We start from the raw sequence: 72,089 nt of genomic DNA on the forward strand, positions 1-72,089 counted from the left end.
CTGATGCCTGCACGCAACCACTCACACACTGACGCTTGCACGCAACCGTTCACACACTGACGCCTGCACGCAACCGCTCACACACTGACGCCTGCACGCAACCGCTCACACATTGACGCCTGCACGCAACCGCTCACACACTGACGCCTGCACGTAACCGCTCACACACTGACACCTGCACACAACCGCTCACACACTGACGCCTGTACGCAACCGCTCACACACTGACGCCTGCACGCAACCGCTCACACACTGACGCTTGCACGCAACCGCTCACACACTGACGCCTGCACGCAACCGCTCATACACTGACGCCTGCACGCAACTGCTCACACACTGACGCCTGCACGCAACCGCTCACACACTGACGCCTGCACGCAACCGCTCACACACTGATGCCTGCACGCAACCGCTCACACACTGACGCCTGCACGCAACCGCTCACACACTGATGCTTGCATGCAACCGCTCACACACTGACGCTTACCCTCAGCTCAACCGCTCACACACTGATGCCTGCACGCAACCGCTCACACACTGATGCCTGCATGCAACCGCTCACACACTGATGTATACCCTCAGCTCAACCGCTCACACACTGACGCTTGCACGTAACCGTTCACACACTGATGCCTGCACGCAACCGCTCACACACTGACGCCTGCACGCAACCGCTCACACATTGACGCCTGCACGCAACCGCTCACACACTGACGCCTGCACGCAACCGCTCACACATTGACGCCTGCACGCAACCGCTCACACACTGATGCCTGCACGCAACCGCTCACACACTGATGCCTGCACGCAACCGCTCACACACTGATGCCTGCACGCAACCGCTCACACACTGATGCCTGCACGCAACCGCTCACACACTGACGCCTGCACGCAACCGCTCACACACTGACGCCTGCACGCAACCACTCACACACTGACGCTTGCACGCAACCGTTCACACACTGACGCCTGCACGCAACCGCTCACACACTGACGCCTGCACGCAACCGCTCACACATTGACGCCTGCACGCAACCGCTCACACACTGACGCCTGCACGCAACCACTCACACACTGACGCCTGCACGCAACCGCTCACACACTGACGCCTGCACGCAACCGCTCACACACTGATGCCTGCACGCAACCGCTCACACACTGACGCCTGCACGCAACCGCTCACACACTGACGCCTGCACGCAACCGCTCACACACTGACGCCTGCACGCAACCACTCACACACTGACGCTTGCACGCAACCGTTCACACACTGACGCCTGCACGCAACCGCTCACACACTGACGCCTGCACGCAACCGCTCACACATTGACGCCTGCACGCAACGGCTCACACACTGACGCCTGCACGCAACCGCTCACACACTGACGCCTGCACGCAACCGCTCACACACTGACGCCTGCACGCAACCGCTCACACACTGATGCCTGCACGCAACCGCTCACACACTGACGCCTGCACGCAACCGCTCACACACTGATGCCTGCACGCAACCGCTCACACACTGTTGCTTGCATGCAACCGCTCACACACTGACGCTTACCCTCAGCTCAACCGCTCACACACTGATGCCTGCACGCAACCGCTCACACACTGACGCCTGCATGCAACCGCTCACACACTGATGTATACCCTCAGCTCAACCGCTCACACACTGACGCTTGCACGTAACCGTTCACACACTGATGCCTGCACGCAACCGCTCACACACTGACGCCTGCACGCAACCGCTCACACATTGACGCCTGCACGCAACCGCTCACACACTGACGCCTGCACGCAACCGCTCACACATTGACGCCTGCACGCAACCGCTCACACACTGATGCCTGCACGCAACCGCTCACACACTGATGCCTGCACGCAACCGCTCACACACTGATGCCTGCACGCAACCGCTCACACACTGACGCCTGCACGCAACCGCTCACACACTGATGCCTGCACGCAACCGCTCACACACTGACGCCTGCACGCAACCGCTCACACACTGTTGCTTGCATGCAACCGCTCACACACTGACGCTTACCCTCAGCTCAACCGCTCACACACTGATGCCTGCACGCAACCGCTCACACACTGACGCCTGCACGCAACCGCTCACACATTGACGCCTGCACGCAACCGCTCACACACTGACGCCTGCACGCAACCGCTCACACATTGACGCCTGCACGCAACCGCTCACACACTGATGCCTGCACGCAACCGCTCACACACTGATGCCTGCACGCAACCGCTCACACACTGATGCCTGCACGCAACCGCTCACACACTGACGCCTGCACGCAACCGCTCACACACTGACGCCTGCACGCAACCGCTCACACACTGACACCTGCACGCAACCGCTCACACACTGACGCCTGCACGCAACCGCTCACACACTGACGCCTGCACGCAACCACTCACACACTGACGCTTGCACGCAACCGTTCACACACTGACGCCTGCGCGCAACCGCTCACACACTGACGCCTGCACGCAACCGCTCACACATTGACGCCTGCACGCAACCGCTCACACACTGACGCCTGCACGCAACCGCTCACACACTGACGCCTGCACGCAACCGCTCACACACTGACGCCTGCACGCAACCGCTCACACACTGATGCCTGCACGCAACCGCTCACACACTGACGCCTGCACGCAACCGCTCACACACTGATGCCTGCACGCAACCGCTCACACACTGACGCCTGCACGCAACCGCTCACACACTGATGCTTGCATGCAACCGCTCACACACTGACGCTTACCCTCAGCTCAACCGCTCACACACTGACGCCTGCACGCAACCGCTCACACACTGATGCCTGCATGCAACCGCTCACACACTGATGTATACCCTCAGCTCAACCGCTCACACACTGACGCTTGCACGTAACCGTTCACACACTGATGCCTGCACGCAACCGCTCACACACTGACGCCTGCCCGCAACCGCTCACACATTGACGCCTGCACGCAACCGCTCACACACTGACGCCTGCACGCAACCGCTCACACACTGACGCCTGCACGCAACCGCTCACACACTGACGCCTGCACGCAACCGCTCACACACTGACGCCTGCACGCAACCGCTCACACACTCATGCCTGCACGCAACCGCTCACACACTGATGTATAACCTCAGCTCAACCGTTCACACACTGACGCCTGCACGCAACCGCTCACACACTGACGCCTGCATCAACCGCTCACACATTGACGCCTGCACGCAACCGCTCACACACTGACGCCTGCACGCAACCGCTCACACACTGACGCCTGCACGCAACCGCTCACACACTGACGCCTGTACACAACCGCTCACACACTGACGCCTGCACGCAACCGCTCACACACTGACGCCTGCACGCAACCGCTCACACACTGACGCCTGCACGCAACCGCTCACACACTGATGCCTACACGCAACCGCTCACACACTGACGCCTGCACGCAACCGCTCACACACTGACGCCTGCACGCAACCGCTCACACATTGACGCCTGCACGCAACCGCTCACACACTGACGCCTGTACGCAACCGCTCACACACTGACGCCTGCACGCAACCGCTCACACACTGACGCCTGTACGCAACCGCTCACACACTGACGCCTGCACGCAACCGCTCACACACTGACGCCTGTACGCAACCGCTCACACACTGACGCCTGCACGCAACCGCTCACACACTGACGCTTGCACGCAACCGCTCACACACTGACGCCTGCACGCAACCGCTCACACACTGACGCCTGCACGCAACCGCTCACACACTGATGCCTGCATGCAACCGCTCACACACTGATGCCTGCATGCAACCGCTCACACACTGACGTATACCCTCAGCTCAACCGCTCACACACTGACGCTTGCACGCAACCGCTCACACACTGATGCCTGCACGCAACCACTCACACACTGACGCTTGCACGCAACCGTTCACACACTGACGCCTGCACGCAACCGCTCACACACTGACGCCTGCACGCAACCGCTCACACATTGACGCCTGCACGCAACCGCTCACACACTGACGCCTGTACGCAACCGCTCACACACTGACGCCTGCACGCAACCGCTCACACACTGACGCCTGCACGCAACCGCTCACACACTGATGCCTACACGCAACCGCTCACACACTGACGCCTGCACGCAACCGCTCACACACTGACGCCTGCACGCAACCGCTCACACATTGACGCCTGCACGCAACCGCTCACACACTGACGCCTGTACGCAACCGCTCACACACTGACGCCTGCACGCAACCGCTCACACACTGACGCCTGTACGCAACCGCTCACACACTGACGCCTGCACGCAACCGCTCACACACTGACGCCTGTACGCAACCGCTCACACACTGACGCCTGCACGCAACCGCTCACACACTGACGCTTGCACGCAACCGCTCACACACTGACGCCTGCACGCAACCGCTCACACACTGACGCCTGCACGCAACCGCTCACACACTGATGCCTGCATGCAACCGCTCACACACTGATGCCTGCATGCAACCGCTCACACACTGACGTATACCCTCAGCTCAACCGCTCACACACTGACGCTTGCACGCAACCGCTCACACACTGATGCCTGCACGCAACCACTCACACACTGACGCTTGCACGCAACCGTTCACACACTGACGCCTGCACGCAACCGCTCACACACTGACGCCTGCACGCAACCGCTCACACATTGACGCCTGCACGCAACCGCTCACACACTGACGCCTGCACGCAACCGCTCACACATTGACGCCTGCACGCAACCGCTCACACACTGATGCCTGCACGCAACCGCTCACACACTGATGCCTGCACGCAACCGCTCACACACTGATGCCTGCACGCAACCACTCACACACTGACGCCTGCACGCAACCGCTCACACACTGATGCCTGCACGCAACCGCTCACACACTGACGCCTGCACGTAACCGCTCACACACTGACACCTGCACACAACCGCTCACACACTGACGCCTGTACGCAACCGCTCACACACTGACGCCTGCACGCAACCGCTCACACACTGACGCTTGCACGCAACCGCTCACACACTGACGCCTGCACGCAACCGCTCATACACTGACGCCTGCACGCAACTGCTCACACACTGACGCCTGCACGCAACCGCTCACACACTGACGCCTGCACGCAACCGCTCACACACTGATGCCTGCACGCAACCGCTCACACACTGACGCCTGCACGCAACCGCTCACACACTGATGCTTGCATGCAACCGCTCACACACTGACGCTTACCCTCAGCTCAACCGCTCACACACTGATGCCTGCACGCAACCGCTCACACACTGATGCCTGCATGCAACCGCTCACACACTGATGTATACCCTCAGCTCAACCGCTCACACACTGACGCTTGCACGTAACCGTTCACACACTGATGCCTGCACGCAACCGCTCACACACTGACGCCTGCACGCAACCGCTCACACATTGACGCCTGCACGCAACCGCTCACACACTGACGCCTGCACGCAACCGCTCACACATTGACGCCTGCACGCAACCGCTCACACACTGATGCCTGCACGCAACCGCTCACACACTGATGCCTGCACGCAACCGCTCACACACTGATGCCTGCACGCAACCGCTCACACACTGATGCCTGCACGCAACCGCTCACACACTGACGCCTGCACGCAACCGCTCACACACTGACGCCTGCACGCAACCACTCACACACTGACGCTTGCACGCAACCGTTCACACACTGACGCCTGCACGCAACCGCTCACACACTGACGCCTGCACGCAACCGCTCACACATTGACGCCTGCACGCAACCGCTCACACACTGACGCCTGCACGCAACCGCTCACACACTGACGCCTGCACGCAACCGCTCACACACTGACGCCTGCACGCAACCGCTCACACACTGATGCCTGCACGCAACCGCTCACACACTGACGCCTGCACGCAACCGCTCACACACTGACGCCTGCACGCAACCGCTCACACACTGACACCTGCACGCAACCACTCACACACTGACGCTTGCACGCAACCGTTCACACACTGACGCCTGCACGCAACCGCTCACACACTGACGCCTGCACGCAACCGCTCACACATTGACGCCTGCACGCAACCGCTCACACACTGACGCCTGCACGCAACCGCTCACACACTGACGCCTGCACGCAACCGCTCACACACTGACGCCTGCACGCAACCGCTCACACACTGATGCCTGCACGCAACCGCTCACACACTGACGCCTGCACGCAACCGCACACACACTGATGCCTGCACGCAACCGCTCACACACTGACGCCTGCACGCAACCGCTCACACACTGATGCTTGCATGCAACCGCTCACACACTGACGCTTACCCTCAGCTCAACCGCTCACACACTGACGCCTGCACGCAACCGCTCACACACTGATGCCTGCATGCAACCGCTCACACACTGATGTATACCCTCAGCTCAACCGCTCACACACTGACGCTTGCACGTAACCGTTCACACACTGATGCCTGCACGCAACCGCTCACACACTGACGCCTGCCCGCAACCGCTCACACATTGACGCCTGCACGCAACCGCTCACACACTGACGCCTGCACGCAACCGCTCACACACTGACGCCTGCACGCAACCGCTCACACACTGACGCCTGCACGCAACCGCTCACACACTGACGCCTGCACGCAACCGCTCACACACTCATGCCTGCACGCAACCGCTCACACACTGATGTATACCCTCAGCTCAACCGTTCACACACTGACGCCTGCACGCAACCGCTCACACACTGACGCCTGCACGCAACCGCTCACACATTGACGCCTGCACGCAACCGCTCACACACTGACGCCTGCACGCAACCGCTCACACACTGACGCCTGCACGCAACCGCTCACACACTGACGCCTGTACGCAACCGCTCACACACTGACGCCTGCACGCAACCGCTCACACACTGACGCCTGCACGCAACCGCTCACACACTGACGCCTACACGCAACCGCTCACACACTGACGCCTGCACGCAACCGCTCACACACTGACGCCTGCACGCAACCGCTCACACATTGACGCCTGCACGCAACCGCTCACACACTGACGCCTGTACGCAACCGCTCACACACTGACGCCTGCACGCAACCGCTCACACACTGACGCCTGTACGCAACCGCTCACACACTGACGCCTGCACGCAACCGCTCACACACTGACGCCTGTACGCAACCGCTCACACACTGACGCCTGCACGCAACCGCTCACACACTGACGCTTGCACGCAACCGCTCACACACTGACGCCTGCACGCAACCGCTCACACACTGACGCCTGCACGCAACCGCTCACACACTGATGCCTGCATGCAACCGCTCACACACTGATGCCTGCATGCAACCGCTCACACACTGACGTATACCCTCAGCTCAACCGCTCACACACTGACGCTTGCACGCAACCGCTCACACACTGATGCCTGCACGCAACCACTCACACACTGACGCTTGCACGCAACCGTTCACACACTGACGCCTGCACGCAACCGCTCACACACTGACGCCTGCACGCAACCGCTCACACATTGACGCCTGCACGCAACCGCTCACACACTGACGCCTGCACGCAACCGCTCACACATTGACGCCTGCACGCAACCGCTCACACACTGATGCCTGCACGCAACCGCTCACACACTGATGCCTGCACGCAACCGCTCACACACTGATGCCTGCACGCAACCACTCACACACTGACGCCTGCACGCAACCGCTCACACACTGATGCCTGCACGCAACCGCTCACACACTGACGCCTGCACGTAACCGCTCACACACTGACACCTGCACACAACCGCTCACACACTGACGCCTGTACGCAACCGCTCACACACTGACGCCTGCACGCAACCGCTCACACACTGACGCTTGCACGCAACCGCTCACACACTGACGCCTGCACGCAACCGCTCATACACTGACGCCTGCACGCAACTGCTCACACACTGACGCCTGCACGCAACCGCTCACACACTGACGCCTGCACGCAACCGCTCACACACTGATGCCTGCACGCAACCGCTCACACACTGACGCCTGCACGCAACCGCTCACACACTGATGCTTGCATGCAACCGCTCACACACTGACGCTTACCCTCAGCTCAACCGCTCACACACTGATGCCTGCACGCAACCGCTCACACACTGATGCCTGCATGCAACCGCTCACACACTGATGTATACCCTCAGCTCAACCGCTCACACACTGACGCTTGCACGTAACCGTTCACACACTGATGCCTGCACGCAACCGCTCACACACTGACGCCTGCACGCAACCGCTCACACATTGACGCCTGCACGCAACCGCTCACACACTGACGCCTGCACGCAACCGCTCACACATTGACGCCTGCACGCAACCGCTCACACACTGATGCCTGCACGCAACCGCTCACACACTGATGCCTGCACGCAACCGCTCACACACTGATGCCTGCACGCAACCGCTCACACACTGATGCCTGCACGCAACCGCTCACACACTGACTCCTGCACGCAACCGCTCACACACTGACGCCTGCACGCAACCACTCACACACTGACGCTTGCACGCAACCGTTCACACACTGACGCCTGCACGCAACCGCTCACACACTGACGCCTGCACGCAACCGCTCACACATTGACGCCTGCACGCAACCGCTCACACACTGACGCCTGCACGCAACCGCTCACACACTGACGCCTGCACGCAACCGCTCACACACTGACGCCTGCACGCAACCGCTCACACACTGATGCCTGCACGCAACCGCTCACACACTGACGCCTGCACGCAACCGCTCACACACTGATGCCTGCACGCAACCGCTCACACACTGACGCCTGCACGCAACCGCTCACACACTGATGCTTGCATGCAACCGCTCACACACTGACGCTTACCCTCAGCTCAACCGCTCACACACTGACGCCTGCACGCAACCGCTCACACACTGATGCCTGCATGCAACCGCTCACACACTGATGTATACCCTCAGCTCAACCGCTCACACACTGACGCTTGCACGTAACCGTTCACACACTGATGCCTGCACGCAACCGCTCACACACTGACGCCTGCCCGCAACCGCTCACACATTGACGCCTGCACGCAACCGCTCACACACTGACGCCTGCACGCAACCGCTCACACACTGACGCCTGCACGCAACCGCTCACACACTGACGCCTGCACGCAACCGCTCACACACTGATGCCTGCACGCAACCGCTCACACACTGATGTATACCCTCAGCTCAACCGTTCACTCACTGACGCCTGCACGCAACCGCTCACACACTGACGCCTGCACGCAACCGCTCACACATTGACGCCTGCACGCAACCGCTCACACACTGACGCCTGCACGCAACCGCTCACACACTGACGCCTGCACGCAACCGCTCACACACTGACGCCTGCACGCAACCGCTCACACACTGATGCCTGCACGCAACCGCTCACACACTGATGCCTGCACGCAACCGCTCACACACTGATGCCTGCACGCAACCGCTCACACACTGATGCCTGCACGCAACCGCTCACACACTGACGCCTGCACGCAACCGCTCACACACTGATGCCTGCACGCAACCGCTCACACACTGACGCCTGCACACAACCGCTCACACACTGATGCCTGCATGCAACCGCTCACACACTGACGCCTGCACGCAACCGCTCACACACTGATGCCTGCACGCAACCGCTCACACACTGACGCCTGCACACAACCGCTCACACACTGATGCCTGCACGCAACCGCTCACACACTGACGCCTGCACGCAACCGCTCACACACTGATGCCTGCACGCAACCGCTCACACACTGACGCCTGCACACAACCGCTCACACACTGATGCCTGCATGCAACCGCTCACACAACAAAAAAAATTATTTTTTTTTTCTTCCCCAGCCTCATAAACACTTAGACCCACAGACACACACACTTACACTAGGTACACAGAAAACACAACCAGGACACACTAGATACACAGAAGACAAACACTTACATTCACACACACACACAGAAGATACTTATCGGCTCCTGTTGCAGCTCCTCCACAGTGACGTCACCTGCTCTCCCGGTGGCCGCTCACTCTGCCCTCCTGCTGCTGCTCCGGGACCTGCTCCGCTTCTGCACTCCTCCTGCCGGCTCTTTCTCGGACTCCTGTCACCTCCGGGCGCCGGTATCGGCTCCTCCACTGGTCCGATGTCCCCTTCTGCCCTTCAGACCCCTGCTCGTGCCTCTGCCTCGGCGCGCTGCTCCTGGCGTCTGACGTCACTTCTGCTGAGTGGTCTTGGAATGACTCCAAAAGAATAACTTCTACATGAAGTTAGAAAAGTGTGAGTTTGAACAGACCCGTATGCAATTTCATGGATAAATTATCTCCCCAGATACTCTAACGATTGATTATAATGGATGGTTGCCTGAAATTTCCACTGTGATTGGTTAATTGTTTGTCACAGATGTGTATATAATTGTTCAAATGTTTGTCATATCCTCATACTTGAAAAAGACTCCCAGGAGTTGAAACGTCGGTATGTTTTAGTGTCTGGAGGAATGAAGGAGTCGTTTCTGAATTGCACCCTGGATGCTGCCATGCTTATTCTTTTACGCTTATATTCACTGTGGGATCTTTCTTGGATCAGGATCCCTAGATGTGGCTTTGCATATACCTGTCCGGCTATATATAGCATTAAGCTGTGATGTTGGCAATCTCTTTTTTTCCAGATAGTTTAAGTATGAATCCCAGCAAGATTAAAGCCATCCTGGATTGGCTCATCTCAAGAAATTTGAAGGAAGTACAATGCCTGATTGCTTTTTTGTGAACTTCTACAGAAGATTTATCAGGGACTTCTCAAAAATCATCTCTTTTATTACCTCCCTCACAAAGGAAGCACACATTTTCCTGGTCAACGGAGGCACAAGTAGCTTTGGAGAAACTAAAGACCCTGTTTACTGCAGAACTAGTACTGATCCACCCAAGACCAGAATTGCCTTTTGTTCTGGAGGTGGACACCTCCAACTCCGCTGTGGGAGCTATCCTATCACAACAAGTCGGAGATAATATGGAATAATATCCTTGTGCATTTCCGTCCTACACCTTATCACCCGTGGAGAAAAAATATGATGTCAGGAACAAGGAACTTCTGTTCATCAAGGTGGCTTTGGAGGCATCTCTTGGAAGGAGCTAATCATTCAGTAACGGTTCTTACTGACCATCAAAATTTAGAATTTCTCCATACTGCCAAGAGCTAATCTGTGAGACAAGCACGATGGGCCCTGTTCTGGCAAGGCAGATGCAGTATCCAGGATATTTTCGGAGCCTGAAGAGAAGGCGAATACAGACCACCCAATTCTGTCCCCCCAAATTTTCTTAGGTATCCTGCATTCTGAAGACCTCCTAACAAAGTTTAAGGGAGGCTACAAAAGTGACCCCTTTCTGAGTCGTCTTTCTAAGGATGTGAAGCTCTCTTTGAATGGACTTTGGAGGTGTGAACACCAACTATACGTTCCTAAAGCTGGTCAATTCGAAGTCCTCAAACTGATCCACGATTCCAAGCTGGCCGGTCACCTTGGGGTCGCAAAGACTCTGGGACTCCTGCTTTGTTCCTTCTGGTGGCTCAACTGCAGAAAGGATGTGAAGAGAAATGTCACCTCTTGCGAGGTATGTGCCCGGAACGAGATGCCACAAGCTCATCCTCTGGGTTAGATAGAGCTCCTTCCACTTCCAACCAGACCATGGAGATCAATATCTATGGACTTCATTGTGGATCTGCCCCACTCAAAAGGGATGACTGCCATTCTTCTTGTCATGGACCAACTTCTGAAAATGGCTCACTTCATTTCCCTCAAAGGAATTCCCACTGCTGAGCATACTGCGGAAGTAATGAACCAGGAAGTATTCACTGCACGGAATTCTTGATGACATGGTATCTGACAGAGAGGTTCAATTCACATTGAAATTCTGTAAGCACTTCTGTACAGCCCTAAAAATCACTGTAAACCTGTCATCGGCTTTTCATCTTCAGGCTAATGGCCAGACTGAGAGAACAAACCAGACTCTGGAGCAGTATCCCCGCTGCTTCACTTCTCATCTCAGAACGACTGGGTAGATTATCTTTCAGTGGCGGAGTTCACCTACAATAATGCCAAACACAGCTCAACCACCCAGAGCCTGTTCTACACCAATTATGGTACTCATCCTGTCTTCATTCCTGGCCTTCCAATCAACACTCCTGTCCCAACGGTCAATCACAAACCCTACAGGAAGCCCAAGATGCTTATAAGAAGGCGGCAGACAGGCATTGCCAAGTGACCCCTACCTTCCAAGTGGGTGATAAGGTGTGGTTATCCACCTAAAACTTAAAACCTCATGTGCCATTTCCCAAACTTGGACCAAGATTCATCGGACCCTTCAAAGTTACAGCAAGGATCAGTCAGGTGGCCTTCCGCTTAAAGCTCCATCCGGTCGTCCACACGTCTCTGCTGAAGCCTTTTCAGAAGAACACACCTTTACTGAAAGACAACAACCATCTGTAAAAGTACAAGGAGAGGATGAGTTTCTTGTAGAGAAGATCCTGAATCCTGTAGGCACCGAGGCAAACTGCAGTACTTGGTGCAGTGGCAGGGATATGGTCCAGAAGAAAATTCTTGTTAGCCAGCCACCAATGTACATGCTGCTAGGCTGGCAAGGGAGTTTCATGACAGGTATCCAGGAGAACCAGCCCCTGGGATGCAACCTGGAAGGAGGGGGCAACTGTCAAGACTCGAACCTGGAACCTCCTATGCCCCTGACAGTAGCTCTACCCACTGAGCTATCCAGGCTTTTGGACAAATTCCCCTTCAAACCCTAGCCCTGTTTCTATGTTTCTGTTAACCTAGTTCCTGCCTCCTAGTCCTGACCCCAGCTCTGTCTTAATTGGACTTCCTATAAAAGCCAGGCTCTGCCACTCCTTCGGTGTGAGATTATTCTGCTCCACAGCATTTGATCCAGCTTCTCTTCTGCCTGCGATTGCTACAAAATTACCTATTGCTGACTCCTGGCTTTCTCTCCTGACTACCTTACCCATCTCATCCTTTGTACTGCATACCATGATTACCAGTTGCTGACTCCTGGCTTTCCATCAGACTACTTTCCAGACTTGCAGCTGCTACTTCTGAGGCTCCATCCTAGTACCTGAACCACTGCACCTTTATATATGTAACATATGGAAAGAAGTGAGAGGAGGCAATGATGAAAACCTCTTTATATGTTACAGGAAGAAGAATGGAGAGGGGGACATGATGGAAACCTTTATATATGTTACATGAGGAAGAAGGTAGAGGGGGGAACATGATGGAAACCTATACATATGTCACTGGTATAAATAAAGTTAATGAGGAAAGTGTCTTTATTAGGAAGGTAAACACTAGAATGAGGGGGCACAGTCTCAGATTTGTTGGAGAAAGATCAGAAGCAATGCCAGGAAATATTATTTTACTGAAAGTGTAGTAGATGCTTGGAACAAACGTCCTGCAGAGGTGGTTGGAAAATTAACTTTAAATGAATTTAAGCTGCCTGAGAAAAAGTATAGATCTATCCTAAGAGAAAAATTCTAAATATATAAAGGTCAGTGCCTTGATAATAACCTAAATAATGAATAATAAATAAGGCAGGATAAACTCACCTGGTGCTGATCGGGACCCTCAAAGAAGATACCCTCTCACACCGGAGATCCTGGTAGGTTCAGCAGTGGTATCCTGTAGGTCCTCCAACTATTTACATAGTGTAGAGCAGGGGTCTGCAACCACCGAGCCGGGGACCGGGGCCAGGTCGTTAGGTGGTTAGCGCCGGTCCGCGGCACCGCCGGGAACTTTTGCTCTAAACACAAGGCCCGCGGGCCGAATCCGGCCCGCTGCCTTGTGTTATGTGGCCCGCGGCGTGCCGACGACGCTGACCACTGAAGCGATTACCAGTGGGGGCGCCGCAACTCCCCACTGGTAATTGCGCTGATCCCGGCGCACACTGACCTCCGTGTGCAGCCAGGATTCTCCTCCCCGAGTCCCCTGCTCATTAGTTCCGCAGGAGAGGACTCGGGGAGGAAGCGTTCCGGGCTGCACACTGACGTCAGGGCAAGCAGAGAGGGAGCGACGCTGACAGCAGGGAGCAGGTAAGTATATGGGTTGGGGGGGTGCTTATTACTGGGGAGGCTGCCTATTACTGGGGGCGAGCTGCCTATTACTGGGGGGTTGCTGCATATTATGGGGGGGCTGCCTATTACTGGGGGGTGGGGGTGGGGGCTACTTATTACAGGGGAACGGGGGGCTGCCTATTACTGGGGGGGGGCTGGGGGGGCTACTTATTACAGGGGAAGGGGCTGCCTATTACGCGGGGCTGCCTATTACTGGGGGGGGCTGCTTATTACTGGGGGCGGGACCTGCTTATTACTGGGGGGGCTGCTTATTACTGGGGGGGTGGGGGCTACTTATTACAGGGGAAGGGGCTGCCTATTACTGGGGGGGACCTGCCTATTACTGGGGGGATGCTTATTACTGGGGGGGTGGGGGCTACTTATTACAGGGGAAGGGCCTGCTTATTACGGGGGGGGCTGCATATTACTGGGTAGGGGCTGCCTATTATTGGGGGGTTTGCTTACTGGGGGGGGGCTGCCTATTACTGGGGTGGGAGCTACTTTTTACAGGGGGAGGGACTGCTAATTACTAAGGGATGGGGGCTGTCTATTACTGGGGGGCGCTGTCTGTTACTGGGGGGACCTGCTTATTAGGCGGGGGACCTGCTTATTAGCGGGGGCTGCTTATTACTGGGGGGGCTGCTTATTACTGGGGGTGGGAGCTACTTTTTACAGGGGGAGGGACTGCTAATTACTGAGGGATGGGGGCTGTCTATTACTGGGGGGGGATAAATGATATGCTGCCCTATGTGTGTGCTGGGGAGGGTAGATTATATACTGCCCTATGTGTGTACTGCCAGGACATTCTAAATGTCATAATTAAATAAGAATGCACTAAACTCCAACCCCCTTCATAACCCCGCCCCATATAACCAAAGCCCCACCCATGTCCCGCCCAACCCTGCCGGGCCTTGTAAAAATGGTCTTGCTTGAAACCGGTCCCTGGTGCCAAAAAGGTTGAGGACCACTGCTCTATATATTAGGACAAGTACCAAGGCTCTACTGTGTAGACATGTTTGGTCCCCTATATATTAGGACAAGAACTAAGGGTGCCCTGTGTAGCCATGTCTGGGTCCCCATATATATTAGGACAAGTACTAAGGGTGCATTGTGTGGTCATGTCTGGGTCTCCTATATATTACGACAAGTACTAAGGCTGCACTGTGTAGTCATGTCTGGGCCCCTATATATTAGGACTAGTACTAAAGGTGGACTGTGTAGCCATATCTGGGTCCCCTATATATTAGGACAAGTACTAAGGGTGCACGGTGTAGTCATGTCTGGTCCCTATATATTAGGACTAGTACTAAAGGTGGACTGTGTAGCAATGTCTGGTCCCCTATATATTAGGACAAGTACTAAGGGTGCACTGTGTAGCCATGTCTGGGTCTCCTATATATTACAAGTACTAAGGCTGCACTGTATAGTCAAGTCTGGGTCCCCTGTATATTAGGACAAGTACTATAGGTGCACTGTGTATCCGTGTCTGGGCTCCCTATATATTAGGACAAGTACTATGGGTGCACTGTGTATCCATGTCTGGGCTCCCTATATATTAGGACAAGTATTAAGGCTGCACTGTGTAGTCATGTCTGGGTCCCCTATATATTGAATGGCTGTGATTGGTTTATCGAGCACTGCAGTGATTGACTGGTTCTCAAGCAATACGGCTCAGCCAGAGCCAGCTCTTCCTGGAGGTGAGGTTTTTGAACCCCTGACCAGGAAGCGCTGACTGATAACTACAAGCAAGTGTGTCGGGGACCTGCGAGGAGAGGACAGCGACTGCTAGGTGATCTATTTTTTTTTTTAATGCAGTCAGGGCTTATTTTCAGGGTAGGGCTTATATTTCAAGCCCCCCCCAAAAAATCCCAGAAATGAGCGCTACAAAGTCGTGTGACTTTGTAGCGCCACATGCGACTTTGTGGCAACATAAAATCGCGATATTGCTGTGAGAAGATGCAGCGATATAGCACAGAACACAGATGCAATACCGCTGCAATTTCCTCATGGAAATATCGATGTCGCCTGTGTGAAAGAGAACTAATACTGATAAATGTAAAGTTCTGCATATGGATAGAAGAAATACACGTCACCATTACACACTAAATGGGAAACCTGGACAAAACTGACACGGAGAAGGAATTGGGGATTTTAATTAACTGTAAGCTTAACTGGGGTAACCAGTGTCAGGCAACTGCTGCCAAGGCAAATAGGATTCTGATTGCCATATTAGAGTTGGGAAGGAATTTTTACCTCTAAAATTAGGAAAAATTACCTAATTGGATTTTTTTGCCTTCCTGTGGATCAACATTACAGAAAATATGCTGGACTGGATGGATTTATCTGAGCCCCACACGCTATGCTACAATGTTAGCAGCACTTTATATATATATATGTTTGGAATACATTGGTGTCTTTTATCTTGTTTTCTATCTCACAGCCTTTTGCTCTCCAGTCTATATCAGTATATCTGCAGCTTATATTTCCTTCGTGATGTCACCTGCCTGAAGCTAAAAACATAAGAGCGAGAATCAATGGGCAGAAAATGTCCCCAGCTGAGTGTCAATCAAGTGTTGCTGTTATTTAGGATCTCTTCAAACCCATTTGAATAGGAACATTTACAATGTTTGTTCTTATATTCGCCCCTCTATGTCTTCATTGTGGGCGCAGATTGTCTGTAATGAAGCCCCAGGTTGGCTCTGTAGTCAATAAGGTAATCCTCCTGCTCTTGGTAGATTCCCATTGTCTTTGCAGTGTACCATATATTAGGTGTAAAGTATCTGGAAACCCCCAACAAGATGCTGTTGATGGATCCTGTGAGGTTATTTTGTGGCTATGAGAGCAGGATGATGTTCTGATGGGCCTAAAACTACATCTGTCTTTAATCAGCTGGTAGTGATGGCAGCCGTCAGGATTTTACCATTTTCTCTATGGCCATGTCATGGGGAGCGAGGGATCTGGAGACCCCGAACGTGTGTGCGCCAATTACAAGTAGAACCATTGAGGCACCTTGTAGAGAGATATTATCATTAACCACCATCTCTATACAGGAGACCCGGCCTGTGGTTAATCTATCATCAGGTCATATGGGGGAAAATGGGGACATATTGGGAAATCTACCAAAGAATGACACAACCGCAACGTGGATTATTACAGATGCTGATTTATATGTGAAGGTTAATATGGTGGATGGATTCAAAATCTTATAATATAAGATTATATTCACGAAAATAATAATATCTGGCAGTAAGAAAGAAGAATAAACTGTAAGAATGTGAATGTGGCCCCCAAATATCACCCCGCACCAAGTCCTGGGCGGCTTCAGCACTCGGACATGGCAAGCTCCCACTATAATAATAAAGATTATTAGGAAAATGGTGAGAATATTCCTGTAAATGTCCTTCATCACATCTCAGTAACTGCGGACATACGCTTTCAAACTTATCATGGTTGGCTGTGATTGGTCAGTTACTGATCACATGACTGCTGCCATGGTTACAGCCAGGGCAATTGTGTTGTCACGGCAGTTGGCAGTTGAGAGTGTTGGAGACTGGCGATGGAGAAGGAGGTGATGTCTGCTGGACCAGAGCAGAGCGATTTTATGGAGGGAGAGGAGGAGATTCGGAGGAAGAAAGGAGTGAGAAGACCAAGACACGTCTTGGATTCTTCAGATGAGGCTTCAAGCAAGAGCCAGAGGAGGAAGAAAAGGAGGAAGTCATCGAGCTCAGCGAAGCCCATCGCTCCACCGACTGATTCGGTGAAGAAAGACCTCGTTGGGAAGAAGCGACCCAAGAAGAGGCATCTGGATTCTTCGGTGGGAGAAAAGGACCCACCTGTAAAGATACAGAAAGAAGACCCGGGAGGCTCAGGTACCGCTGGAGATCTGCGGAGCTGTAGGAGCGCATTCACACATGACAGATATTGGTGCAGATCGGTGGCAGATTTCATCTTTTTGGTTGAAGGGGTGAAGTCTGCTCAGGATCCGCATCAAAGTCCACATTAGAATCCACAGCAATGGTTTGTGTTTGGACACAGAATTTGATGCGGATTTTGGTGCAGATTTTCAGTAAGTCCGCTAAGTGTGAACGCAGCCTGAGGGTCCCACACTGTACCGCCATGTCTGGTAATTGATGGGGGTTGTCTGCCGGAGAGGAAGAGGGAGGAAAGCGATCCAAATGTTCCATTGTATCACACTGTATTTATGTACATTGTATGATGTTCCTGCGGTTATGGATGAGCTGCTGAAATGTACAGTTTTCTGGTTCGTCGTTTTCTTACAATTCACGTGTTTTGTATTCTGGGGAGAAAATGATGGAAATGTTACATTGTATCAAACTGTATTTATGTACATTGTATAATGTGAAATGTCAGATATTACTGTGATAAGGGCTCCTGCACACGTGTGACGTATAAACGCTCGCAAGCAGATGGCGTGATTGCGCTGTGTATGGAGCGCTATTACGTTTTCACTTGAACCTTTCCGCGCTGCTTACTGTACTTTTTTGCGCTGCGGAGATCGTTCACACCCATTTTAGAGCTGGCTGAGCGGCCTAAACAGTCCGAGTGTTATCAATTAATACCGCACAATCACGCCGTTATAGCGGCTCGGGTGCGTTTTAAATTTTTTTTTCCCAACGGAAATACAGGTGCAAAAACGCTCAATGTTAGCGGTTTGCATGAGCAAAATCGCCCGTGTGCAGGAGCCCTTATAGATGAGCTGCTGGAATGTACCATTTTCTGGTTCTTCTTACAATTCATGTGTTTTGTATTCCGGGGAGAAAAGATACAAATGTTCCATTGTATTATGCTGTATTTATGTATATTGTGACATGTCAGATGTTCCTGCTGTTTAGGCCCAATGCCCACGTCCGGACTTGTGCAGCATATTGCGCATGCAGTGAACAGAACCCATTCATTTTAATGGGACAATCAAATGTAGTTTTTCTACTTATGCCCAATAATATGCCCTATGTTCTGCAGTTTTGCACAATGCAAGAGCCCATTGATGCGCTTGTGCAAATGCGTTGTGAATAGAGATGAGCGAGCATACTCACTAAGGACAATTGCTCAATCGAGCATTGTCCTTAGCGAGTATCTCCCCGCTCGGAAGAAAAGGTTCAGCTGCCGGCGCGGGTGACAGGTGAGTTGCGGCCATGAGCAGGGGTGAGCGGGGGGGGGGAGAGAGGGAGAGAGAGATCTCCCCTCCGTTCCTCCCCGCTCTCCCTCACCGCTCCCCGCCTGCTGCCGGCACCCGAATCTTTGCTCCCAAGCGGGCAGATTCTCGCTAAGGGCAATGCTCGATCGAGTAATTGCCCTTAGCAAGTATGCTCGCTCTTCTCTAGTTGTGAATACTCCGGAGACCTGAATGAGATATTCTGTCTATATATATATGTTTGTGTACAGATGCATCGTGCATAAAAAAAACGCCTGGCCGTCCGAAATACGCCGATCTTGGCGTATTTTGGGCGCGCAAACACGTGCTGCTGAAATGTACAGCTTCCTTGTTACTCATCTTCTTCCAGTTAGATGACCTATTCTTCGGATATGTTCACACATCACTGATTTACTGCAGATTTTGGCGCAGATCTGCCGCAGCAGTCACCCATGCAATTTGTATTTAAATGAAAGGATGAAATCTGCTGCAGATCTGCACAAATCTGACAAAATTCGACAAAAATTGTGACTGAACCTTTAGGAAGTGAGTAGATTCAGCAATTGTTCCTCAGCGGAGGTGATCACAGCGCTATGGCTGCCCCCCACTGTGTAAGGGCTCCTACCCACTAGGGTTTCTTTAACGCTGCGATATCGCTGTGATTTTTTAACGCAAATGTCAATGGGACTTTCTAATGTTAGAAACGCATCGCATAAAAATCATAAAGCACAAACCTGCGATGAGTTTATAACATTACAAAGTCCCATTGACATTTGCATTAAAAAAGCGCAGCGATATCGCAGCGTTAAAAAAATGGAAGTGGGTGGAGCCCTGACAAGTACCAAAATGTGGTGTTTTTGAAAAAGAAATTGTGGTCGTTTTCCTGCGGGCAGCATGGTGGTTCCGTTGCCTTTCAGTACGGGGGTATCTGGGTTCATATATGACCCCATATTTTGTGAGTTTCCTCCCACACTCCATTGTGAATATAGATTGTGAGCCCCCAGGGGGACAAAGCCCAATGTAATGCTAAACTGTGTACAGCGCTGTGGAATATGTATGTGCTATATATGTCAGTGCAATAAACAATAATGTACCGTGGTGGGTGATCTGCCGTCTATTAATGCCCTTACTATATATATGTTAGTAATGTATGTTATATAAGGAACGCCTCCGACTGCCCGTGTGCCACAGAAGGAGATCTCTGCCAGCCAGAAGCTGCAACAGATTCTCGCTATAATTTACGCCACTTTCTGGTCTATAATGTAGCATATCTGAGGGGTCCGCACCGCTGAGCCCCCGGCACGTTCTAAAAAATGGGTCAAGAACAGCAGAACAATCCAAATAGTCTCATATTTTTGCGCAAATAATGAAGGCACCAAAATGTTTAATCATTTTGCAGCAGCAAACGGACGTGTTTTACATAATAAATTCCCCCCTACATGCGATACAAGAGTATCCGCTGTATGACTGACTGTATAGTGCTTGACACATGAGAGACACTACAAAACACCAATACCTGCTAATCTCTCCCGACTCCTGCTTTCTTACTGCTTACAATAGTGATCATAGGCTATTGCAGACCAGGACATCAGTGACTGGCATCTGGTTGGCATGGCAAGCCATCATGCCCCCTCTGTGAGTTTGTTACATGGCGCAATGTATATTGGTCGTGACATGGAAGAGTTAACAGCGGGGTTGACTATACTCATCGTTACCTGCTGTTGTAGCAGTAGGCTACAAACAGTCATAGCCGACTCCCACTGAGGGATGGATCAGGACCCATCTACATGATGCAAGCTTAGGTCCTCTTGCATTAAAGGGGTTGTCCCGCGCCGAAACGGGTTTTGTTTTTTTTCAACCCCCCCCCCCGTTCGGCGCGAGACAACCCCGATGCAGGGACGTACAGAAAGCTCACCGGAGCACTTACCTTAATCCCCGCGCTCCGGTGACTTCTATACTTACCTGTGAAGATGGCCGCCGGGATCCTCTGCCTCCGTGGACCGCAGCTCTTCTGTGCGGTCCACTGCCGATTCCAGCCTCCTGATTGGCTGGAATCGGCACGTGACGGGGCGGAGCTACACGGAGCTACACGGAGCCCCATAGAGAACAGGAGAAGACCTGGACTGCGCAAGCGCGGCTAATTTGGCCATCGGAGGGCGAAAATTAGTCGGCACCATGGAGACGAGGACGCCAGCAACGGAGCAGGTAAGTATAAAACTTTTTATAACTTCTGTATGGCTCATAATTAATGCACAATGTATATTACAAAGTGCATTAATATGGCCATACAGAAGTGTATAACCCCACTTGCTGCCGCGGGACAACCCCTTTAAGTGCCACCCTGCTGGGACGTAAACTTACATCTTGTAGCAGTTAATGGGAGTTTGAACCATTCTCCAGCTTTTATCTTGAGCTCATTCTGCATCTCTGTGTGGCCAATATTAGTTGGCTGGTTACCTGGTTGGGCAGCATCTCCTCAATAGACACATCACCATTATCCCTCCACAGCTTCCATATAACCATGCAAGCAGAGGCGTTACTTGAAGCTCCTGGGCCTAATGCAAAACCTGTAACAGGGCCCCCAACTATAGTGCTTAATTCATAGTACTGGGCTCCCTACATGGAAGGAGAGACCTTATGGGTCCCCTAAGGCTCTTGGGCTCGAGTGCAAGCACATCCCCTATAGTTACATTCCTGCATGCAAGCCTTTAGGCACCAGCCCAGCGTTGCTCCACCCAACTTTTTTGCCTCTTCACCAGTGCTAATGAATATCATAAGACTCTGTGGCGTCATTCTAGAACATGTATGTGCATGAGCTAGTTCCCCTAATGCAACGAAATGCGAATGCGTTAGTAATTAAGGAGAGAATATGTCACATTGCCCTGCATCACGTATATAATAACTGATTCCCCAAATACTGCGAGATCCTGTAAGATTCCCTTATGTTATCGGTCCTCCTAGTAGGAAACGCCTGCGCAGCAGCCACTTGAATAAAACAGATGTAACACCCACAGACGCAGCCAAGTGCGCTAAACGTCTACAACAGTTAGATATGACCGATAGATTACCCACATGGCATCCGCAGATATGTGCCCACACTATATAGATAACTGTACTGCCACGTCTGTGGGCCGATAGGACATACATAGAGGTTATAATATAATGTGGAGTATGTAAAGTCGGGCGCACCCTTCCTATTCCAAGCACATTAACTATGCATTATCTTTAGTCCCGGAGGAATCACAGTATACATGCCGGGCCGGCGTTACCACCCGGCAAACCTGGGCAGATATGGGGACACACTGAGCCTGGGGGGCCACATGGGGTGGGATTAATCTGGTTCTAGGTATTTTTAAATCCATTGTAAGATGCAGATATAATAAGCTGTGGCAGCGGCAATGCAGGAAGCCGAGCGCTTATTGTTCTGCCACCCGGAACTTTCTCTACCACACAGACAACATGGTAATGTCATTACACCGCCTGCGCTGGTCTGCATATTCATGGCCAGAAAAGGCCAGGGCAGAGGATGTGATGGAGGGGGGTATATTATCATTATATTGCTGGAGAACAGTGGGGCCATATCAATTACTGGGGGTACACAGTGAGGCCTATAAATGATTCAAGGGGAACAGTGGGGCCTATAAATGATTCAAGGGGAACAGTGGGGCCTATAAATGACTTAAAGGAGATGTCCCGCGCCGAAACGGGTTTTTTTTTTTTTAAACCCCCCCCCCGTTCGGCGCGAGACAACCCCGATGCAGGGGTTAAAAAAACCACCCGCACAGCGCTTACCTGAATCCCGGCGGTCCGGCGTCTTCATACTCACCTGCTGAAGATGGCCGCCGGGATCCTCTATCTTCATGGACCGCAGGGCTTCTGTGCGGTCCATTGCCGATTCCAGCCTCCTGATTGGCTGGAATCGGCACGTGACGGGGCGGAGCTACACGGAGCCCCATTGAGAAAAGCAGAAGACCCGGACTGCGCAAGCGCGGCTAATTTGGCCGTCGGAGGGCGAAAATTAGTCGGCACCATGGAGACGAGGACGCCAGCAACGGAGCAGGTAAGTATAAAACTTTTTATAACTTCTGTATGGCTCATAATTAATGCACAATGTACATTACAAAGTGCATTATTATGGCCATACAGAAGTGTATAGACCCACTTGCTGCCTCGGGGCATCTCCTTTAAGTGCTTAGTAGGGCCTTATTAATTAGTCCAGGGGAACAGTCAGGCTTATGAATGACTCAGGGAGCACAGTGGGGTCTATAAATGACTGGAGTGCTTAGTGGGGCCTTACTAATTTATCAAGGGGAACAGTCAGGCTTATGAATGACTCAGGGAGCACAGTGGGGTCTATAAATCACTTGAGTGCTTAGTAGGGCCTTACTAATTTAATAAGGGGAAGAGTCAGACTTATAAATGACTCAGGGGGCACAGTGGGGCCATATCAATTACTTGGGGTACACAGTGAGGCCTATAAATGATTCAAGGGGAACAGGGGGGCCTATAAATGATTCAAGGGGAACAGTGGGGCCTATAAATGACTTAAGTGCTTAGTAGGGCCTTATTAATTAGTCCAGGGGAACAGTCAGGCCTATGAATGACTCAGGGGGCACAGTGGGGTCTATAAATGATTCAAGGGGAACAGTGTGGCCTATAAATGACTTGAGTGCTTAGTGGGGCCTTACTAATTTATCAAGGGGAACAGTCATGCCTATGAATGACTCAGGGGGCACAGTGGGGCAAATAATTGACTTAGGAGCACAGTGCTACCTCTAGATTACTAAGGAGCAGATCAAGGCCTATAAATGACTCAGGGGTCATTGTGAATCTGTCGCTCAAGGGCCCATGTAAATCTGGAGCCGGCCTGCATGCATGCATCAAAATGCCAAATACTATTGTAGAGCAACATAAAAACTATTCAGAATACCACATGCGAGGGCCAACGCACCAAATATGTCTGAGTTCACCTGCGCAAGTGACTATATGACAGCCAGATGAAACAGATCTAGACCTAAGGGACATATATGAGTATACTGATATCACTCCAGCCTCAGTCACAGAGCAAACACTATAAATACTGACTCATATTCTATTGGATCTGAGGGGAAAAGAGAAATAATGTTTGTGTTATTACTGAGAGAAGGATGAAAGAAAACCATAAAGAACAAACTGCTACTAAGTGTAATCAGAGCCATGTATAGGGGTGCAGAATATATATACAATGGGCTGTACTGCCTATAGCGACCCTCCGGTCCTGGACAAACAGAGGGGGCGCCACTACTCTGACCACCTGATACACGCTGTGCATTAGTATACATCATTAGTCGTAGACTCTACATGCTGATGGGACCGGCCAGGACTGCTCACAGATCCCTCTTCATCCCTACAGAGGTATATTGTTGGCCAGTCCCCGGTATCTCGGCCGGTGGGCAGTATATACAGCACTTGTACGTTATTGTGCTATGTGGGGCATGGACTGTGTAGCTCCCCTCGCTTGCACACGATTTGATATTTTGCTGCTTTTTTATGGTATTTATTGATACTTATTTAATTCTTATGTCTCGGGAGTTTGTTTTAATGTTTTTAATCAGTCTTGTTTATTAATAAAGTTGATATTTGTGGAGCGTGTAGATGTCATACTGTGTTCATTACATACCTCTACAGTGATGCTACCCTCACACGAGATAGATAATACAGACGCCACTTACACACCGGACATCTACCACTTACACACTGGACACATACCACTTACACACCGGACATCTACTACTTACACACCAGACACCTAACACCTACACAATGGACATGTAAAACGCACTCACTGGACATGTACCACTTACACACCAGGCATGTACCATTTACACATTGGACACGTACTACTTACAGACCAGACACCTACTACTTACACAACAGACACCTACTACTTACAGACTGGACACCAACCACTTAGACACCAGACACCTCCCACTTACACACTGGACACCTACCACTTACACACTGGACACCTACCACCTACACACTGGACACCTACCACCTACACACCGGACACCTACCACCTACACACCGGACACCTACCACTTATACAATGGACACCTACCACTTACACTCTGGACACCTACCACCTACACACTGGACACCTACCACTTACACACTGGACACCTACCACTTACACTCTGGACACCTACCACCTACACACTGGACACCTACCACTTACACACTGGACACCTACCACTTACACACTGAACACCTACCTCTTACACACTGGACACCTAACACTTACACAATGGACACCTACCTCTTACACACTGGACACCTAACACTTACACACTGGACACCTACCATCTACACGCTGGACACCTACCACCTACACACTGGACCCCTACCACTTCCACACTGGACACCTACCTCTTACACACTGGACACCTACCACCTACACACTGGACACCTACCTCTTACACACTGGACACGTTCCACTTATTTACTTGTCATTTAACAATTACAAACTTGACACAGATACCACTTCCACACTTGATAAATACCACTTACACACCGGACACTGATACTACTCACACACTGCACACTTACCACGTATGCCACATACAAGTACTGCACACCTACCAGTTACACCGCACACTGACACCACTCACACACTAGACAGATACTGCAGACACCAGTTACACACCGGACACAGCGCACACTGACGCCACTTATAGAATAGACACAGGACCCAAATGTATATCCTGTGCAAAGTGTATATTTCCCTCATACAATCTACATATACTTCCCCTGTCACTCCCTGCACACAACTGGCAGCCATAGGCATCAGTACTTGACATCCCCTTTCACCGCTCTCTAAACTCCACCACTTTTCATTACCTGTAGCCTAATTATTGTCATGGATTATAGCCAAAGAACAGTCCAGTGTGCGAGTCCGAGCCTGGGGGCCCTGTGTCGGCAGGAGAGCAAGGACAGCTAGGGGCTACCTGAGGCAGGCTGGGACAGTCAGACCCAGTGGATAGCACACACAGCAGGAAAGCAAATATAACATGGCCGGATCCCTCCGCCGTCCTCAGTCTCAAAAGAGACTCCCCAGTCTATAAAGGGGATGTTTGGGAATACAACCAAATTGAGGATATCTGTGCTGCCTATGGTAACTCCTCCTAGGACCGGAGAATGTACCTCTAGACTGGAGGAACAAGGGGCTGTGGTCAGCATTAGGGATGGGGCTGGAGCCTAATTACACAATGTTTGGTAGTTTAAATGGCCCCAAAGATAAAAGTCCAAAGATGTTAAGTCCAGCAAACTTAAGGCCCATTTACATGAGCAGATAATTGCTCAAAGATCGCTCAAACGACCTTTTGAGCTACAGCTTTGAGTGATTACTTTGCATAAAAAATAATTGGTATTCAAGTAGCTTCACAGCTACTTAAATACCAATTATGTATGTAAATGAAGCCTTCACTGAATGCAGGCTAATAGCCAGAGGCAATTATCTGCTCTCAGATCCTTTGTTCTCCAGGGGGCAAACAATTCTATTAGAACTCCCCTATGGAGAACGACTGAGAAAAGTGATTGTTAAAATCAAGTGAGCTTGATTTTAATGATCACCCAAAAATGCTCGAAATGTGGGTGCCCCGCGCCCATTTAGACGCACCGATTATCGCTAAAACGATCGCCGATTAGCGACTTTTTAGCGATAATCGTCCAGTGTAAATGGGCCTTAACTCTGGGGTCATTTAAAGCCCCTTGTGTATGCAAAAAAAATTCCCAGTACAGTTCACCTAAAACAGCAAATTCAGCGAGTTCATGAAGACTGAATTAAATGTCTAGCCATGTGCATCCGACAGAATGGTGGCCACAACAACACATCATAAAGAGCACTTTGTGAAACTTTTCCTCAATTAACTGCTAAGCAATAAAATTGGTCAACACTGACCCTCCCATTGTGTGTCTGAGTCAAATCTAGCCAATACTGTTATATTCCTAGGTATATTATTATATATATATATATTAAGTTCAGAGAAGAGTTACCAAGATGGTGAGCGGTCTGCAAACCATGTCCTCTGAAGAACGGTTAAAGAATATGCAAATGTTTAGCTTGCAAAAAAGAAGGCTGAGAGGAGACTTAATAGCTGTCTACAAATATCTGAAGGGCTGTCACAGTGCAGAGGGATCAGCCCTATTCTCATCTGCACAAGGAAAGACTAGAAGCAATGGGATGAAACTGAAATGGAGGAAACACAGATTAGATATTAGACAGTGAGGGTGATCAATGAGTGGAACAGGTTGTCACGGGAGGTGGGGAGTTTTCCTTCAATGGACGTGTTCAAACAGAGTCTGGACAGACATCTATCTGGGATGATTTAGTGAATCCTGCACTGAGCAGGGGGTTGGACCCCATAACCCTGGAGGTCCCTTCCAACTCTACCATTCTGTGATATCACATGACCCCTTCCTATTTGAAAAACCATAGCCAATTCAATATGTTGGATGTCAAAATGGCCTCCTAAAACATCTCCTCCACTAAGAAATGCAGCCACCTCCACAACTAATACTTTCACACTTCGGAAGTTAGTTTGCTCAATATTTACCAGTTAAACGTGTGTGTCCAGACTTTTGCCTCAGCTTTATTGTTGTACCTGAGTGGTGTATACTTTATACCAAAAATCCAATGGAACCCAGGAGTAAGCAGGACAATCTTTCCATAGGAGAAGTTTTTCCGGCTGTCTTATGGGGTCTGATCTGTTATTTATTTATTTTTTACACAATATATACAGCATTCGCAGTTACTGATCACATAACTAGGCAACTAAGGCCCGGACTAGTAAAATATATATCTAAAGCCTACGTCACATGTCCATAATACAGATACAATACATACTGAGCCCCTTATAGGAGTGATAGTTAATACCTACAGACTATATAAGACGTTATCTTCTGTATTAAAGTGGTTGTCCTTCTGCTCCCGTCACATGATGGCCAATTTTAACGTAGCAACTACAGTTCCCAGAGGGGCCTTGTATCTGACCGTCTGGCTGTAAGCACCTACCTCTATCATAACCTATAGCCTGTATATTATGCTATTATATTCACTATTAGGAGGACCCAGCGGTGTTCGACCAACTGACTCAGGAAGCACCACATCTACAACCATCCAAGAACGACTACGATTTCATCATGTGCTCGGCCGGGGAGCCTACGGAGAAGTTGTGCTGGCAGAAGACATCGTTACCTGTCAGCAGTTTGCGGTGAAGGTCATCAGGAAGAGGGCCCTGCTAGCAGAAGTGGAGCTGGCTGACGTGATGGTGGAGCATCGCGTGTTGCAGATGACGTCAGGAAGTCCTTTCCTCATCCATGCAGAATTTGCATTTCAGACCAGGGTATAGTTGTTATCACACATCTCCAAACTCCACCGCTATGCGCACTGTAGATGTGGACTTTCTAGTATAACTTCATATAAACCAACCTCCTTACATGTCTCTTCTACATTACAGACGCACGTTCTACTAGGATTAGAGTTTCTAAGCTGCGGGGACCTGAATCAACTCCTACAGTCAAAGGGACGGCTCGATATCAACAGTTCCAGGTAAAGATTTAAGGTGGTTTTACACGGCACATATTTTGCCTATTAACAAGCAACAACTGACAAGATAGCATGTTGGTTGTTGCTCGTTAAGGTGGTCTAACATGAGCAGATCATTAGTATGGTCCTTCATCCACATACAGATAGAATTTGTCAGCAGCACATCCCGCTGTTTACACGGGGAGATGTGCTGCTGGTGAGCCAACACTTTTATCCCCGCATAAGAGATCTGATCAGCAGATGACAACCATTTGCTCACAATTGTCTGATCGTGAGCCTCCTCCTACATGGCTGATGATTAGTGATCCATCCAATAATCATACTTTAGCTACAGTTTAGGAAACAGTATTTTGTCGCTCCTCATGATTTTACACCAACTCCTTATTCTTCTTTCTGACAGATTCTACGCTGCGGAGATGGTGTGTGGCATCCAACACCTCCACGCCAAGGGGATCATCCACAGAGACCTGAAGCCCGAAAACATCTTGGTGGCTGAGACGGGGCATCTGAAGATCACCGATTTCGGTCTCGCCCTGGACAACATGCTTGGAGGTCGAACAGCTACTGACTATGCTGGGACCGAAGACTATATTGCTCCTGAGGTGAGAGGAATAGAATCTTCTTACCAGTTGTTGATGTAAGTGTATTAATGTTCTTGGGTTGTGGATCATGGAGACAGCAGTCCAGGGATGGAATAGAGGACTGCGGTCTCTACACAATGCTCGTCTAGAGCAGTGCACATATCCCATGTAATGCCTTTCTTTTAGGGCAGACGACTTATGTTATTAATGATGTAGAACTTATTTCCCAACTTACTAACTGTTGTCTGTTTATGGCAGATGGACGCCGGAGAGGAGTACAACGCCGCCGTAGACTGGTTTTCATTCGGAGTCATCATGAATCAAATGATCACCGGCGAGCGTAAGTATCATCAAAAACTCTTTAATGAGTCCACCTCCGGAGCGAAGAACATCATAATGCAGGTAAGCATGTTAACTAATTTTGTATGCTTTTATTGTCTTTACTAGTCAGATTCTTGTAATTGTAGTTAGTATTAAAAACTACATTTCTGATTTCAGCTCCTCAAGAAAAATCCAGCCAAGCGTCTAGGAGTCAATGGGAATATCCGTGGTCATCGGTTCTTCCAGCACGTAGAATGGGACTCTGTGGAAACCCTGAGGCTGGCCCCACCGCACATCCCTGAGGTGCCATCTAAGCCTCAACTTCTTCAGTCATTCGATCTGGACAACGTGGAAGCAGCAGAGGCCAAAGACTTCCATCCATCGTCTAAAGACCAGGCCATGTTCAGAGGGTTTTCATTTTCCAACTTGAAGACCCTCTTAGATGCCGGCTCAACGATCACCGGAGCCAGCAGTCCTAATGAGCCCCCGTGAGGACATCAAGAGGAAGGACGTCGAGGGACCCTTTAGGAGTTTGCCAGCAGTACCACCCAGCTGGCGGTAAGTACAGGCGCCACAACATCTGCGCCCATAGACTCATAGACATGTGCATTATACTAAAGATCTATAACAGCATGTCTTTTTTCTTACCAGTAAATGGATTTCCCCGAACCAATGACAGCAGCAGCTGATGGTGCTGCCACGGGTGCCGGGAAACACATTGGTGCGCGATGGCCGGCTAATAAGGGGTGGAAGGAGGCCGGATTTTTTTTTTTATCTTAGCACATGTCTATGACTATTTCACATTTACTGGTAATTGCATTTCCTCACGCCCATAACAGTACTGTAATGAGCGATGGGGAAATGAGGTGAGTGTTGGCCGGCTATTAAGGGGTGGAGGAGGCCGGATTTTTTTTTTTTAACCCCTTGGTGACATCGACCGTGCATGTACAGGAGATGTGCGTGGGGTCTGTATGGAATGGACTTGGCTCCCAAGCTCACTCCATAAACTGAAGTGGCGCCGCCTATCTTTGACAAATCACACCTGGAAGCAACAGCTATGATCAGAAATAACTTCAATTATGGCTGTTGACTATTTTAATGATGCTGTCAATTCTTACAGTGGCATTTGAATAACCTAATCAGCATTTAAATGTTCCAAATGGCCTTCCCTGGAATGGCTTTGCAGGGGGTCATTTGGGTTGTAAAAGAAAATAAATGATCTCAAGTTCAAGCACCATTAGAGGCCTAAAAAAATAAGTGTAAAAAAACTTTTTTTTAAAGTTTTTTTTAAAAAAACCTTGTCCTATATTTAAAAAAAAATTATAATAATTTGCATTGCAGCATGCGTAAAAGTCCATTTAAAATATTGAATTATTTATCCCAGATGATGAACACCATTATGTAAAAAATACATAACACCAGATTTGTATTTTTTCATTACCCTGGCTCCAAGAAAAAATGTGAAATATAAAGCGATCAAAAAGTTACACAACCACTAGTCATCCTGCAGAAATTGAGTCCACACATCCGCTGCATCAACAGTAAAATGAAAAAGTGATGGTGCCTTAAAATAGCCACAGAAACTAATTTTACAAAAAATATATTTAAATTTTTAAAATTAGTATAACAAAAAAAAGAAGTAGTTTGGAAATTGTGGTAAATGTGCTGGCACACACAATAAAGTTTTCATGTAATTTGTGTCAGTGTGTACACCGAAAACAACAGGTCCAAAAATTACCATAATTGCATTTTTTTTTCATTTCAGCCCACTTAGAAATCTGTAGAAGTTTTTCAGCATATTTTATGGTATATTAAATTGTACCAGTGAAAAACACAACTCACCCCACAAAAAAGCGCTCACACTGCTATTCCCATGAAAAAATATCTTGCTATTTAGACCCCAAACATTAGACCACAATTTAACAATTATATCAGAACAATGTGGGGTTCTGATAGAATCTAGTGCCCCCCTGCAGCTTTTCCCTTATGCCTCCTTGAATGTTGTCCCTTCCCACAGTGAGAACTTAAAGGGATTAGCCCAGCAGGCCTAAAGAGAGGTTAGTGTAGTGTAGGTCCCATCTACAAGAGGTCGCCTTGACGTGGCAGATGGGCTCACATGTTTTGATCAAAATGTGTGCTAAGAACCTCACATCTTCATATGTCAGTAAATATAATAATAATGTAATTTAAATTCAGATATTCAGTGCTTGCAGTAGTGTTGGGGGCACTTGTATTTACTTGTATCGTCGCAGCCATGATGTAGATTTTTTTTACATGCTTTTCAATGTATTTCCATACTTAGAGTGTTGGCTGTCTCCATATCTGTCATGAACCGTATCCACCCATGTGCCCCAAACCTCTTAATTAGTAACTAAATCCCACTTTCCCTGAGTGGAATTGATGAACCTGTCACCAGCGGTACACCTAAGCTTTCTGCTATCTGAGGTGAACACTGAAATGGCGCCACCATCCACACCAAAGATGGAAGTAGAAGGAATACTATGTTTTCTTACACCAAGCCAAGATTGCAAAGGCTCATAGGTGTCAGAATGATAGATACGCCCACAAATTACCCCATTTTAAAAATTACACCTCTGACTGTATTCACTGAGGGGGGTCAGGAGTATTTTGACACCACAGGTTTTTTTCAGGGGTTAATGCAATTTAGAGGAGAAAAAATAAAATTTCATGTTTTTGCAAATATGTCATTTTGAAGGCAGTTTTTTTTCCTATAGTGCACATGAAAATGATTTACACCCCAAAATAGATCCCCCTGTTTGTTCTGTGTTCAGAAACATACCCATTGTGGCCCTAATCTTGTGTCCATATGCACAATGGGGCCCAAACTGAAAGCAGCAGCCGGTGGCTTTCAGAACAGACATTTTGCTTGAAGGTGTTTCAGGCCCCATTCACACTTGTAGAGCTCTTGAGCCGCCAAAACGAAAGAGAACCCCCACAAATGACCTCATTTTGAAAACTAGACCCCTTAACAATTTCATCTAGGGGTGTACTGTGTATTGTGAACCCACAGTATTTGAATAAATCTAAGCAAAGCAGAAGGAAAAAATTACAATTTTCATTTTTTTGGCAAGTGTGTCATTTTAAAAACAGGTTTTTTTGTACAGCGTACATAGGAATGAAGACTTGCACCCACAAAATGGATCCCCCTGTTTGTCCCATGTTCAGAATCATACCCATTGTAGCCCCAATCTACTTATAGGATACATGGCTAGACCTATAATAGAGGGAACACCCTTTGGATTTCAGGGCACAACTGAATAAATTCCAGGCCCCATTGCTCACTTGTGCAGGAAAAATATTGACTCCCTAAAAATAACCCCCCCACCGCACCCATTTTTTCCATTCGCTAAATGTTAGATAAAAGTAATAATATAAACTGTGTGGTATGTCCAAAGACAGGGGTAGTTATGGGGGCTGGTTGGGATGGGCACATGGGGCAATAAAACCGGGTATCCCCCCTCCACTCATGCTTTTTTTGGGGGGTATTTCCTGACCTGAGAGGCAGGGATGGGGTGTAAAAAGTGGCGCTCTGTGAGGCTTCATAAGCTTGCTGAAGTGCGGTGGTCTGACACAGAAGGCGCTCAACAAGCTGCTCCTGGAACTGCAGGAAGGCGAGCGTTCCCGGAGCTTCTTGTAAATTACGGATTACAGGTAGCGGTCTGAATAACGCCGGGTACACATGGATGGATGTGGAATCAGCATGCGGAGGCCGACAGCGGATCCCAGCTGTGAGCCCGGCTGTGGTGCTGCACATAACTGCCTACTCACACAGGCGGTCATGCGCAGTATACAGCTTTTTGTTTGTATTTCCCGCACCGTCACTTAGCGGTACCCACAGCCCGTACACAATGTAGTTGCATATGGGCTACAGTTATATCTGCGGCCATGGAGCACAATGGGCTCTATGTTGCGAACATCAGCAGTAAAATTGAACCTGCTGCGATCTGTTTACTGCAAGTGATTACCTAATTCCGACCCGCTAATGTGAGCGGAACTGTGTAATCCAGCGCGATTGATCTGCGTATTACTGCATACGGAATCCGCAATTTCTATCCGGTCATGTGAGGCCAGCCTAATGGTAGAGCGCTACCTTTTTATCATGTGACCGGGGACCACTCAACGAGGTCACTGCTCCAGGCGCTCAGGGACTGTTGGTCGTCGGGAGCAAGGAGATTTAACATTTCCTGGGCTCCCCGGCTCCGGCACATTTGTCCAGCATTTTGCCGGCGGGCGCATGCCCAGAGCAGGAAAGGTCCATGGAGGATGATCGCATCGGAGTTCAAATCCGGAGGCCTCCGGTAAGAAGTTGTATCTCCTCTCACCAATCACATCGGTGAGGGGAGATGAAACTTCAATTTTTTTAAAAACTTTTATGTCCGGTTTTTGCTGCAATGCTAATATCCTTACTTTTCCAGATCTTTTCCATTCCTTGCATTGCAATCCTACCAAGTGTCATCTGTCTCTTGATTTCGGGTCCAGATTGCCCGTTGCAATCGATTTTGGATCCAAGGAAGATGAAATCTTGGACCAACTCAACTTCTTCATTATATCACTATATACATGTATATCAGCAGTACGTATATAATTATATACAGGAGATACCCAGGTTATACCAGCATGGACCATATCACTATATACATGATGTATAATGTATACCAGCTGTACGTATATAATTATATACAGGAGATACCCAGGTTATACCAGCATGGTCCATATCACTATATACATGATGTATAATGTATACCAGCTGTACGTATATAATTATATACAGGAGATACCTAAGTTATACCAGTATGGTCCATATCACCATATACAGGAGATGTATAACTTATACTATCTGTACATATATAATTATATACAGGAGATACCCAGGTTATACCAGCATGGTTCATATCACTATATACAAGATGTATAACTTATACCAGCTGTACATATATAATTATATACAAGAGATACTCAGGTTATACAAGAGATACAGGAGATGTATAACATATACCAACTGTACATATAAATTAGATACATGAGAAACCCAGGTTATACTAGTATGGTCCATATCACTATATAGAAGATGTATAGCTGCCTGTATATAGCGATATGGACCATACTGGTATATCCTGGGTATCTATTGTTTATAATTATATAGATGCAGTTGGTATAAGTTATACATCCTATATATAGTGATATGGAGCATGCTGGTATAACCTGGGTATCTCCTGCATATAATTATATATGTACAGATAGTATAAGTTATACATCTCCTGTATATGGTGATATGGACCATACTGGTATAACTTAGGTATCTCCTGTATATAATTATATACGTACAGCTGGTATACATTATACATCATGTATATAGTGATATGGACCATGCTGGTATAACCTGGGTATCTCCTGTATATAATTATATACGTACAGCTGGTATACATTATACATCATGTATGTAGTGATATGGACCATGCTTAGATAAGCCATTCGGAGGCAGAGACCGCACAAGAATCTGAAAGCAATCCCCATTCACCATGACAAAGGAAGACCGCACACCTCTTTGGCAACAAATCAGGCAATCCGCAAATTGGGCTAGCCCGTGGTCTCCATCCACCATACAGCTCGGATCTGGTGCCTTCCAACTTCTACCTGTTTGGTCCAATAAAGCAGGGGTCCCCAACCACCGGGCCGCGGACCGGGGCCGCGCCGTTAGATGGTTAGCGCCGGTCCACGGAACTTTTCTTCCAAACACAAGGCCCGCGGGCCGAATCCGGCCCGCTGCCTTGTGCTATGTGGCCCGCGGCGTGCCAACGACGCTGACCATTGAGGCGATTACCAGCGGGGGCGCCGCAGCTCCCCGCTGGTAATCGCGCTGGTCCCGGCACACACTGATGTCAGTGTGCAATCAGGATCCTCCTCCCTGAGTCCCCTGCTCATTAGTTTCGCAGGAGAGGACTCGGGGAGGAAGCGTGCAGGGCTGCACACTGACGTCTGGGCAAGCAGAGAGGGAGCGACACTGACAGCGGGTAGGAGGTAAGTATATTGGTTGGGGGGGCTGGTTATTACTGAGGGGTGGGGGCTGCCTGTTACTGGGGGGGCTGCTTACTACTGGGGGGCTGCCTGTTACTGGGGGGGCTGCTTATTACTGGGGGGATGCCTGTTATTGGGGGGGGCTGCTCGTTACATGGGGGGCTGCCTGTTACTGGGGGGGAGGGCTGCCTGTTACTGGGAGGGGGCTGCCTGTTACTGGGGGAGGGGCTGCCTGTTACTGGAGGGTGGGCTGCTTACTACTGGGGGGGCTGCTTACTACTGGGGGGAGCTGCTTACAACGGGGGGGGGGGGGGCTGCTAACAGCAGGGGAGGGGATGCTTACTACTGGGGGGGCCTCTTACTAGGGGGGCTGCTTACTACTGGGGGGGCTGCTTACTACTGGGGGGGCTGCTTACTACTGTGGGGCTGCTTACTACTGGGGGGGCTGCTTACTACTGGGGGGAGCTGCTTACAATGGGGGGCTGCTTACAACAGGGGGGGCTGCTTACTACTAGGGGGGCTGCTTACTACGGGGGGATGCTTACTACTGGGGGGGCTGCTTACTACTGGGGGGAGCTGCTTATAACTGGGGGGGCTGCTTACTACTGGGGTGGCTGCTTACTACTGGGGGAGCTGCTTATTACTGGGGGGCTCCTTACAAGTGGGGGGGCTGCTTACTACTGGGGGGGCTGCTTACTACTGGGGGCTGCTTAGTAATGGGGGGCTGCTTAGTACTGGGTGGGGCTGGTTATTACTGGGGGGGGGGCTGCTTATTACAGGTGGGGGGCCTGCTTATTACTGGGGGTTGAGGGCTGCTTATTATTGAGGGTGGGGGCTACTTATTGCAGGGGGAGGGGCTGCTAATTACTGGTGGGGCTGTCTTATACTGGGGGGCGGGAGATAAATTATATGCTGCCCTATGTGTGTGCTGGGGGGGAGATAAATTATATGCTGCCCTATGTGTGTGCTGGGGGGGGGAATAGATTATATACTGCCCTTTGTGTGTGCTGCCAGGCGGGGGTGGGGGATATATTATACTGCCCTATGTGTGTACTGCCAGGACATTCTAAATGTCATAATTGAATAAGTATGCACTAAACTCCAACGTCCTTCATAACCCCGCCCCATATAACCAAAGCCCCGCCCATGTCCCGTCACACCCTGCCGGGCCTTGTAAAAATGTTCTTGTTTGAAGCCGGTCCCTGGTGCCAAAAAGGTTGGGGACCACTGGTGTAGAGAGCAGCAGTCAGAGATGCCCCAAAAAGAAGAACAAAGTGGGGAGGATACGGCTAGGATAGTGAAAGAAAAAACTCCTTCTGCGCTCATGTTGTGGCCCTATGAAAGTGTTACCGTCTATGCTGTGAAGCAAAATAATATTTCCGGTCAACATGAGTTACAGACAGGTCTTTGTTTCTCCCAATCACCCCATTTAGCTTTATACTGCAGCAAGTGACTGAATGATCCAGCAGGAATCTTCTTACTGCTAGCCCAGTCAGGGAGAGACTGAGATTGGCGGTTGATTCTCACCCTCTAAACTTATTCTAAGAATTAGAGAGAGAGCGCACAGATCAGACTCTAAATAGAGTGGAGTGTAAAATCGAAATAGGGAGGAGAAAGTAAGGGCCATATATTTCTGTGAAGCCTGTATGGCCAATTATAATATGGACAGTTGTGTGGCTGCCTGGGGCGTGAGGTTCCTGGGGAACCCATGGCCATCCAAATCACTCATCATATTAAAAAGCAGACGCATCACATCAATTGTTACCAGTTGCATCTGTGGCCACTATGAGTTTTTAGCTATAGCCATGGTACTCGCAGCAATGGAAATGACAGCCAGGGTGGGAACTCTGTTCACATGTGCTGTCAGAGTCTACATTAAGACCCTCTGTCAAAGATCCTGTCACATTTGAAGAAAGAAATATTGTAGCGTGTAGCGCTAGTTTTTTGGGCAAAATGATAGACATCACAACAGAACCCGATGCACTTCATTATAAGTCAGTGGGGTCTGCTAAATGCTGTTAGTGTCCAAAGTGCAATGAATCCAACACTGAATGGAAACCACAATGGGATTTGAAAAAAGTCTTACCCACTTGGTACTAATGAGATTTGCCCCCAGAGCAGCTACCAGGCCCACCACCTAGCAATACAAGCACCCACTTTTCCCGGATACCTCCACTTTCTGCCTCACACCAGCCAAGTTCAAGCCTGTTGGTCTTGGTCTTACTTTCTCAGTGCAGAATCCAATGCCCACCTACTGCAATCACCACATACTCTGCAATTGCTTGTTAAGTCCAATTCAACTGGAGAACCCCAAATTTGGGTTGTGCATATAACTGTGCTATGTAGTTTACAGGAGTATGTCACCCAGGACAGTATTTACATAACTTTTCTCATCACTGACTTCCCATGGACTCCACTCTTTCCAAACACTTGCACCTCCATATAGGTAATTAAGAGTCTTAGTGCTGCTGACTACAGATAGAGATGAAGGGGGCAAGCTTTTTGAACAGTCCAGGGTCAACAGTATACTTAAAGTGGTTTTCAGGAAAATATACAGTCCAGGGTCAACAGTATACTTAAAGTGGTTTTCAGGATAGGTCATCAATAGCTGGTCTGCAAAGACAAAAAAATGGTATCTTGTCACCACTCTCCAATAAAAGTCATAAAACAGTGGGATGAAATATCCAACTTCTCTTTTATTAAATGAAATAGAAGCCAGAAAAAGTGTCAGAAGGGGTGTCGTGTCTCCTTAAGGAGAGCCCCCAAAAAGTATGTGGAGACACCTAGGGGGTAAGTGGGTCGGGAGATGGTATAGTCTGTCCCCAAGGAGAGCACCGAAAAGGGGTGTGGAAACACCTAGAAGGTGAGTGAGAAGACTTAAAAGGCCATGCAAGCTTCACTGGGTAATTTATGCAAATAAGGATATCTTTTGCAGAAGCCAGCAAAAGAAATGCGTTTTGGGGTGAACCCCTTCATCAGTCAAGCTGGGTAGTACATCTCTCTTGAGACTGCAGGGATATGGGCTCAAAAGTGCTGGTGGCACCAGAAACAGAAAGAACTGGCGCTGTGAAACCAGGAGAAGTGGAAGTCATCAATAGTTGATCAGCTTCGGTCCACCCAGAATCTGGCCAATCAGCTGATCAGGTGCCTGTTGTCATTTTAATGAGAGCTGCTCCTGCAGTTACAAGTCCCAGCCACTACTCCAAGGTCGGAGCAGTAGCTTCCAGCTCTGACTTGTGTATTGCGCTGACAGGGATGGGGAGGTGGCGATAAGTCGATCAGCCATGGTCCCAAGTGACAGCGCTCAGCGATCAACTATTGATGACTTGTCCTGAGGCTAGATCATCAATAGTATTTTCCTGGAAAATCCCTTTAATCCACCACTCACTGTACCTCCAAGGCTTCTACAATAGTGGCTGTAACATAGATACTTTATGGACATCTCCTGAACCTTTGGCTGATGTAGAAAGAAAACACAGTTCAGTTTTCATTTTTAGTATTTTTATATTCATTAATTTGGATGGACTTAATTCCAATTATTACTTCCCTGCAACCAATATGGATGACAAAACGTTCTTGCATCATCTTGGTGGGTCCTCTTTGCGGTTACAGCTTTGTACTATCAGTCATGCTGCTTTCATGTTTGGCAGTCAGGATGAGATAATGTGACTCACTTCATAGGAAATATAATTATTTCAGGCTGAAGAGATCTTACTAGTCGTCTCTATAGAAAATGACAAAAAAGAAAAATTACCGGTAATCATCACAAAAGTCATTCCGTACCTTTACAGAACTTCACTAAATACTCTGTAGGGCTGCATATTAGGTAAACGTACAAGTGTAGAGATGTATACAATTTCAGTCTGTGAAAACCGGACCAATTTCATTGCATGTGTATGCTGCGTGTAATTTTGCTGCGTATATGTGGGTTTTGTATGGCTATGTGTCATCAGTTTTTCACACATGCAAAAAAAGTGCAAGATGGCCAAACAGATGTCACTTTTTGTTCACTGTCTCCTAGGAACATGCTTAAAAATTCATCCATGTTCACTGTATTTTTCATGGTCCCATAGATTTCCATAGAAATTTTTGGTCAGTGAATTCCATTTTTGGAGCGATAGCTCATGTAATAGTACCCTCGAAGGGGTTATCCACTTTATACAATCTCTTTTTGTTAGAAGGCTTATCTGAGTGTGTCCTTCTGCTAGTATCACCCCAGCAAGCAGCCATATTCTGCTAGGAAATCCAGCAGTAAGTATTCAGTTCCCCTGCAGCGCCTCCACAGGGTAAATAAGGCATTACATGGCTGTCTGCTGGTGCCGCTTTCAATATAAAGTAACTGGGACATCTTCTTCTAGAAGATTCCATTGTTTGAGTTTGAACCTAGCAATTCTGCTTTGTTTTTGGATAAGTCCCAATCATGAACCAGGTCATTTAGTTCTTCATGTGTTATTGTGTGGGGGGTTTATGATACACCACAGTGAAAATCTGGATCACAGCATGCTAATGGACCAGGAGAACAACAGGTCGGCTCACCCTCGTCCTTATCAGCTGAATCAAGAGAATATTCTGTTGGAAGTTCTGGAATAGGAAGTCCCTCACCATGTGGAACTGGTCTCAATGCAGACGGAATGTTGGAGTAGAGTATTCTCGTTCTCTTTTGCGTCATTATCCTTCCGGAAAGAGGAGGAACCAAGCAGAAGTAATCGTTATTTTTGTGGTTGCTTGGCTCTCTCCACACCATGGGAACTGCAAACGGCATTGATGGTCTTTTGCCATTTAACCACTGTAAAAGCTGTGTTGTACATGTAGCACGGCATATATGCAGGGCCCAAGGCTTGTTTTGGTCACCAATCTTGCATCCGAAGTAAAGATGATAAAGAGAAGTGATGCTTTTCTTTTGGTTGTCAAACATCACTTCCCCACAAATAGCTTAAACTGTATCCCACAAAGTCTGAAATATTTTAAATGTTCAACCTTCTTGGGCTTTATATAGTACACTAGTGATTAGGTGTTGATATGTACACTGGTACTGTGGGAGTAAACATGGTGTATTGGTTATGTTGGGCATAGGTGTGAGAAAATGAGCTCAGAGGCAGTGACTGATCACATGATGGTGACATCACAGGTCCTGTAAGCACACGGCTGCTGTCAGGCTCAAGCTGTAAGTGTAACTGTAACGTTAAGGATGTTGTTACAGTCTTACTGGATAAATTAACACGATGAAACACAGAAATGAGCTATATGAAATATCTTCAAAACGAGAGCTAGTAAAAAAAATTTCATGGTTATATTTGTTTAGCACACCAAGATGCTACAGATTAGGACCTTTTAAGTCAATAACAATTTCAGTGTTGACCAGTGTTACTATAACGCCCTAATGAAAATGGTGCGGCATCGTTCTGAAAAGAATGGACCTGCATTTGCCCTGTAGGATCCCTGATCCTACAAACAGGGATGCCTTCGAGCCTGTGTGTTTCACCCCATTCCAGGGGCTCATCAGGGGATTGATATTACTGTAAATAGCAAAAAATGGGACATCCAAAACCATGTAGCGCCTGAGTAATGCAGGTAGATATGCAGAAACAGTAACTGCTGGCAGAATGGAGTACTGGGCTAAGAAACGCAGGTGTCACAGTGGTGGCTCAGGTGATCATGCACATGTCATAGAATCAAAGAGTCGTAGAGTTGGAAGGGACCTCCAGGGTCATCAGGTCCAACCCCCTGCTCAGTGAAGAATCACTAAATCATCCCACACAGATGTCTGTCCAGCCTTTGTTTGAAGACTTCCATTGAAGGAGAACTCACCACCTCTCATGGCAACCTGTTCCACTCATTGTTCACACTCTGTGTCTTTTAATATCTAATCTGTGTCTCCTCCCTTTCAGTTTCGTCCCATTGCTTCTAGTCTTTCCTTGTGCAAATGAGAATAGGGCTGATCCCTCTGCACTGTGACAGCCCTTCAGATATTTGTAGGCAGCTATTAAGTCTCCTCTCAGCCTTCTCTTCTGCAAGCTTTAACTGTTCCTCATAGGACATGATTTGCAGACCGCTCACCATCTTGGTAACTCTTCTCTAAACTTGCTACAATTTGTCTATGTCTTTTTTTAAATTGTGGTGCCTAAAAATGGACAAGGTATTCCAGATGAGGTCTGACTAAGGAAGAGTAGAGGGGGATAATTACCTTATGTGATCCACACTCTATGCTTCTCTTAATACATCCCAGAATTGTGTTTGCCCTTTTTGCTGCTGCATCACACTGTTAACTCATGTTTATTGGGAATAGCTATTGCATGTGCATGACCGACTTGAGGTCTATCAACATATAAAAAGCAACTATCATATCAAGATAAGAACTTTCTTATTGGAGGTCTTGAACTGCAGATGAAACAAAGTTTAACCTTACGCTTGAAGGCCCATTTACATGGAGTGATGATCGCTCAAAAATTGCTAAAAAGCTATCGTTTGAGTGATAATCGTTGCGTCTAAATGTGCAGCCATCGTGCACTTTTTCGGGCACTGCTAGCTGATCGTTAAATTCAGTCCAACCCAAAAATCGTCATTCAGCCTTATCTGTTGTTCTCCACGGATAGCATTATTTCCCGCTGGAGAACAAAGGAACTGAATGCAGATATGAGCCCTCGGGCTCTTAACTGCTTTCAGCTAAGCCTTCATTTGCACACTTAATTGTTATTAAGTAGCTGAGTAGCTATTTAATAGTTTATGCAAAATAATTGCTCAATGCTGTCATTCACACTGTTGTTTGAGCAATCTTTAAGCGATCATCGCTCCGTGTAAATGGGCCTTAACACACTAAGATAGCTTTCTCTGCCACACTTTATTCGCTCTTTCAATAGCTTTACAATGGATGTGATTGTGTTAAGATAAGACAACTTGTCTCAGAAAGTTATTGCAGTCAGTTAAACTTTGCTACATCTGTAGTCTTCTTTGGCCTGGTCAGTATGGATTCACTCTTCCTGCTTACTGCTTGAATTTACTGAACAACACTATGGTAATTCGTAATAGGTGTGGGCCAACAAAGTGACAGACTATAGGAATTTTATTGCATAGCAATTCATTAATCTAGTCTATGGTTGCCAGTGTAAACATCCATGCATTCCCTTTTCTATGTCTTCCATTAAATATGCTGGATATAATCTCTGCAGATAAAGGTTCCTCTGACATCATCTATTAGTATAAATCAATCAGGTGTGGAACAGTAGGAGCTCCTTTCAGTTGCGCCATATGCAAAGGGGTAATGTGAGCTAACCTGCCATTTGACAGTACAGGCTACAGCATGACCCCAGGAAGTGTAAAATGAGCGCTATCAGATCGAGCTGTAATTCGTCTGTAAATAAAACTTCAAAAGAGATAAGGAAATCGCGTCTAGTGCACTCAAGAAGAATAATGCGCTCTACATACAAATGTTTATCTTACATAAAAGGCAACGGCCTTGTCATCTTTCTTCCTTCTCTTAATTGCATCAAAACGCACAAAACACTACAATACTTCTCTAATCTACGAACACAATGCCAAAATGCTGAAATGAAACCTTTGCAGAAGTAAATAGGTGTATACATAAAATGTATGGGCTACCAGTAGAGATGAGCGAGCACGCTCGGTAAGGTCAGTTACTCGAGCGAGCATAGCTCTTCTCGAGCAACTGCCTTCTCGTCCGAACGTGCTCGGGGGGGGGGGGGGGGTGAGCGGGGCGCTTATTGAGGAAAATTATCCAATTTCATATGTATATGATTAGCAATAGAATGTGAACCTTTGCTTTCAGTATCTACTGTGATCCCCTTGTGCAACATTAGCTGCATCTAAACATTTTCAGTCATTGTTGATGGGCCCTGCAGACTTTTAGCCCATTCCTCCATACAAAACAGTTTCAACCCTGTTATGTTGATGGTTTCCCCCGTGAACTGTTCACTTCAGGCCGTTCCACAACATTTCCATTGGATTAATGCCCCCTTTGCACAAGCCAATTCTTGTTTGAACTAGCGAGTGACATCATCGCTAATTCGTTCACAGTTGTTTGCGCTCGTGCAGAATGTTTAGACAGGTAGATCAACTTCAGAATTGTTCAGGTCTCATTTAGTGCTTCATATTCTATGTGAAACGCTGAGCAGGGAGTGTTTTAACGTAATGAGAAGTGAGTGAACCAGAGATGATGGTTGAAAATGAGCGACAAACAAAAAGCAAATGAAAAGTGTGCGATGGATTTGACTTTAGATGCAACGATTATTTTGCACTTTCGTTCGTTTGAAGGAATTTGGAGCAACAATCGTTACGTGTAAATGGGCCTTAAGGTCAGGACTTTAACTTAGCCACTCCAAAACTTTATTCTTCTTTAACCATTCTCTTGAGATTCGGCTCACGAACAGATGACCTCACGATTTCCTTTAGAATTTGCTGGTATAATTTGGTGATCTATTGTTCCATCAACGATTTCAAATTTTCTTGACTCAGATGCAGCAAAACAGGCCCAAATTATGATGCTACCACCATGTTTCATAGATGGATTGAAATTTTTATGCTGTGATGCAGTGTTTTTATTTCTCCAAACATAACGCTTCTCATTGAAGCCGCCAAGCGCTATTTGGTCTCATCAGTCCAGAAAACATTGTTTCAATAGCCTTCTGGCTCGTCCAGGTGATCTTTAACCAACTGCGGATGGGCAGCAATATTCTTTCTCTTTGCAGTTCTGCCATGAACACCATTGTTGCTCAGTGTCCTGTTGATGGGGGACTCATGAACATTAAAATTAGTTAATGTGAGAAATGCCTATAGTTGCTTAGAGGTTACCCTGGGTTCCTTTGTGACCTACTATACACCTTGCTCTTGGCATGATCATTGTTGGTGAATGTGATTATGGAGAAGATAATAATGATCTTGAATCTCCTCTACTGGTACACAACCTGACTGACTGTAGATTAGTGGAGTTCAAACTCTTTAGAGATGATTTTGTAACCTTTGTCAGCCTGATGAGCATCACCAAATCTTTTTCGGAGGTACTCAGAAATCTTGTTTGTTCAACCCATAATACACTCCCACATACACATGTTATGAAGATCAGACCGATAGATCCCTGTTCTTTAAACAAAACAGGTCGCCCACTCACATCGGATTGTCATCCCATTGATTGAAAACACTTGACTTTAATTTCACCTTCAAAAATCTGCTAATCCTTAAGGTTCACATACTTTTGCCACTCACAGACGTGATATTTGAGCTTTTTCCTCAATAAGTGACCAAGACTAATATTTTTGACTCATTGATTTTGATTTAGTTCTCTTTATCTACTTTTTGGATTTGTATAAATATCTAATTTAGTTTTAGGTCAAATATAAGCAGAAGTATGGAAAGTTTTGAAGGGTTCACAAACTTTCAAGCACCAATTAATATAGATTTAGAGGCATCTTAGGCTGAATGCACCTGAGCGAAAATTTTAGCAGCGAGATTTCACACGGAATTTCCGCCATTGCATGCTGCCATAGGATTGCATTGGTTTATGCAATCCTATACAGACAGCCGTGATTTTGACCACGAAAAACCCACGCAGAAACAAAATTGCGGCATGTCCTATTTCAGTGCGAGCCTTATGGCTAACGGCAGGGTTCTCAGGATATGCTCAACCAATCTTGCTCTCCAAATTTCAGCATTATAGCAGTCGTATGATGAATCATTCACTTAAAGGGGTTGTGCAAAGTTTAACACTTAACCTCTATTCACAGGATACAGAATACATTTCTGATTAGTGGGTGTCTGACCACTAGTACCACCCAATGATCAGAATGATAGGGGTCAGGTGTAACCTCGAATGAAAAAATAGTGGCTGAGCAAGTATGCTGCCATTCCATGTATTTCAATGGAGCTGCTGGAGGTAGCCAAGTACAAACACTTGTCAATCTCTAATAAATTAATAAAGTGTCAGTGCACATACTCAACTGCCGCTTCATCCATCTAGCGGGTTCACGGGTCACCGCTTTTGTGATCAGTGGGGTTTCAGCGGTTAGATCCCTGTATGTATAATACATGTTCCCCAATTTCTTTCATCTTATTGCTACCACCCACACCACATGTCTGTAATAGGACGAACCTGCACCTGCTAATCTATCCCCCACCTTTAATATTTAAGCACTGCCACCTGCAGCGTCCTGTAGGGTGACCCCAGACACATGGCATATACTGAGGAGCTTGGAGAGCAAGATGCTGGCTTGTCACGGCGACACTTACCACGTTCCCTCCCAGAGGGATGCACACAGCCAAGGCCAGGGCAGCGCTGGGCCTCTTCCGCACACCCCCAGCATGGGGATGCCCAAAAAACAGTATAACAGGTGATGAGGTTGTCACGGGTGACGCCACTGTCCCGGTACGCTTCGGCATAAACATCAGCGGGGAAGTAAACAAGCCACAGACAGGAGTATAGTACCTCAAGTTCCCTGGGAACGGCCAGGGCCAGGAATAACTTTTACTTGAAAATATCTTCAGCAATATACAAGGCATACAAATACAGACTAAGAAACTGCAGGAAATAGATAAGCTAGAGTACCTCCACATGGCAGGTCCAGGCTTAGGGACACCTGTGTGTGATGAATTAAAGATGCGTACCTCCACTCAGCAGGACCCAAACTTCAGGACACTTGAGTGTGAACAATGAGAATAGAGTACCTCCACCCGGCAGTCCCAGACTACAGGACGCTCGGGTGTGTAAGACAATGATAGATGAGTACCTCTGCACTAAGCCTTGACATGATACGCTCACTTGTTGCTCACTTACTCTCTTTGAGGCTTACTCTTTCTTCATAGAAGCAGGCACTCGGGGGAAATCTCTCCTCCTCTTCCATCTTCAACACACGAGGGCTGAAGGTGCCCTCAAGTGCCTCTGTACTTTCTCCCCTTGGTGGAACTCAAGATGGAAGCCAATGGAAAAAGCCTTTTCCCACTCTCAAGCACTCACATTTATACCTTCACTCATACCATGTGACAGGACATAAATTGATACATTTACAGACAGTCTCCAGGCTTTGCAAACACTTAATGTCTCACTTGCTGTAGCTGTGCAATACACATAACAGAATGACAAGACAGTTTTGTACAGAGCATCTACATAAGATATACATGTATGACATTATGGAGGGGGCTAGGAAAGCATTTACCGGGCCACTACACCACCTAATGCTCAATCTCTATTCTATTAGTTGATCTCGTCTACACGGTGACACCAATGCACTAAAGGTAAGTGTTCATTGACTCATTGCACCCTGGCATCGACATTATTTACCGCAGTTTGGACACATTATACAATTGGTGGTACAAATAAATTTAATGCTAAAGATTTTTTTTTTTTGTGAGGGGAGGAGTGTTATGTTATTCTATCAGGTCTTTAGGTTAGTATTGTGTCCAATGTTTAGATACACGATAACGTCATTCTATGGGTCAGTACAATTACGACAATACAAAATTTACATATTTTTTCTTGCTGTACTACTTTTAAAAAAGAGAATCTATATTTTTTGCAGCCATCTGCCATAACTTTTTTCCATTGATAAAGTTATGTGAAGGCTTGTTTTTTGAAGGACATCCTGTAGTTTCTATTGGTAACATTTTAGAGTACTACAGCCACATGTGTTCCTCTCATGGCGGCTTCCAAAAGGCTTCCAGCAGGATAATGTTCAGCCACACACATAAGCTTATCACAGAAATGTCTTCACAACATTGCCACACTTCTGTAGCCTTCCCGGTTTACAGATTTATGGCCAATAGAACATGAATGGGGCCATCTGGGATGCCAATTTCGACAGCCTATGAGTTTGCATGATCTAGAGGCTTAGTTATAGAAAATGTGGAGTGATATGCCGCAGGATACCATACAGAACATGTATGCCTCCATGCCCGCCCGTATCATATCTTGCACCCAAGCTAAAGTTGGCCCAACAGGGTACTAGAGCCTCCATGTCCATCCATATAGCATCTTGTACCCAAGCTAAAGGTGGCCCAATAGGGTACAACTTATATCAAGGTTACAATCACACAATTCCAAGGACTTCTAGGTGCTTGGTATTTTGACAATGAGTGTACATTCTGTGCCCCATCCTGAGGCATGATACAAGCAAAATGTAATTTGTGAAAATGCTATTAATGGATGGAGAAGATCAATAATCCTCATTGTAGTTTTTGGTGTGTAAATACTGTTAATTGTAACCTGCTGAGGCCATCACAGATAGTGCAGACTCTTAAAAAAACATAAAGGAAGTTGACAAGGCAACCTGAAAGGCAAATAACAATGCCCTTGAGATCAGTCAACGGCATCGCTTCAAGTATCTAGGCTGTCAAACATTTGAAGACATCTCTCAGCAAGAAGTCTGTATTTGTTCAGGCTACAACGTCATGTAGCATTCTATGTATGTCAATCGAGGCCTAGTGATAGGTATTAACTCTCTTTATGCAGTTGTGCAGAGAGGAAAAAATGGTACGTCTGCAAAAGCAGGACAAAGTCATTTTTCTTATTGTGGAGCCTCTATATTAATTGACTATCTAACATCTATCGAGACTCACAGTCCCCCAACACAATATACATCAAAGAGGTTCAATTTTTCCTTTCCAAAGTTGTTTTGTTTACAGATAATCTGCACCGGAGGTCCCTGTCACCTGTTCACCTTCCTTGTGTTCTACTGAGATAACATTCATGTTTAGTGGAGTCGATAAGGCAGTAAGAGCATGTAATTATTGATCTAATGATGATTCAGACCTACAATCCCACCATATGACCAATTCATTATCCATTGTGTCCAGGCTCAGACACAATAATGGACTCCAAAGGACTAGTAGATAAAAACTGAGGTACTTAGAGCTGACTTAAGGGTTAACTGACATAGAACCTATTAGACCTTATTAATGATATCCCTTGTGTGTGCAAAGATAGAAAAGTTTATGATGCAAATTAAAGTGGACATGATCCTAAAGATAATTTCCTCATCTGTGGGCCCAATGAGTCCTAGTGTCAGGGCTCAAACCCACGACCTCTTGCATGCCAGTCGGCAGCTCACTCCGCTAGGCTATTCAGGGTTTGGATAGTTCCCTTGCTGAAAAACCTAACCTTGTTCTGTATTTCCCATTTACCTAGTTCCTGCCTCCTGGTCCTGACCCTGCCCCTGTTTCTGATTGCACTTCCTATATAAGGCTAGCCCTGCCCCTCCTTCAGTGCGTGATTATTGAGCTCCGAGCCTGTAATCAAGCTCCACTGCTGCCTGCTCCTCTGCTACTACAACCATGACCACCTGTTAACGACCTGGCTTCCACTTGACTACACTTCCTGCCTCATCCTCTGTACTGCAACTGTGACCACCTGTTAACGACCCAGCTTCCACTTGACTATGCTTCCTGCGTCATCCTCTGTACTGCAACCGTGACCACCTGCTAACGACCTGGCTTCCACTTGACTACACTTCCTGCCTCATCCTCTGTACTGCAACTGTCACCACCTGCTAACGATCCGGCTTCCTCCCGACTACTCTCCAGTCCAGCTCGGTTTCTACACCTGGGCTCCAATCCAATGCCGGTAAGACCTTACACCTAATCCAAAACTGTCAATGGATAATTTTAACAATGGTCTTCCTGATTATAAATTTCCATGTCTGAAATCAGATCAGGACTATATGGAGGGTGAGCAGATACGTCAAACTTGAGTTTTGAAGGGTTTCAACAGTATTGGCAGCAGTACGCGGATGGACATTTTGATTCAACAACACAATATGCCTTTCGACAGTTGTCCTCCGCATTTGCCTTGTCTTGCAGGCTTCAGACTTTTAAAAACCTTCTCACTGTAACAAGCACTATTTATTGTTTAGCCCCTCTCTTAATAATGTTACGGTACTGGATCTGGTGTGTCCCCAAAAATTCTAAGCATTAGTCTTCCTGCTGATGGTTGACTTTTGAACTTTTTCCTAGTAGGTGATTGAGGATGCTTCCATTGCACATTCTGCCATTTACTTTCCAGCTCGCCATGATGGGCCCATATTTCTACACCATTTTTGAATTTCTTTATAATGGCAAAACACTGTTTCCATATTGCACTGGAAGTCTTTGATGGATTTTGGGCCTTGATAATAGCTTGAGACCAAGAGATCACTGAATGCTGCTCTCCTTTGGTGCAAACAAAAAGCGGAGCAGCCATGGTTAACATTACGTCTGCAACAATGGAACTAACCCAGCAACTTCAAACCTGCGCAGCAGCGATAAGACGGAAACCATACCGCACGCCAAAACTACAGTGCTTCCAGTAGAAACATAAATGCAACTGAATTGCGAATAAATATCATCCTTTTATAATACACAAAGGCAGGGGCAAAACTATAGCGATGCAGAGGCAGTTACAACCGGGCCCTGATGTTTAAAACCCCAAGGGCCCCTTTGCCACACTAGAAGACACCAATATAATAAATGGCACATGGTAGGCAGGAGCCTTGTTACAGATTACGCATTGAAGCCCAAGAGTTTCAAGTTACACCTCTGAATACATAGCTAGTATATATATTAGCCCATTCTATATAAAACTCAGCTTATATTTTCACTGGCGAGGAATACATTTGACTCAAACATCTAGCAGTATATCCCGTTCCACATAGTAAAAATACAGACTTTACAAGTGTTTCATTGAGCCTTCATAATATTCCTTTAAATTCTTTATAAGGAAGAAATAGGATATCAATAAATGTGTATTAATACTAGCAATAACTGTAGCAGATATATTCTTTAAGCACAGGAATGGACTTTTCTACTATTATTTTGATTCAAAACTAATTGCTAACATGGTCGATCCAACTTTTTTCTATAAAAGATAAAAACGCATGTATATGTGGTTTCCTGTACAACAGACCTACATCTTAATCTAATATAGAAGAGTTGTTAAAGTCGCTGGGAGGTGTAGTGGAAAAGCAATTTAGAATTTGTTAAGACGAGAAGAATGTATCATAAAATATAAGCCTCCTCCATACAGGGGAAATATCACCTTGATTGTTCTTGTCATCTCATAGGATTGGGTTTATTTGCTTTAATCGCAAAAAGTTTCAATGAGTCGGAAGCAAAAAAAAAAAACCTACAGACAAGAAACTTGCCAAATGACTGACGATCACAATGCCGAGTCCCGTACATCAAAGCAGGTGAAATCTCCTACTACAAAAACTTCCTTTGTAGAGTTTTTGTTTTGTTATTTTAACTTCTCGATTTTGAGAAAACTTTGCGGTGCATGAACTGTGGATAAAGCCGGAGTTGTTGGTTTAAGGCTCATACATAAAGGAAGGTAAGATGAAAATGAAAGATCTGTGGATGTAATGGAATCCAGGCAAGTCCGTTCAAACAGTAGGAAGTAAAGTGACATCTTATTAGGTACCTACTAGGTTGGAACAAGTGTGTTTTTTTTATGTTAAGACCTGGAACCATGCAGTGTTGATAGTGTTTTCCTCCTCCAAACGCAATGTCTAATTAATAGGGTATAATGGTCCCCTTTGGCTGGGTTCACATGTGCAGTATTTTGATACAGGTTTGTCTTTTGTGACAACTTTTGAAAAGTGTCATCTGGAAGTTTTGAAATTTTTACCATATCGCTCACCTGTTAATATATAGCATGCTCCGAACTCAAAAAGGCTATTCCCATCAGGGTTTCTAACTAGAGATGAGCGAATGTACTCGTTTCGAGTAATTACTCGATCGAGCACCGCGATTTTCGAGTACTTCCGTACTCGGGTGAAAAGATCCGGGGGGTGGGGGGAGGCATGGCGGAGCGGGGGGTAGCAGCGGGGAACAGGAGGGAGCTCTCTCTCTGTCCCTCTCCCCCCCCCCCCACTCCCCGCTGCAACCCCCCACTCACCCACGGCGCCCCCCGAATCTTTTCACCCAAGTACGGAAGTACTCGAAAATCGCGGTGCTCAAGTGAAAAAGGGGCGTGGCCGAGTAGGTTCGCTCATCTCTATTTCTAACCATCCAGAAATTCCAGTGTCCATGGAAATAAATAGATAATTTTTTGGAGAGGTTATTATGACTATAATTATCGGCATTCCACAGCTCACAGAAAGTGCTGATAATGGGGGTCATATCAGTTTCTGACCAATAAACATATATCACTTATATTCTTTATCATTCCTTATGGTTTTCTAATGTGTCTGTTAATATGTTGGCTATCTGCAATTTTTGGATAAGTGGTCCAGAAAAAGAAAAAAATCATGTTGGCAACACTTCTTCCCATCTCAGCAAGTTTTCTCCTACCCATAGGATAGGGAATAACTTGCCTATCTGATGTAGAGTAATCGCCTCCTGTAGGTCCTGACATTTTGACAGTGGTGGCCATGTATGTGCCATTCAATTCAATGGGAACTCTCAGAGATAGAATTAAGTTCAACTGCTCGGCAATCTTGGGCAATCCTATATAATGCAATGAAATTCTGGGACCTGCTGAAGGCGACTTCTCTGGATTAGGAAGAGTCCCACCAATGAGACTTCTACCAATCGATAAATTACCACCTATCCTATGGATAGAGGCTAATTTGCCACAATTGGAATACTCCTTTAAGGCATTTAATGGTGGGGTACATGATCCGCTTCATCATTTCCTTAAATTAATATACACCCAGATCAGCATCTAAACAAATACAGGCCCAGGTCCACTAAATAAATGCAGACCCCAGACCAGACTCCTAAACTGATCCATACCCCAGACTAGATTTCCTCACTAAATAAAGACCTCAGTCCAGATCACTAAAACTAAGGCTCTCTTCACATCACATCTCAGCCTTCCATTAGATGTATACGTCAGGAGTATTGCCCGAAAGTATACCTCCAAGAGAAGGCTACAATGTACAGTACAGCTATATGGTGGCATGCACTGCCTACTGAATCCCATTTTAAGAGGTATACTTTTTGCAGGATGCCTGCGCATAGAAAAGGTAGTTGATTGCACTTCTCTATACAGTTATAAAGGGTGTACCAGCTCAAAGGAGGCCAAAAAGAAACTATTTTTGCCGACATCAAGTAAATCCAGCCTTATGTACACACTTGTATAATCTGGAAGCTTTGCTGGTGTATAAAGCAAATGTAGGTCTCGAACGTGTAGGGTACTATGGGTGTGTTTGATACATAAGCTTGAAGCTTTTCTGGGGGAATAGAGAAAACACGGAACTCAAAGACAATATAAAAAGAACTTAATAGACCAAGGATGCACAACATTTTCTGATTTAAAGGCCACATTGCCATACTAAAGCGATTCCAGGGACCGCAAGGGTGTATCCCATCTTGAAACATTTATATCCTAAGTATGTGCCACAATAAGTAGGTTAGTTCCACTTCCAGAGCGCGTACCTATTGGGAGAATGGGGGTCACCTAGGGATCCAGACATGGCTACACAGTGCACAGTGCACCCTTAGCACCTATCCTAATATATAGGGGACCCATATATGAGTACACAGTGCACCCTTAATACTTGTCCTAATATATAGCGGACCCAGACACCTACACAGTGCACCCTTAGTACTTGTCCTAATATATAGAGATTCCAGACATGGCTACACAGTGCACCCTTAGTACTTGTCCTAATATATAGGAGACCCAGACATGACTACACAGTGCACCCTTAGTACTTGTCCTAATATATAGGAGATCTGACATGGCTACATAGGGCACCCTTAGTACTTGTCCTAATATATAGGAGACCAGACATGGCTACATAGTGCACCTTTAGTACTTGTCCTAATATATAGAAGACCCAGACATGACTACACAGGGCACCCTTGGTACTTGTCCGAATATATAGGAGACCAGACATGGCTACACAGTGCACCCTTAGTACTTGTCCTAATATATAGGATCCCAGACATGGCTACATAGGGCACCCTTAGTACTTGTCCTAATATATAGGAGACCAGACATGGCTACATAGGGCACCCTTAGCACTTGTCCTAATATATAGGGAACCCAGACATGACTACACAGTGCACCCTTCGTACTTGTCCTAAATATAGGGTGACCCAGACATGGCTACACAGTGCACCCTTAGTACTTGTCCTAATATACAGGAGACCCAGACATGACTACACAGTGCACCCTTAGTACTTGTCCTAATATATAGGGGACCCAGACATGACTACACAGTGCACCCTTAGTACTTGTCCTAATATATAGGGAACCCAGACATGACTACACAGTGCACCCTTAGTACTTGTCCTAATATATAAGGAACCCAGACATGACCACACAGTGCACCCTTAGTACTTGTCCTAATATATACGGGACCCAGACATTACTACACAGTGCAGCCTTAGTACTTGTCCTAATATATAGGGGTCCAGACATGACTACACAGAGCACCCTTAGTACTTGTCCTAATATATAGGGGACCCAGACATGACTATACAGTGCAGCCTTAGTACTTGTCCTAATATATAGGGGACGCAGACATGGCTACACAGTGCATTGTTAGTACTTGTCCTAATATATAGGGGACCAAACATGTCTACACGGTACAGCTTTGGTACTTGTCCTAATATATAGAGGACCCAGACATGGCTACACTGTGCACCCTTAGTACTTGTCCTAATATATAGGGGACCCAGACATGGCTACACAGTGCACATTTAGTACTTGTCCTAATATATAGGGGCCCAGACATGGCTACACAGTGCACCCTTAGTACGTGTCCTAATATATAGGGGACCAAGACATGGCTACACAGTGCACCCTTAGTACGTGTCCTAATATATAGGGGACCCAGACATGACGACATAATGCACCCTTAGTACTTGTCCTAATATATAGGAGACCAGATATGGCTACACAGTGCACTCTTGGGCTGCACGCACTTGAAAGCAGCTTCTTTATTTCAGACAAGTAGTTCATTCAGGAAGAGAAAAAACATAGTGGGCAATTCAAGTTCAAAGCAAGGATGTTTTTCACTTTAGCAACGTTTCGGACCCATATGTCCATTTTCAAGCTAATAGAGACCGTATGCTCAGAGACTTCTAATTCAGAAAAGGGGGCGATGGCTCTATAAGTAAAGATAAAGAACCCCTTAAAGAACCAGAGAGCAACCACTTTAGTCAATTTTCTGAAAACACACTTTGACTGAAGTGGTGTCCAGATGATTGTGGCCACAAGAATGGCATTGTGGACTGCATGTTGTGCACCCCTGTAGTAGAGTCCAGGCCAAACTCTGCAGAAAGTCCCTTTTCCTCGATACGGCAGCCATTTTCACTTTAAAGCACTGCCACAGGCAACATCCTGACATCAATACACTTTAAAATGTTGTCAGTGATGCCCTGGAGAGATAAGGACTGCAAGAACAAAGAGAGGTATTTGGTCAGGATTAGAGATGAGCGAGCACCAAAATGCTCGGGTGCTCGTTACTCGAGACGAACTTTTCGCGATGCTCGAGGGTTCGTTTCGAATAACGAACCCCATTGAAGTCAATGGGCGACCCGAGCATTTTTGTATATCGCCGATGCTCGCTAAGGTTTTCATTTGTGAAAATCGGGGCAATTCAAGAAAGTGATGGGAACGACACAGCAACGGATAGGGCAGGCGAGGGGCTACATGCTGGGCTGCATCTCAAGTTCACAGGTCCCACTATTAAGCCACAATAGCGGCAAGAGTGGCCCCCCCCCAACAACTTTTACTTCTGAAAAGCCCTCATTAGCAATGCATACCTTAGCTAAGCACCACACTACCTCCAACAAAGCACAATCACTGCCTGCATGACACTCCGCTGCCACTTCTCCTGGGTTACATGCTGCCCAACCCCCCCCCCCCCCTGCACGACCCAGTGTCCACAGCGCACACCAAACTGTCCCTGCGCAGCCTTCAGCTGCCCTCATGCCACGCCACACTCATGTCTATTTATAAGTGTGTCTGCCAGAGGAACCGCAGGCACACACTGCAGAGGGTTGGCACGGCAAGGCAGCGACCCTCTTTAAAAGGGGCGGGCCGGTAGTCCACAATGCTGTACAGAAGCAATGAGAAATCCAATCCTGTGCCACCTCCATCTGGAGCGGCACACGTGGGCATAGCAATGGGGAACTTATGTGCCACACACTATTCATTCTGTCAAGGTGTCTGCATGCCCCAGTCAGACCGCGTTTTTTTATAAATAGTCACAGGCAGGTACAACTCCGCAATGGGAATTCCGTGTGCACCCACAGCATGGGTGGCTCCCTGGAACCCACCCGCTGTACATAAATGTATCCCATTGCAGTGCCCTGGACAGCAGAGCTAACGTCAGATGAAAGGCAGGTGGGCTTCGGCCCACACTGCATGCCCCAGTCAGGCTGGGGTTCTTTAGAAGTGGACACATGTAGTTACAACTCCCTGTGGACCCACAGCATGGGTGGGTGCCAGGAAGCCACCGGCGGTACATAAATATATCCCATTGCATTGCCCATCACAGCTGAGGTAATAATGTCATGTTTAATGCAGGTGGGCTTCGGCCCACACTGCATGCCCCAGTCAGACTGGGGTTCTTTAGAAGTGGACACATGTAGTTACAACTCCCTGTGGACCCACAGCATGGGTGGCTGCCTGGAACCCACCGGCGGTACATAAAAATATCCCATTGCATTGCCCATCACAGCTGAGGTAATGTCATGTTTAATGCAGGTGGGCTTCGGGCCACACTGCATGCCCCAGTCAGACTGGGGTTCTTTAGAAGTGGACACATGTAGTTACAACTCCCTGTGGACCCACAGCATGGGTGGGTGCCAGGAAGCCACCGGCGGTACATAAATATATCCCATTGCATTGCCCATCACAGCTGAGGTAATAATGTCATGTTTAATGCAGGTGGGCTTCGGCCCACACTGCATGCCCCAGTCAGACTGGGGTTCTTTAGAAGTGGACACATGTAGTTACAACTCCCTGTGGACCCACAGCATGGGTGGCTGCCTGGAACCCACCGGCGGTACATAAAAATATCCCATTGCATTGCCCATCACAGCTGAGGTAATGTCATGTTTAATGCAGGTGGGCTTCGGCCCACACTGCATGCCCCAGTCAGACTGGGGTGCTTTAGAAGTGGACACATGTAGTTACAACTCCCTGTGGACCCACAGCATGGGTGGCTCCCTGGAACCCACCGGCGGTACATAAATATATCCCATTGCATTGCCCAACACAGCGGATGTAACGTCAGCTGTAATGCAGGTGGGCTAAAAATTAATTGGATTACACTGTAGGTGAGGGCCCACAAAAATTGCTGTATCAACAGTACTAATGTACATCAGAAAAATTGACCATGGCCAACCAAGAGGGCAGGTGAAACCCATTAATCGCTTTGGTTAATGTGGCTTAATTGGTAACTAGGCCAGGAGGCAGCCCAGTTAAAATAAAAATTGGTGGAGGTGAAAGTTTCAACGCTTTAATGAGCAGTGAAACGTATAAAAATTGTTTTAAAAAATTATATGACTGAGCCTTGTGGGCCTAAGAAAAATTGCCCGTTCGGCGTGATTATTTGAGGTTTCAGGAGGAGGAGCAGGAGGAGGAATATTATACACAGATTGATGAAGCGAAAAGGTCCCCGTTTTTGATGGGGATACAGAACGATGCTTCCATCTGCGGGTGCAGCCTACGTATTGCTTAGGTATCGCTGCTGTCCGCTGGTGGAGAAGAGAAGTCTGGGGAAATCCAGGCTTTGTTCATCTTGATGAGTGTTAGCCTGTCGGCACTGTCGGTTGACAGGCGGGTACGCTTATCTGTGATGATTCCCCCAGCCGCACTAAACACCCTCTCTGACAAGACGCTAGCCGCAGGACAAGCAAGCACCTCCAGGGCATACAGCGCGAGTTCAGGCCACGTGTCCAGCTTCGACACCCAGTAGTTGTAGGGGGCAGAGGCGTCACGGAGGATGGTCGTGCGATCGGCTACGTACTCCCTCACCATCCTTTTACAGTGCTCCCGCCGACTCAGCCGTGACTGTGGAGGGGTGACACAGTCTTGCTGGGGAGCCATAAAGCTGTCAAGGGCCTTAAAGAGTGTTGGCCTGCCTGTGCTGTACATGCTGCCTGATCTCCGCGCCTCCCCTGCTACCTGGCCCTCGGAACTGCGCCTTCGGCCACTAGCGCTGTCGTATAGGAATTTTACCATCAGTTTGTCCGCCAGGGTCCTGTGGTATAGCAACACTCTCGAACCCCTTTCCTCTTCGGGTATGAGAGTGGAAAGGTTCTCCGTATACCGTGAGTCGAGCAGTGTGTACACCCAGTAATCCGTAGTGGCCAGAATGTGTGTAACGCGAGGGTCACGAGAAAGGCATCCTAACATGAAGTCAGCCATGTGTGCCAGGGTACCTGTACGCAACACATGGCTGTCCTCACTAGGAAGATCACTTTCAGGATCCTCCTCCTCCTTCTCCTCAGGGCATACACGCTGAAAGGATGACAGGTCAGCAGCATGTGTACCCTCACCAGTGGGCCAAGCTGTGTCTTCCCCCTCCTCCTCATCTTCCTCCTCCTCCTCCTCCTCCTCACCGCGCTGAGATAGACAGGAGGGTGCTCTGACTATCCAGCGACATACTGTCTTCCCCCGGCTCTGTTTCCGAGTGCAAAGCGTCTGCCTTTATGCTTTGCAGGGAACTTCTCAAGAGGCATAGCAGAGGAATGGTGACGCTAATGATTGCAGCATCGCCGCTCACCACCTGGGTAGACTCCTCAAAGTTTCGAAGGACCTGGCAGATGTCTGCCAACCAGGCCCACTCTTCTGAAAATAATTGAGGAGGCTGACTCCCACTGCGCTGCCCATGTTGGAGTTGGTATTCCACTATAGCTCTACGCTGCTCATAGAGCCTGGCCAACATGTGGAGCGTAGAATTCCACCGTGTGGGCACGTCGCACAGCAGTCGGTGCACTGGCAGATTAAACCGATGTTGCAGGGTGGCAGCGTCCGTGTGGGACTTGCGGAAATGTGCGCAGAGCCGGCGCACCTTTCCGAGCAGGTCTGACAAGCGAGGGTAGCTTTTCAGAAAGCGCTGAACCACCAAATTAAAGACGTTGGCCAGGCATGGCACGTGCGTGAGGCTGCCGAGCTGCAGAGCCGCCACCAGGTTACGGCCGTTGTCACACACGACCATGCCCGGTTGGAGGCTCAGCGGCGCAAGCCAGCGGTCGGTCTGCTCTGTCATATCCCTGCAGCAGTTCGTGGGCCGTGTGGCTCTTATCTCCTAAGCCGAGTAGTTTCAGCACGGCCTGCTGACGCTTGCCCACCGCTGTGCTGCCACGACGCGCGACACCGACTGCTGGCGACGTGCTGCTGCTGACACATCTTGATTGCGAGACAGAGGTTGCGTTGGAGGAGGAGGAGGAGGGTGGTTTAGTGGAGGAAGCATACACCGCCGCAGATACCACCACCGAGCTGTGGCCCGCAATTCTGGGGGTGGGTAGGACGTGAGCGGTCCCAGGCTCTGACTCTGTCCCAGCCTCCACTAAATTCACCCAATGTGCCGTCAGGAAGATATAGTGGCCCTGCCCGCCTGTGCTTGTCCACGTGTCCGTTGTTAAGTGGACCTTGGCAGTAACCGCGTTGGTGAGGGCGCGTACAATGTTGCGGGAGACGTGGTCGTGCAGGGCTGGGACGGCACATCGGGAAAAGTAGTGGCGACTGGGAACTGAGTAGCGCGGGGCCGCCGCCGCCATCATACTTTTGAAGGACTCCGTTTCCACAACCCTATGCGGCAGCATCTCCAGGCTGATAAATTTGGCTACGTGCACGTTTAACGCTTGAGCGTGCGGGTGCGTGGCGGCGTACTTGCGCTTGCGCTCCAACACTTGCGCTAGCGACGGCTGGACGCTGCGCTGACAGACATTGCTGGATGGGGCCGAGGACAGCGGAGGTGAGGGTGTGGGTGCAGGCCAGGAGACGGTAGTGCCTGTGTCCTCAGAGCGGGGTTGGATCTCAGTGGCAGGTTGGGGCACAGGGGGAGAGGCAGCGGTGCAAACCGGAGGCGGTGAACGGCCTTCGTCCCACCTTGTGGGGTGCTTGGCCATCATATGTCTGCGCATGCTGGTGGTGGTGAGGCTGGTGGTGGTGGCTCCCCGGCTGATCTTGGCGCGACAAAGGTTGCACACCACTGTTCATCGGTCGTCTGCACTCTCAGTGAAAAACTGCCAGACCTTTGAGCACCTCGGCCTCTGCAGGGTGGCATGGCGCGAGGGGGCGCTTTGGGAAACAGTTGGTGGATTATTCGGTCTGGCCCTGCCTCTACCCCTGGCCACCGCACTGCCTCTTGCAACCTGCCCTGCTGCTGCCCTTGCCTCCCCCTCTGAAGACCTGTCCTCAGTAGGCGTAGCAAACCAGGTGGGGTCAGTCACCTCATTGTCCTGCTGCTCTTCCTCAGAATCCTCGGTGCGCTCCTCCCTCGGACTTAATGCCCTTACTACTACCTCACTGATAGACAACTGTGTCTCATCGTCATCGGCCTCCTCACCCGCTGAAAGGTCTTGAGACAGTTGCCGGAAGTCCCCAGCCTCATCCCCCAGACCCCGGGAACTTTGCAATGGTTGGGCATCAGTCACGATAAACTCCTCTGGTGGGAGAGGAACCACTGCTGCCCAATCTGAGCAGGGGCCCGAGAACAGTTCCTGGGAGTCTGCCTGCTCCTCAGAATGTCTCATTTTCATGGAGTGAGGAGGCTGGGAGGAAGGAGGAGCAGCAGCCAGAGGATTCAGAGTTGCAGCAGTGGACGGCGCAGAACTCTGGGTGGACGATAGGTTGCTGGAAGCACTTTCTGCCATCCACGACAGGACCTGCTCACACTGCTCATTTTCTAATAAAGGTCTACCGCGTGGACCCATTAAATGTGCTATGAATGTGGGGTCGCCAGAAACGTGCCTCTCTCCTAATCCCGCAGCAGTCGGCTGCTATACACCTGGATCAGGAGCTCGGCCTGTGCCCACACCCGGACTAGGGCCTCCGCGTCCTCGGCCGCGCCCACGTCCTCTAGGCCTACCCCTACCCCTCAGCATGCTGTATTACCAGGAATGCAGAAACACAACACTGTAATTAAATGTGCCGCTTATTGGCGTGTGGTTGGAGGCTGAGTTCGCTTACGGAACGCCAGGAAATAATTTGCCGCAAGCCTTCTGTAACACTTAGCTGGCTGCATATTCATCTGTAGAACTACTACACCCAGCAGACACGGACCCAGAACACTGAGCAGAGTGACAGGCAGGCCAAATAGATTTTTTTTTAAGATTTGTTTCAAAAGGACCACTGCGTATATTCAATCTATAATATATGTCTTCTGGCCCTGCCTACACAATTCTGTCCCTGACGTGTGTGTCACGGAACTGCAGTGTTGCACTGTTATTAACTGCAACAGAGCGGTGATTTCAGAGCCAGGAAATAATTTGGCGCAAGCCTGCTGTAACACTTAGCTGGGTGCGTATTTATTTGGAGAACTACTACCCCCAGCAGACACGGACCCAGAACACTGAGCACAGTGACAGGCAGGCCAAATAGATTTTTTCCAAATATTTTTTTCAAAAGGACCACTGCGTATATTCAATCTATAAGATGTCTTCTGGCCCTGCCTACACAATTCTCTCCCTGGAGTATTACTGCAGGGCGCAATGCTCTGCACGGCCGATATACAAAAAAAAAAAAAAAAGTGCAACACTGCTAAAAGCAGCCTCCACAGTACTGCACACTGTTAGATGTGGCCCTAAGAAGGACCGTTGGGGTTCTTGAAGCCTACAATAACTCCTAACGCTCTCCCTGCCTCCACACTTCTGTCCCTGGACTATTACTGCAGGGCGCAATGCTCTGCACGGCCGATATACCAAAAAAAAAAAAATGTGCAACACTGCTAAAAGCAGCCTCCACACTACTGCACACGGTTAGATGTGGCCCTAAGAAGGACCGTTGGAGTTCTTGAAGCCTACACTAACTCCTAACACTCTCCCTACAGCAGCTCCAACACGATACCACTGTCCCTCAGCTATCTCACAACGCATCTCAGGCGAGCCGCGGGAGGGGCCGATTTTTATACTCGGGTGACACCTGATCTCCCCAGCCACTCACTGCAGGGGGGTGGTATAGGGCTTGAACGTCGCAGGGGGAAGTTGTAATGCCTTCCCTGTCTTTCAATTGGCCAGAAAAGCGCGCTAACGTCTCAGAGAGGAAAGTGAAAGTAACCCGAACATCGCGTGGTACTCGTTACGAGTAACGAGCATCTCGAACACGCTAATACTCGAACGAGTATCAAGCTCGGACGAGTACGTTCGCTCATCTCTAGTCAGGATGCTTCCTCAGAAGACCAGATGTCTCTTATGGGACAGTCCACCTAAGTTGCCAAGTTTAAGATTTTCTTAGACAATGGGAAGAGTAAAATATAAGTCAAGAAGGTTGTTGACTCTCCTTAAGGAGAGCACCCAAAAATTGTGAGGAGACACCTAAGGGGTGAGTGGGTCAGGGATGCCATCATCTCTCCCCAAGGAGAGAACCCAGAAGCAGTGTGAGAAGACACCTGAGTGGTGAGTTAGGAGACTTATAAGGCCATGCATGTTCCTCTGGGTAATTTATGCAAATATATGTGTTACCTTTCATTGTAATCCTGCCTGTGATGATAATGAGATGTCTACTAAGAAGTGATCTCTACAGAAAAGGAAGTGTCAGACTAGCTCTGACACTTCCTTAGTGGTAAGTGTGACAACTGTCAGCTTTTAGGGCTTCTTACAAATATACATCGTGACAGAGAAAATACAAAGGAAAATTACCAAAAAATTCCTTCAAAATATGTTTAACCTAAAAACTTAATTTTTACAATAGGTCATTTTCTGATGACGCATTCCCTAAACGTTTTCCAGTGCTACTTCAATTGAAAGATTAAAATCAAATAAATTAGGTAATTTCTCATATAAGCCACCTATTATTTCCAGACCAAAACATAACAATATGGTCATGGTGTATGTAAGAACGCAGAAATTTGGAAAAATGAAACTCTATGCTTTAATATGGCCAAACTCCTTGGTCTCCAAGGTACCAGTCAAAATACACCACATTCTGCAGATATACAGAAGAGCCACTTAGATTTGATGAAGTGCTAATCCTCTACTTAAAGTGGACTTTCCCATATCAATTGTTAAAGAGGGATTCCATGTTACTTACAAGAGTTATATTGGATGCTGTATAAAAGTGATAATAGTAGTGGGGATCCCTCTGCAAATCACAGACCAGGGATTCAGTAATCATCAGAGATTTCTATTATTTGGAATCCTAGACAGAGCACTAGGTCAGGAAAGTCATTAAGTTTAATTGCATTATGAGAATGAGAGCCAAGGGTGTTCTTGCCTGTTTATCTGACTCACATGGGCGTATATGTCCCATGTATTACATGGGCGATATTAAAATATGCAGTACACTGTAAATATGCATGTACATGCATATCTGCTGCGTGTGTCAAATCTCCATAGAGGTCTATGGGAGCTGCTCAAAGCCAAGCCCACCGACACCTCGTTTGGCTTAATAGCCATTTAAATCAGGGTACTGTGATTCCCCGTCCTATGTGAACTAGCCAATTGTAGTACACTCCTGTCCCTTTAATTAGACCATATTAAGTGATATCCTACTCTCCTTGGTTTTATTTGTAAGCTTAGGCCCAAGAGAGATGCATTCTTAAAGGTAGATACCCATCTTTCTCAGGTTAAAGGGGTTCTGACATGAAAAAAAAAAAATTGTACTCACCTTGCCTGGCCTGGCCCGATCGCCAGGCATGTCCCCTCCAGCCGGCATGTTCTTCTGTGCCTTTAAAGCAGAGCAGGAGCGGTCAAAAAGACCGCTTCCTGCTCTGGTCCGTCCGTCAGGCACTTCCGAGGTGAACGGACGGACCGCACAGTGCTTGCTGTGGGCGGCCCGTCCGTCCTGCTGAACTCCGGAGTGCTGAGCATGCGCAGTGGAGACGCGGCCCTTCCTGACTCCTGTTAGAGGGCACCTCTCCACTGCGCATGCGCGCGATCCCGGAGCGGCGCGGCTGCTGGAGGAAGAAGACTGCCTGCCGGGAGGCATACTAGCACTTTCTGCTTAGGTTAAGCAGCGCTGCTGATTAGAGCCACCTGATTGGCTCTTCGACACCATGTGACTGCACAGCGTGCACCAATCAGGTGGCTCTAGTCAGGCTGCTTAACTTAAGCAGAAAGTGCTAATATGCTGCCGGGAGATGACCCCCCGATGTCAACAACAACAGGAGAACAGGTAAGTATAAGATTTTTATGCTTTAGCAGCCATTAACCCATGGGTTCCCTGGGTCCATTAGGCAGACCAGGGAACAATGGCTGCTAAAGCATAAAAAAATTATTTGTGTCAGAACCCCTTTAAGATTAAACCACCTGGTATTAGTGTCAGGACCAATCCAAAAGCTTGGTCACCTTGACTGCCAATATACTTGGATTAAATTATATACGAAGAACCTTGTATTATTTAATGTGGTTTGTGTATTCATCATAGTAGTGGATCTTTCTGATAAAAAATGTATTTTGAGTGCCTTTAAAACTTGATGGTTTCTGCTTGAACGCCATATTGCCGGACCATTCGCTTCTGTGTTACAGGCAACCTCCAAATCTGAGGAACTTTATAATCAGGAGTACATTGCCCTCTGACAAAAAGGAACATATCCCTGTAATATAAAGAGCTGTAAGACCTGCTCACATATACTGACCGCGGACAGGATATGGATCCCCAACACATAACGGGACTACAAGATCCCTGGGACATTCACATGTTCCATGTCCAATGTTGCGTACCTGATCCTGTGCAGTAAATGTCCTGTTGGGGGTCTCTATGTTGGAGAAACGGGACAAAAACTGAAAGCAAGGATGAGATCTCGTCATCACCACACGATTAAAGAAAGAACGGCAGAATGACCTGTAGCGGAGCATTGTTCTAGCCATGGACACAACATAGAACAAAATGAAAGTTACTAAATTAAAAGGCAACTTCAAATCTCTACGTCATAGAATAATATGGGAGTACAAGCTTATAACCATCTTTGACACTCTCAAGACCAGAATTAACATCAGAAGGGGCTTCATGCGTGGCTGGAGTTTATGAGAGGTCTGTCGCACAGATAACACGCTGGCCTGATGACCCCCCAACACCAATCTAGAGACCATAAAACTTTTGCATCTATCAGTGGATTAATTCAGTATTTACTGCTCTACTCATCCTATTCTGGTACTGTTATAAGTGCAAATTAATCTCACAATGTCTGTGCCTTGTCATATGAATATATATATAGCCATTAAAAGGTGTCATATCTACAAGATTACTTGGTTTCTCTTACTGAGAATAATCACATTTGGCAGTTTCAAAGAATGCTCAGGCTGCACAAGTCTTGTGAGAAGACCTAGCTGTGGGCCTGTTGATGCTGTTGTGATGAGTAGTACCTGGTATCTTTTCTGTGCCACCCTTACCGCTGCCGTGGCAGGATTCTGGCTCACAACATCCACCCCTTCCTCTTCCCCCTGCAAGTTGCTTTGATGACTGTCCTGGCTCTACATGTTACATCAATTAGAATCATAGAATGGTAGAGTTGGAAGGGACCTCCAGGGTCATCGGGTCCAACCCCCCGCTCAATGCAGGATTTACCAAATCATCCCAGACAGATGTCTGTCCAGCCTTTGTTTCAACACTTCCATTGAAGAAGAACTAACCACCTAAACTAGCCTGTCAGAAGTGGCTTTTACCAGTTCATGTGATGCAGGCATCCAATGAAAATGCTGCCGATGTACAAGATGGAGGACACATTTGCTGACCCCTGCATCAGGCATTACGGGAAATTCAATTTTCTGCGATTCTCAGCAAAAATCGGTTTGGAGGATTTTACCACCTGGCCGATCAAGACGAGCAACACTAGGCGCTCCTCTACTGCAAGAAGAATCTTAAGCTATCTTGTGCTTTACAGAATTTACTTGGACTACGAAAGAGGACAAAAGGTGGATTTAAATAAATATTTTATTCTTTGAACACGTTACGAAAAATTACAAGAATCTCCTAAAAGATGATAAAATTATTACTTTATACCATTCTGACTTTGTTCCCTTCATAACCTAAAGTAAAGAGAGAGAACATGCCATGAGCAGGCAACATCTGACCAACAGCAGCTAGCATGCAGAAATGCACTAACCTTAAGCGGCAATGCACATGGCACGCCAACAAGCTGCCAGCAAGAAACTACTCCATCTGGTACCGCTGAAGGTTGAAGAAGAAAAAAAAGGACACGGCGCTCCTACTGAGATTAGACCCATCAGGAAGGTTTCAAGCAGCAGTTATTGCAGCAATAAGGACAACGCGTTTCAGAGTCAGAATGACTCCTTGCTCAGGCCACGTGCACAAGAAATGTGCAATCACAGTGCCTATAAAATGCAATGCTTAAAAAGCCGAGGGAGACCCACCGGCATGTAGCTTTGCTAGTGATTGCTAGCTTTGCTGGTTTTTCTTATTTTTTTGTGTGATAGTTTTATATTTTTTTACACTTTTCCTTTGTATTTTAATGCCTGGAGAAGTTATACACTAGTGGGCCTCCAAAGCTTTTTTTAATCATTACGTTTTATAGGCACTGTGATTTTAAATTCCGTGTGTACGAGTATAAGCCTGAGGAAGGAGTCCAATCTCACTAGCAGCACCATTCCTCCCTTTCAGTTGTTACCTTCTTGTCAGGTCTGTAAACTACAGACAGCTAAACCAGTAAAAAAAAACACTACCATTGCTACTCCTCCAAAAGAGTTAACTCCATTCATACCTGCATTTTTTTGAATTTTTTTGTGGAAACTGGTTTTAGTGGCTATATGTGCTATAGCTACCTAATCAGGTAGATAGGGTTTCTTGTATCCACTGGAGGAAATTATTCTGAAGTCCTACCCTCTATTTTTAATTTGTATCGTAATCTTTGTTATTGTACTACTCACAGGACATACAGGGGGTGGACAAACATAGGGAAACACAGTACAAAATGCATGGGTTTTAGTCATTAGCACAGAGATGCCATTTTAACCTCTGCTTGGCCGAGAGCTTTCCCACCAAATTTGTGTTTACTTCACCTCTTGCCCTGCTCTGAGTGGTTTTGGGAGCCGGCTGGTAAAAGCAGCTGAGTGGCTCAAATCCATGACCAATGGAACCTTGTTGCTCAGGCAAATGTTCACTTCTGCCCGTCATCATCTGTGTCATATTACCTCCACTTAAAATCGGTCTCTACATGTCTTATTGAAATATGATTTGTAATCCCGTCCCGTCTAACATAAGGCATACATTTTGTCTGGTGTTTCCATATTTTTGTCCAACCACCGTATTACTAATACGGCCTAAAAAAATATTTGTTAATGAAGCCATATAAAACAGAACTTATTGTCAAATGATTGGATGTAAAGCCAATCTAACCCTGTCACAGATGTACGGTGAAATGTGTGTTATGCTTTGACATGTATCTGCAGGAAAATTAGCTGCAGGTGTATAAAAAAAAAATCTGAAATTGTAAAGGAAAATGTCCAATAAAATTTAGTGACACTGCATCTCAAAGTCTTCATATAAGAAACCAAGATATACTTAAAAAGGTTATGCTTCACACCTTCAAGCTACCTACGTGTAAATACGTCTTACTTGCGGCATTGGGGTTTTCAGTTTTAATCTATCTGCAAGCTCGGTGGATTGCTTTACAGCTGGAGATTTTGATGTATGACCCACTCATGCCCTACGGCAAAAATGTCCTCCAGTCTTCTCTCAAATATTTATATAGAGTGACAATGTATTATTGATCATCTTCATCTGTCAGAAGTAACAAAGTTCTTCAGCCTGTGCTTTATTCTGCACATGACACTTATGAAATATAGCAGCACATTCTTCAAGTTCTTTCAATCCTTGAAGGTGTTAATTGAAATTTGTATCTGATGCAGTTTTTAAGAAACAGAAAAAAATAGGTAGTAGGAAGGCAGTTAGTTATGTAACCTGGGTCATTATTGGGGACCATCAGCTAAAAAGGTTAGAGTCACGAAGGAAAGCAAAAGCTGATATTCAATGCAACTAGAGATCAGCGAGCATCCAAATGCTAGAGTCTGCGTTTTTCGAGTCGAGCTTTTCGTAAAATTCAAGAGCTCTACTCAAGTAACGAACCCCATTGACTACAATGGGAGACTCGAGCATTTTTGTATGTGGGCCGCCGGGTCCCGAGCTTTTTTTTTTTTCTTGGTTCGTGTCGCGGCGGGGAAAGACCAAAAACTGGGACGTAGTCGAACACGGCGTGATGCTCTTTCGAGTAATGAGCACCATCGAGTACGCTAATACTCGAATGGGCATCATGCTCAGCAGAGTACGCTTGCTCAACTCTAAATGCAACACAATGCGACATAGAAAAAAACCCTGTTTTGGGTCTAAATTTGCTAAAAGTTCTGTGTGGTGTGAACATGAACCGAGCTTTCAGCAAAGCTCTTCCAGAAACCGGGTTCTAATGGTTCGATTTGCCCAACACTAGTCTTGGAAAATGGTGAATAATACTGTCTAAGAGCCATCTAACCTCATATAACACTCTCAGAGCAATACACAGGACTATTATGACTCCTATAATGAGCTACACACCAGTTTTACGGGTTTGGGTAAATTTCTAGCCCATTGCAAACTAATTGGATCAAGCCAAATTTTTTGCCGAAGTTTGTCGAATTGGCCTAAGCAAACTTTTCAAAAGTTCGCTTATGAACATCTAAGGCAGGATCTGTCATCTTCACAGGAAAAACTCACTATTGTGAGTTCCCGTTATTCAGTTATTTATAGTTTTAGATTAACATGAATTACATAAAAATGTATTTTTTTATTTTTGCTGTAAAACAATCAGTTATGGGTGAAGGAGAATAAAAATAAAGCTTTTTAAGATTTAACAACTGCCAACCTACAGTAGTGCTGATAGTTGTTTGTAAGGTAGAAAAAAGACACATGTCCATCCAGTTCAACCTATTATCCTGCAACATCGATCCAGATGAAGGTAGAAAACAACTCACCAGGCACAAGCCAATTTTCCTCATTTTAGTGGAAAAAAATCCTTCTTGATTCCAAATATCAGAATAATCCCCAGTTCACCGACCCTTGTAAAGTAATCAGTGACTATAGCATGTTGTATTGTTACACTCAAGGAAGGCGTTCAGGCCCCTCTTGAACTCTTTTATCGAGTTTGCCATCACCACGCCTTCAGGCAGAGAGTTCCGTAGTCTCACTGCTCTTACAGTAAAGAACCCCCTTCTATGTTGGTGTAAAAAACCATCCTTCTTCCAGACATAGATAATGCCCTTTGTTGCAGTCCTGGGTATACATAGTTGAAGGGAGAGATCTCTGTACTGATTCCTGATATTTATACACAGTAATTAGGTTGTCCTTTAAAGTACATTCGCACAAACAATTTTTCTGTCCGGTTTTCAGACCAAATTTTAAAAAAAGTAGAAAAAAGAATGGAAATAGTAGAGATTCATTGTAATATGCATATTCACATAGGCTCTCTTTTACTTGGACGAACCGTCCAAGTAAAGAAAATCATGGCAGGTCCTATTTTGGTGCAATTTTCATACTAAAATTGCCCATTCAAGTCAATGGGTGCATTAAAAAAAGCAGACTGCACTTGCATGATGTGAGTGCGATCCATTTTTAATGCATGCAACCACGGGGCCCATTTAAAAAAGTAAGAAATAAGCGCAGAGCCTGTAAATTTATTAATTTTTTTTTTACGCACATACAAAACGGATGCAAAATGTATCCAGCAAATCAAATGTAAAAATAAAAAAAATGCACAAAAATTCGCAATAAAATCAGAACAATTTTTCCAAACCAAAAAAAAATTGCTTGTAAATATACAGCCTCAGTCATATTTCTTCTAAAAGAAATAAACCCCATTTTGATAACCTCTCTGGGTATTGTAGTCTGCCTATTTCATTTATTACTTTGCCCACCTTCGAGCCTACTCAAGCTGTTATATGTCTTTTTGGGTACTGTTGCCCAAATTTGTGCACACCACTCCATGTGTGGTCTGACCAGTAAAGATGAACTATGTTCTTGTCATGTGCATCTATTCCCCTTTTGAGCGCATCATAATCTTATTTGCCTTCGCAGCAGTTGAGTTTACTGTTAACTCAAATCCCTAAGGCTGATTTACATCAGCGCTAACCTTTTCCATTGTTTGGTTCCATCCTAAGAGCTAAACAACAGAAAAACAAAAATTGCCAAATCAGGCAAATTCCAGACCTGGACGGTGCTGGAGAGGACCTATACTGCAATGGGGTCCATCTGGGTTCTGGCATGCCAGGTGAAATGTTCACGGATAACATCATATTGTCCAAGCACAGCCTATTGTCCAAGATTCTTAGCCAGATCTGCATTGGAGTCTCTGCATGGCGGCTTGGGGCGGATGCGAACATAACCTGAGATTTTCCATGTGAGTTTTTTCCATTTGGCATATAATGGTTATAAATGGAAGCCAATCTGCATTGCTGAATCCATCACATTTCGCGATCTGTATCGGTCCGTTGTTTTGATGAAAAATGAACACTGCATGTAGCGCTATATTTCCCATCAAATCTGACAGAATCTTCATTGAATCCTCAGACACCAATACGGACATACCCTAAATTGGACCACAAGTGGAACCAGTCATGGGGAAGCGGAACTCCATGCTATAAGGATTGTGCCTCCATTGTAGTTTACATACAAGAGGTGGTGCCGCCGTACAGTAGATTACAAAAAGTGTAAATCTTCAGCTATTTTTAGGGAAAAAAAAGGAGCCTGAAGGGGATAAAGCCGAAAGCTCATTAGCTTTTCACGTCTTTGAAGGCAAGTAATTAAACTTCAGAAGGGTGACGCATCTTCTTGAAATAATGCATGACAATGGGAATTGTGATTTTTGAAATTGTGTGTGAACGCTTTGAAAATTAGCCAAGAAACCCAAAGAGCATTGCCTTCTCTGAAGAGGAGCTAAAAAGGGCTCAGTGTAAACCCTTGTGTTCAATTTTCTGCCCTGATAAATTACAAAGACTGCTAACCATGTGTGGACGCGGCAGCGGAAGCTTAAGTAATGTTTGTCTCGTCAGTACGGCTGAACTAAAAATATATTTACGAGGGCAGCAAGCCAGAAATACATCTAATAATGTATATTTTATACATTTAGTGTGTTTCGAAGTCTCTTAAAGTGACCTTTACCATAATAATCACCCATTCAGTGCATAACTGAATGCTAATCATGAGCTTATAAATAGGAAGGCAACTACTGGTTTGGGGGATGACATGAGCCATTGAAAAGAACTATGTAGCACAAGTCTCTTCAGTTTTGAGATATATATATATATATATATATATAATATTTTATATATCTTTATAGGAATACGAGAAGAGTCACAGGACTCAAGTTTCTATAGAGCAACTAGTTAAGGGTCCCACAGGCTCAGTGGACTGCAAATACACTCACCTATCAGTCGGCGTTTGTGTCCCCAGCGCAATGCTGTCCCAGACGGTGCGGCTAGCTGTCTTCTCCCTGGCTGGCTTTTGAAATCCCCGCCACCAGCGCTGTGATTGGATTGAGCACCAGCCATTCACAGCCAGCGCTCAATAAACCAATCACAGCCATTCAGTGATGTCATTCTGAATGGCTGTGATTGGTTTATCGAGCGCCGGTTGTGATTGGCCAGTGCTCGATCCAACCACAGCGCTGGGGATTTCAAAAGCAAGCCAGGGAGAAGACTGCAACAGCCGGCTGCACCGCAGGGGAGAGCATCACGCCGGGGTCAGCATCGCGCTGGGGACATACACGCCGGCTGATAGGTGAGTATTGCTTTTTTTTTTTACCTACTATATACTCGAGTATAGCTAGGCTTATACTCAAGTCAATAGGTTTTACCAATTTTTTGTTGTAAAACGTATTGACTCGGCTTATACTGGGGTTGGCCAATGCTCAAATATATACGCTAATTCAGATTCTCGCTGGGTTGTGAGAACCTTAATGATTATTGTTCAGTGTAAATGCCTGCAACGACTGAATGATAATTTGTTTGCTCATCATTCATCGTTCAATTTGTGCAGGCATAAAAACCAAACAAGGATCGGCCCATGTAAACAGGCAGTCACTCCTCTATGAATGACTGCCTGTTTACTGTGAATGTGGGTGGGTGACTGGAAGA

The sequence above is a fragment of the Eleutherodactylus coqui genome, chromosome 11, assembly GCF_035609145.1.
Source record: "Eleutherodactylus coqui strain aEleCoq1 chromosome 11, aEleCoq1.hap1, whole genome shotgun sequence".
In the NCBI taxonomy this organism is placed as follows: Eukaryota; Metazoa; Chordata; class Amphibia; order Anura; family Eleutherodactylidae; genus Eleutherodactylus; species Eleutherodactylus coqui.